Source organism: Littorina saxatilis, linkage group LG4, assembly GCF_037325665.1.
Source record: "Littorina saxatilis isolate snail1 linkage group LG4, US_GU_Lsax_2.0, whole genome shotgun sequence".
NCBI classification, from domain to species: Eukaryota; Metazoa; Mollusca; class Gastropoda; order Littorinimorpha; family Littorinidae; genus Littorina; species Littorina saxatilis.
The window spans coordinates 2,462,585-2,534,673 of NC_090248.1; the positions used below are offsets into that span (position 1 = coordinate 2,462,585).

Consider the following 72,089-nt stretch of genomic DNA (forward strand, 5'->3'; position numbering starts at 1 on the left):
GACGCCAAGACAGTCAGGCGCCGGTTTGGTGAAAACGTGTGTATACGATAATGGGGGGGGGGGGGGGGGGGGGGGAGGGGAGAGAATATTTCAAAACTATGTGGTACACAACGTTATGCTGATTTAGTTAAAACCACAATATTGTTTGCTGCCAGCCGGCACGCTGTTTATGAGCTACTACTTCTGAAGGACTTGCTATGGAGGAGGGAAGGGGGTGGGGGTGAGAGAGAAGGGGGAGAGAAAACGGATGGGGGAGAATGAGGATGAGAAAATCATGAATATAAAATGCACTCGGTGACATTGGAGCGGTCGAGTGTAAAAAGTTGTTGCACTTCTTTAAAACTAGTCAGGGTAAAGAGCCGACGATGTGTTTGGTCACTGAGTAAATTCACCCAATTGTTGTCACATGTGATTGAAAAATGCCAACCAAGGCCAGTGGAGAAACAGTGCAGTACAAACACAAACTAAATTGGAATTCGTTGATTCCTAAATGCTGAATGATTCTGTTATTTGGTCGTTGTTGTTTGTCGATAAGTGTGTGTATGCGAGTGTTTCTGATTTCTTCTGTTTTTCGCTTACATCTTCTTTCTCTGTTGTCAAACATATGTTGAGCTACCTTCCCCGTTTTTACATGAACAAAATAATGGTATTAAGTAACATTTTTTGTTATAACAGCTGTGAGACTGAGCAAGTAAGCATTTTGTCCAATACATCTTATTTTGTTAAGTTATTGAAAGTAAACTACAAGATAGCTATGAGTCTTGTCTTTATCAAACGTTATGGTGCATATTCAGCAATTTCTTAATTTTTATATTTGTTTATTCTTTCCTTCTTTCTGTCAGCTAGTTTTCTGGAATGATGAACAGGGGTTCACCATTTTTTTCAACATGTTTTTTTTTCTCTCTCCATTAAACCGTTGATCTTGTGCTTTTAAATCATGTCCTTTAGCGGACTTGTCGTGAAAAAAACATTTGAAATGCATTATTTTAACTAGCTCTGTGTACATGTAGTCGTTTGTGCATTCACAGTATATATCTGTTATACTGATTTCTGCTATCATGTGCAGAATCGATTTATTTCAGCAATAATTCAAAAGATTGTCTTGTCGAATGCTTGTCTTGTTTTCTTTGTTCTTCACGGAGTTTGGCAATACAGAATGACATGTGACTGTTTACACGTCATTAATGACATGTGACTGTTTACACGTCATTAATGACATGTGACTGTTTACACGTCATTAATGACATGTGACTGTTTACACGTCATTAACTTAATACTGTAATAATAATAACAATGAGAGCTTATATTGCGCGAGCCACAGTGAACTATGCTCTCCGCGCTTTACATATTGACTATAAATAACAAGAGGCGAAGCCTTCAAGGCTCACGTAAGAAATAGACAAACAGTAACACAAACTCCCGGCCGTGCTCAGTCAACGAAATAGAACACATACAATTAACTTACGTCATCATCAAGCACGTAAAGTACAATTTGTGATGTAAAGTACTCAGAAAGAAGCACACCACGCGCTGGTCGAGACTACGTGCATGCGCTTTCTGACTAATAAGATTTGACACGCCAAGACATGAAAAGAAAAAGATAACTCTTGCCTTCCAACTAGTCTCGGCCCGCTCAAAACCGAGACTTTCAGTAATTCCTTCGCGTGACGTCTAACCCTCTTACGCCATAATGTGACGTCTTCAAATGACGAAATGTTAAAGTTTCTACCACAGACATACACACGCACAAACACACACACACACACACGCACACACACACGCACAAACGCACAGACAGACAAAGTTACGATCGCATAGGCTACACTTACGTGAGCCAAAAACCATACTATTTAAACTTACAATTGTATTTGTGTGTAGGCGATCATTAAGACCACGACAGCTATGTGTCCCTGTTGTACATGGGATAACTGCCACCCATCCTCTTGCACGCATACCAACCATCAACACTTTCATTACTTTCTTTTTTTGCTGAATTCATGTTGTCGGTGGCACCCGGGTCAGTTTGCCAAATGACCGAGTTCAGCCGAAAATCTGCACAGGATGTAGCCAGTTTTGGTATCTGTGCAAGTGGGAGGATGCTTTCGGCCTATGACAGAAAGAATGCCTGGACAAAAGACAAGACAAGACAAGACAAGAGACACAAGACAAGACAAGGTGATAAGATAAGATAAGATAAGATAAGATAAGATAAGATAAGAAAACTTTAATGTCCATTTTCATCTTAAACAAAGAAGGAGTTTTTCCTTTGACAGCCCACGCTGATGTGTGGTGGTGGAGGTGATCATTTATACGGGGAGAGAGTCATCTTTGATGTTTTTTGACAGCCCACGCTGATGTGTGGTGGTGGAGGTGATCATTTATACGGGGAGAGAGTCATCTTTGATGTTTTTTTGTGCAAATTCCTATTGTCTGTTGTATTTTGTTTACTTCTGATTTAAATGTTTTTTTATTGTCAATTATATTTTGTGCATTAAAATGATTGTTTTTCATCTCTGAAATGATTTTCTTTTTTCCTGTTGCCTTCCAAATTTTGCCTTCAAATTCCAAGCAGTTCTTTTCCGCAGTAGTGATGAGATCACAATCTACGCTTACCATTAGTGACGTAGTAGGTAGAGTGAAGTCACAATTCACGTCACACAGAAATAAAATACCAGAAATAAAATACCTTTACGTGCATCTTCCTGTAAATCTAATTTTTTTTATTTTTTTTATTTTTATTTTTTTTAACATCACCAGAGATGTATGTGTTGGCCTAAACATATAACTATGTGTTGTACATTTTGTAGTTTAGAATTCATGAGCATATTTTTACAGGCTCGAGATGAGTTAATCTTTTGTTACATTTACATATTTCCAGATCCATAAATGTTTTTCTTCTGAACCTGAGCACCACATTATTTTTCTGCTGGAAACATTTGTTGTTCTTATTCTGTACTGAATATACAAGAAAAACTTGAGCGATTTTTGAGTTTGACTGGAATAACTGTGTGTGTGTGTGTGTGTGTGTGTGTGTGTGTGTGTGTGTGTGTGTGCGTGCGTGCGTGCGTGTGTGTGTGTGTGTGTGTGTGTGTGTGTGTGTGTGTGTGTGCTGTGTGGTGTGACCAGGTTTACTTTCCGGAATACTGTGATGGAATAATGCTTTACAAGAAAGAAAAAAGCCCCAGATAATAATGGAACAAGTCGCGTAAGGCGAAATTACTACATTCAGTCAAGCTGTGGAACTCACAGAATGAAACTGTCTGAACGCACTGCATTTTTTCACAATGACCGTCCGTAGTCCGCCGCTTGTGCAAAACGGAGTGAAACTGACGAGCCTGTTTAGCGCGGTAGTGTTCCTTCAAATCAAACCTTAAAACACACTTCTTCACACAGTATTTTGATTAATTTTTATTTCAATATGGTGCATTTTTGATCAGGTGTTTGAATGTTTGAATGTTTTGCCTGTGTTAGTATGCTTGCAGCTTGTATTGATGTAATGTTTCGTTGTTGCTTTGTATATGTACATGTATATATGTATGTTTTTTTTTCATTGTAAAGCGCTTTGAGAACGTAAAGCGCTCTATAAATCTCCCATATTATTTTATTATTATTATTTCGCTGTGCTGCATAGCACGCTTTTCTGTACCTCTCTTCATTTGAACTTTCTGAGCGTGTTTTTAATCAAAACATATCATATCTTTATGTTTTTGGAATCAGGAACCGACAAGGAATAAGATGAAATTGTTTTTAAACCGGTTTACAAAATGCCGGATATGACGTCATCAAAGACATTTATCGAAAAACTTAAAAAAACGTCTGGGGATATCATACCCAGGAACTCTCATGAAAAAATTCATAAAGATCGGTCCAGTAGTTTACTCTGAATCGCTCTACACACACACACACACACACACACAGACACAGACAGACAGACACACACACACACACACACACACACACACACACACACACACACACACACACACACACACACACCACGACCCTCGTCTCGATTCCCCCCTCTATGTTAAAACATTTAGTCAAAACTTGACTAAATGTAAAAACAAAAAAACCCGGCCCAACGCAAATGTTTGAAGAGAAAATGATTATGGTTGAACTGACAAAAGGAGATAACGAAACACTGGTATAATATAATGAAAATGAGCTATTCGTGACATAAGGTAACCTTTTTACACTGAAAATGAGCAGCTATGTCTATGACTCCGTGACGGTAACCACCCTCACCAAACGCACACATGTAAGCCTACAGGTTCAAGGAATTGGAATTCCGGCATTATGTTCCTCTAAACACACATTTATTCAGAATGATAGTTTCAATGATAGTTTTGTCTCAAGATCGGTCTGTGTTATACACACACAGAGACACAGACAGAGACACAGACACACACACACAAAGCGACATGGCAAGAAAAGCCCCCCCTATTTTGGTACCATCCAGTTCTCCTGACAAAAGTTGGTACAAGGGAAAGCATCACAGTTTGCAATTCAATGTTACTACTACAAGGATTGTCTCCCTTAAAGATACGCCTTTAAAATGCACCACAGAATAGTTGTTCTATGACTCTATCTAATACACACGCGCAATGCATACACTTTTTTCCACGTCCGGCAGCATGTTAGTCAATACGACCACAAAACTGCCCACATATCATTCACATACGAAACTTCGGTGAAGACGTCGGCCATATTCTTGGCCAGTGTCACATGGTAGTCATGTGACCTCCAATAGGCAGATGTGTCAACATTGCTATCACACAAAGCTAAAAGTTCAAGTGAGCCGAATATATTTTTTGGGGCGCATTTCTTCAACCCAGAGGGGAACTTCGCTGCCTGTACAGGCTGATACGCTGCAGTGGTGGTGCTTCTACTTAGCCAAATGGTTCGTAGAGGTCTAATTCTGGAATTTTGGATTTTATTTGCAGAGGTTTTGTCAATTTCTGCTTCAGTTCAAATGTTGTGTCGTCGAAATCCGTATGAGGACACTTGTTGGATCGAATGATGTGTACGTCTGCGTGTACTGGTCCGCGTGTGTGTTATATCCGGGTGAATTGTACACGATTTATTTCACACTTCACAGAGTTTTTCTTGCTGGGCCCATCTGGTTTAATACCCAGGATACAAATTACAAATCGTTCATTTATTTCCTCATTTAACTTTATGGTGAAGTTGATTCTGTGCTAAGCTTACTGGGCCTTTGCCGAGACTGACCGAGGTGTTTTGTTTACACCAGTAAAGGTGGTAGCAGCCTCGGTACATCTAGGTCAAACAGAAGGAATGATTGTTTGTTATACAGTTATAATGCTTATAATTATTTTTTATTCTGTTTTTATTATTTTATGATGTCTCCAATTTAGCTACATACATTACAATCATTTACATGTATACATATATATATATATATTAAGTGAATAACTTTAATTAATGAAAGGCTTAATTAAACCTGGTTTAATTTAGAATGGACGACCCCGAGCCTCACAAAAGTGCCTGTATCTCTAAAACTATTGGGAGTTTTTGATTGGGACTTCATGTAATCATCAAACACCACAGAACCTTCCTATTGACCACTTTTTAAAGGATTATCTTTGTAAACAAATAAATAAACAAGGACATCATTTGAACTACACAGTCTGAATGTTGTGGGTCGTAGACGACCCATATGGAATTAAAGAAGGTGTCTTACGATGTTTATTCCCATTGGGATGACGTGGGTCGTGTATGACCCATACTCTGCAAAGAGGCGGGAAACAGTTTATCGCTATTCGGATGGCTAGGTCGTTGACGACCCATACTTTTTACGTTGAATCCTTCTTTAGAAAGTATGGGTCGTACACGACCCACATCCTCCGGACTGTGTAGTCCAAAGCGTGATCCGGTGAAGGTTGACGACCCATACTTCTTACGTACAATCCTCCTTTAGACAGTATGGGTCGTACACGACCCACATCATTCGGACTGTGTAGTCCAAAGCGTGATCTGGTGAAGGTTAACCATAGATCACTATCGGATGTGAAGTGTGAAGTGTACATGAGCACATTGCTAAAATGTAAACAAACCTCAGTGAATGTCAAACTGACTCACCCAAGTGCAAGCAGTTGGCCATTAATGTAATGTTTGTTTTGGTAGCAATGGGTGGCTCTTTTCATATAGCTATACACCAAAGATAAGAGCAAGCACAGGTATCTTTGAAATTGAATCTATTTTTTTTCTTCTTCTTCTTCTTCTTCGTTCATAGGCTGAAACTCCCATGTTAATTCACTCATGTTTTAGCACAAGTGGATGTGTATGACCGTTTTTACCCTGCCATGCAGGCAGCATACGCCGATTTCGAGGAAGGCATGCTGGGTATTTTCGTGTTTCTATAACCCACCGAACTCTGACATGGATTACAGGATCTTTTCCGTGCGCACTTGGTCTTGTGCTTGCGTGTACACACAAAGGGGGTTAAGTCACTAGCAGGTCTGCACATAAGTTGACCTGGGAGATCGGAAAAATCTGCACTCTTAACCCACCAGGCGGCAGCGACCGGGATTCGAACTCACGACCTCCCGGTTAGGAGGCCGATGTCTTACCACCACGCCACTGCGCCCGTCGAATCTGTATTCAAATCCTAAAATACTTTCACGCAGAGTGGCATTGACAAGTTTATGAAAAGAAGCTATACATGCACTGTGTGAGATTTTAACTGAGAAAGTGTATCACTTTTGACAGGGTGAATGCTCACAAAGTTTCATCGACAAACAATGAATTTGTGTTTGCAAAGGTGTTGACAATGTCTATAATGTTCACCACGTTTTATTGAAATGACAAAGTTTGGGCAAATCATTACGGGGTAACATGTACTGTACCATTTCACAACAAATTGAAGATTTATTTAGGGTGGGGGCTTTTATTATGTCATGATATTATGTGACAATGAGTGCCAGCTAGTGTTTGAAGATATCCGACTGTTTAAAGGTTTCTTGCAATGTTATTATTTGTTAACATTTTTGCTTTGGATCAGGGATGTCTCTTTGCATGAGCAGTTGACGAAATACTGAAACTTATTTCACTCTATGAAAACTTTGCTGTGATTTCCACAAAGCTGCCGAACTTGTTCACAATGGGGGCAAAGCTAGGTCACTCCTAGGACTTCTGAAAATTGCTGAAACTTTTGTGGTCAATTTTGCAAATTTGCTGAAGAAATACATCCTAGTAACTGCCCTGTGGGTTGGACTATTAACATTTGTGCATTCTCTGTGGACTGCATGATGCTGACAGTAGCCTCAGTATGATTACCTAGAAACACGGTTTGTAACCAACCAACTCAGATTGGGTTGTAATCTCAGTATTGTATGCAAAGCAGGCCTTAATTAAAGTGGCGAGTATTTTTACTCGCGATGGCGAGTAGAAACATGTAAATGCGAGTAGAAATGTTCATCTACTCGCCAAATGCGAGTAAAGAACTTGATGAAACAAATTGTTGGTTCGGCTAGTAAAGTTTGCTCTCTGGCTAGTAAATGTGCAGAATCACTAGCCAAATTAGGCGTCTCTGACAGTACGTACACCATTTTTTTGACTTTCAGGGCTGCAAGGTTACTTCAAGCAGTAAGTTTTGACTTTTTGATAGGCTTGGCAACCACTGATATGTGTATACTTAAATACATTGTACAGGCTTTAGCCGAGTAGGAAAAAGAAACAAACATACTTTGTTTTTGAGAAATACATTTTTTATGTCATAATATTTACAACACAAATAATCATTGTCATGAAAGTAAGATTTGAGGAAGTAAAGAAGTGAAAGTAATGGGAAATTTGAAACCATACAAATTATGACTAGTCATGAGGGTCTATTAGTTTAACGCCTCCTGTATTCCAAAACACACAGGAAGTAACATAAAAACTGGGTTACATGCAGCGAAACAGAAAAGATGTGAACAGTAACGCACATGTTGGCTTTTTGAAAGCTTTCCTGACAGAGGAATCACAGGGATTGTAAATCACAATACTGATTATATCAAGTATTAATTAAAACCAAGCAACCAACTATCCAAAAACAAAGACCTTTAAAGTCTACTTCGAAGACCTTGGGATCAACGTACTAGTAAATGTAACGTACGTTTTGTCTTGTGAATAATAAACGTTCCAATTATATCTACCATTCTTGTTGTTTTGATTTTCAAGCAGCCAACTAATAACCAAGTAGGTTATTGGATCTATTAACCAAGCACTCTTGGTTTCATAAACACAACAAATGAATTGCTTTGATTGTCATTCGATTCAAAACTGAAAAACACTTTTACAATACACAGGAAGTTAATCAAACTAACTGCGTAATTAACTGAAACATGAAGGAAACACATCTGATTTGCAAGAGTTACCTCCTCCTTCACCTCCCCCTGTCCCCATTGAAGACTTAAATAATTCCTCGCTTCAATCGCTTGCTTACGAAAAAGATTGACTGTCCATTTTGTTTGTTACAAATAATACTCTTCATTTTTCAGACCTGATTTTATCAGATTTGTGGGTATACAGTGGAACACTATATTAAGAACTCCAAAAATCTGAGAAAATCTAGTCTGAAAAACGAGGGAGTCTTAAACTGGGGTTATATACATTTACAGAGGGTTTTAACAGAAAATCTTAGAAAACAGGGTCTTAAAAGGGAGGGATCGAATCTTAAATTGGGGGGGGGGGGGGGGGTCATAAAAGGGAGGTTCTACTGTAGTTCTATTTTTGAATGGAAGGGGGAGGGGGGGGGTGATCCCTTGTAAGCCACCTACAGTCAATCCACAATAACGGCTGAACAACTGAACACAATGCTACCACTATATACTATAGGGCTGTTACAATGTTATAGTTGAATGAAGGGCTCCCTTCCTCTCCGTCTGTTACTGTACCATGTGCAACACAAAGACAAGGACATTCATGCACTAGTGCTTTTCCTGGTGTCAACATGTAATAGTGTAGTACACCACTGATCTGTGCATAAGCTTTAATGTTATATTGTAAGATTTTCCTCTTGCTAAAATGGGTGCTTACAGTGTAACGCCGCCTCCTTTAAAGACACCCCCCTCCCCCCCCATTTTAGACAGTTAAGAATTCTCCCATTTGAAGACCTTGAATGTTTTCTAACATTTTCTGTTCCTGTCTGTAAATTTACCTCCATCATACATTACTCCTTCCCCGTTAAGGCCTCATGTTCTTACATTGTCTGAAGGATTAAGAGGGAGGCTCCGCTGTACAAACACTTGAACAGTTGATGAATAGAAAATGAACAAGAGAAGGTGTGCAAATATAACATGCAGATTCAGATAGACACCTGGATTATGTATGCTACTCAGGAAGCTCAAAATAAACTGCAGTGGACCACCCCCCCCCCCCCCCCTTTAATTTGAGACCCCTTGATTAAAGACTTCCTCCCGTTTAGGACCCAGCTCTTATCTCAGATTTTCAGTTCATAACCTTACCCCAAGTTTAAGACTCAATCCCTCCTTTTTAAGACATGATTTTCTGAGATTTTGTAAGTATAAGAAGAGTCAGGTTCCCCTGTACTTCTCAAGTTTCTTTGACACTGAAACCCACAGCTCAGGTCAGACATCAGTCCTGCTATATCAAGTACAGTGAAACCCATTAGCTCAGGTCAGACATCAGTCCTGCTATATCAAGTACACTGAAACCCACAGCTCAGGTCAGACATTAGTCCTGCTATATCAAGTACACTGAAACCCACAGCTCTGGTCAGACATCAGTCCTGCTATATCCAGTACAGTGGAACCCCCCTTTTAAGACCTCCCCTTTTAAGACTCCCTCCTTTTTAAGACCTTCCTTTCTCAGATTTTCTGTTCATACCCAGCTCGCTAAACTTACCTCCATTTTAAGACTCCTTCCCTTTAAGACTTGATTTTCTTAGATTTGTGAAGGTCGTAAAGGGGGGTTCCACTGTACATTGTATTGACCGTTATTCTTTGTGTGTGTGTGTGTGTGTGTGTGTGTGTGTGTGTGTGTGTGTGTGTGTGTGTGCACTGTGTGTGTGTGTGTGTGTGTGTGTGTGTGTGTGTGTGTGTGTGTGTGTGTGTGTGTGTGTGTGTGTGTGTGTGTGTGTGTGTGTGTGTGTGCACTGTGTGTGTGTGTGTGTGCACTGTGTGTGTGTGTCTGTGTGTGTGTGTGTGCACTGTGTGTGCACTGTGTGTGCACTGTGTGTGCACTGTGTGTGTGTGTGTGTGTGTGTGTGTGTGTGTGTGTGTGTGAACTGTGTGTGAGAACTTCCTGGTACAGCCTTGTGTGGGGTGACACTGACAGTCTTTTGTAGGCTGTGAAAAGGTTTGTTTGATACCTTTAGAGTTTGTAACTCGATCAGTAATATCTCATTTTTTGTTAGGGTGCACAGTTACTTTAAGCTTCTTTGAGTTACTCTCTGCATCTTGTACCCCTTATTTAACCCCCCCCCAACACACACACAAACACTGTCCCTTAAATTATTACCAAGTTTTTTTTAAAGATTTTCTGTCAATAAAATGTGTAAATCAACCTCCATTGACACACAGTGGATCCCTTTTAAAACCTGATTTGTTCAGATTGTTTTGATCGTCTCTGGGTCAGTAAGATATTGTCATAGCATCTGTAAGTTTATATCTCTATTAAACTTTAGACTCGCCTCTCTGTTAACAGTTAAGACCTTACATGTTGTCTGATTTTGGGAGTCTTAGTTGAGGAAAAGGGGGTGGGTATAGGTCCTTGAGTACTGTAGGTAACTCAAACTGACTTATACAATAAAAACTAACTGAGTGGTGTTTGATTATTTTGTGGGCGTTTCTGCCCAGCAGTCGTGGACCTCATGGACCTCTTTGCTTGCTTGCAAATTGGAATTGAAACCCCTTGTATTGAAAAGCCCCCTCACCGGCCTTCCCTGATTAAGGTCTATTCTCCTCCTCCTCCCTGTAAGGCCGACTGCTGTTCAAAACATCTGTAGGTCATTATTTACAGATGGTCTCTATTTTGAGACCTCCATTACCTTTAAGTTAATTGATTTAGGACTGATTTTCTCAGTTGCTGTATTTTGTTTTGCAACCATGAAAGGGGTGGGGGTGATGCACACTGAGTTCCTTGCCAGACCGTAGAATTCAAAGTTTACTTGTGAACGGCAAAGTAAAAGACGGAGCTGGTAGGTGAGTTATATGTATCATGTTCATGCAATTCTTGTCTTCGAAGCTTTCTCTGTTTGTTCTGTCTGCCAACTTTGTGGGGGTGTGGGGGGATAAAGTTTTAAGCTGTTCAGTTGTGGGAAAGCGTGCATGTGACGTAAGATGAACTTTGTTGCGAGAGTTTCCTTGTACTCGGGTTTTTTCCATTGAATGCATGCTGTTGTTAAAACGTTCAAAGGTACATCCGGTTTTCATAGTTTCATTTTCAGATATTTTGTTCAACTTTCTGTTAAAGTTTATTCTTTTCTTTTAGTTTAAAATTGTATTGCTTTGAATGAGTTTAAAAGTATATATATATGGGTGCGTCTCAGAATCTCGTCCTCTGTTTGTGACATTATCACCAAAAGTAAAATCTTCCCAGAAAACTTTGATAATACTATTTACACACTTCTCAGGGTGTACCTTTTCAGTTTAAACAAGAAAAAATATAACATTGCCTTTAGTTTGCCATATATTGAGCATTATTTGGACCATGTGTGCAAAATCACCCGTGTAACATGGAAAAAATAAAAGACAAAAAAACTGCATTTATAAGGCTGAAAACGACTTTTATTCAGTTATTATTGTTGAATCATAAGCCATTATAGAGTTCAATATGAAATGACTACATGCAAACAACAAAATAATGTTTTTTTCAAAGTTCCATGCATTCGTCAAAATTTCAATACAAAAATGAAAATTAATTAATGATATCCTGATCAGAACATGTTGATACATGGCATTCATTCAGTCTTATTGACATTTAACCTTCACAATAGCATATATACAAAGATTTGTTGCTCTAAGACAAAATGTTAGAAAGTTATCCCAAAAGAATGCAAAATGGTCACCGATGTAACATGGAAACATCACTTTTGTAACAAAGAAACGGTTATGCTTTTTCCCACAAACTTTACTAAATGAAGCTGATTTTGCAACCAGATTCTTCTTAGGTAAAATGCCAAACACTAAAACAGGAACAGAAAGAAAAAAAGCTGGACAAAATCAAGCAAACTTGGCCCCAAAAAAGAGAAACATTAATGAAAAGTTCATCACCCACGTAACTCGGAAACGAACAACCAGACATGTATTATAAGGTTTGACATGAAGAATGCAAATGTTCAAAAGTGGTTCATTCAATTGTTGAGACAACAAACCAAAGGCATTGGTTACATATAGAACAGTTGCCACTTGCAGTTAATTAATTTATTTTAAAAGAAATAATGCCCCCTGGCATTGAAGGTGGGGTCACGAATCATGGTTGCATCAGATGTAGGGACTAAGGAAATATCATCGATCCCTGGAAAGCAATAGTAGTTCCCCTCCGGTTTCCTTCGAAGGAACGTTACCACCAGTTCATCAGGTCGAATCTCTTGCACCTGAAACATGCAAGTACCTGCGATTTCAACTAAAGATTGATGCAATATGTGTACTAGTTTCACTAACTGATGAATTTGTTTAATGTCTATCAAGATTTTGATGCATCCACATTCACTGGCTAAAAACAAAATAAAGTAATTATTTTGTTCAGACTTACCATTCCATTGAACATACAACTTTTACAATTAAAGAAAACATTGACACTTACCGTTCCTTTAAATGGATTTCGGAAATTTAATTTTGATCATAATTTTTTATATTTTTAATTTTCAGAGCTTGTTTTTAATCCAAATATAACATATTTATATGTTTTTGGAATCAGGAAATGATGTAAAATAAGATGAACGTAAATGTGGATCGTTTTATATAAAAAAAAAATTATTACAATTTTCAGATTTTTAATGGCCAAAGTCATCAATTAATTTTTAAGCCACCAAGCTGAAATGCAATACCGAAGTCCGGCCTTCGTCGAAGATTGCTTTACACAAATTTCAATCAATTTAATTGAAAAATGAGGGTGTGACAGTGCCGCCTCAACTTTTACAAAAAGCCGGATATGACGTCATCAAAAGTATTTGTCGAAAAAAAGAAAAAAACGTCCGGGGATATCATACCCAGGAACTCTCATGTCAAATTTCATAAAGATCGGTCAAGTAGTTTAGTCTGAATCGCTCTACACACACACACGCACAGACAAACAGACACACACACACACATACACCACGACCCTCGTTTCGATTCCCCCTCTATGTTAAAACATTTAGTCAAGTTTTGACTACGTGAAATCGAAAGAAAAACTATTATTAACAAATGTGTAGCCTAATTTTTCACTTCATAGAATATCATAGCAGCAAAAACTCACCTTTTCTTAAGAACCTTGGGTGTTGATCACTGTCGTAACAAAATCACAGACTTCGGAAACATTCTCGAAATCTTTCTTCGCTGCTGGAAGCTGAACTATTTCTCTCTGTAACTGCGCATGCGTAGTCACCCGCACCTCTAAGTCACTACGCGCAAAATAGTTCTAATCTTTCTTCAAAACTCTGAACATTATTTGCAAAACCGTTCACCATCGTAACGGAATTTTGAAGAAGCATGTCATATTGCGCAACTTTCAACTTAGTTTGCAGATGCAATTTTGAGAAAATAATACTTAAATAACATTTAGCTTAGCGATTTTCTATGCCCTTTCATGTCAAGATCGTGTTGAAAATGAATATGCAAATTCTAAAGTTCAAATTTAGGACTTGTTGCTGTTGCACGCGTGCGGAAACATATGTTACGACAGTGATGGCAAACTTTCAAGCGATTAATTTCGTTTAAAAAAACAATTCTGTGGACAAAATAACATTTCAACTGTCAAGTACACTTAAACCAAACACACATAACAAAAATAGCAGTCCTTGGACATTCTAAACGATTCTTGTAGTGAGGTACAAAACTAGTTGATGGTTCATGTCACAGATCAGACCTTCATTTTTCACGCATTTAATCATTTCTTTCGCAAAACAACCTTCATAATAATCATGCAAAATACTCAGTTTTGTTTGTACTATTTCTTTATTCATTTTACTTCTCAAACATACCAATATCATGATTTAAAATTCAGTATGTTTCAATTGTGGGCTAATTTGATTATGGCACACACAAAAGGATCAGTTTCTGAGACGCACCCATATACTAATATTTACTATATTCCATTAATTACATACATGTATAAGTCAATTTTTTCTTCAAAATGGTTTCCTCAGGCAGTTTAATTTACCTTTTGTCATGCAATTAATGCACAGAACGTAAGGATAATAGGAAAGATGGAAAAAACCCAGACATGTTCAGTATGACACAAACTGCTTCCCGCAGTGGGGCACTGCGGTTATGAAATTAAAGGCCCCTCCTGTTTTTGGAACCGCAGGAGCTTTCTAGTTTGCTGTTAGGTAGATTTTTGGTTCCTCTTTCCTGTCATGCTCTCTTTTTCTTCATGAATTCTTTTCTTTTTTCTGCCTTCTTGCTCATTCACCTGTATTTTTTCCAAAAATCTCTTCTCTTGCCGCTTGTCTCGCGATTCATGTATAGTTTAATCTGTTAGTGTTCTGATGTAAGTCCAGCAGTAGATAGGTTAAGCCTATTTTAACATACTGGAAACTGGTAATCTTCCAGTAGGTATTAATTTAGTTTTACTAAAGCCTGCTGGGACACAAGTAATGGGTTAGTGCATTTGTAAACAGGAATCGCTTGACAAGTGGCCCCCTTCATCCCCCCCTTCCTCGTCCTGATATGGCTCTGCGTAGTCGGCTGGACGTTAAGCAACAAATAAACAAACAAACAAACACAAACTGTTCCACAAGAGTAGTAACATGTACAAATAATACCCACTTCCGGGTACATTTTCCATAATTCATTTTTGTATGATGATTATATTTTTCAACTTTATATACAGTGTGGGACAGTAATGTTGATGCTCTTAAAAAAATGATTTATGGAAGAAAATACTTATTCAAATGTAATCTTTACAGCATAAGAGAGCGACCGGTTTCTCTGACAGCCTTGCAAAGAATTGCCCAATGGGAAAATAGCCCAATCACTGAATGCAGTACAGGGAAGAATCTTAGGTTGGGCAATGCTAGGACAGTCAAACCCTCCCAAACAACCACCCCAAAGGATCTACTTTAAGTTGCCCTTTGGTGGTCGTTATTGACACGGCTGTCTCTCTGTTCCTACTCAAATCAACAGTCGAGGTTTAGTGCACAGACTCAAATTCATTGGCATCAAGTTTTCCTGCTTCAGGGCTATTATTCTCATGAATCATTTCATAAATTTATTCACGCTAAAAATAAAATTGTGCTTTCCGCAGGACTTTCAATTTATGGGCATTAATTACATTCACATAAATTGAATGTGTACCTGGATTTTTCCTGGTTGTGCCGTAGTGTGCACTTCGTTGAGTGTCAGCTGGTGCACTGTGAATTTATACCTGTAAGTGGTCAGTGGAACCTCACTTTCAAGACTTTTTTCAATCTGAGAAAGCTAGGCTTTAAAAGGAAGGGTCAGTCTCAACATAGAGAAACAGTGGAACCCACCTTGTGAGACCCCCACACATCTGAGACAATCAGGTCTTAAAATGGAGCTACAGTGGTACCTGTGGTGAAAGGACACCCTTGGGACCAGCTTAAAGTGGCCCTACATTGCAGGCGGCCTGTCAAGACAGGTACATTTTGGTAGAGATAATAGACAAAGGGAACCCAGAATGTGTCCTTTTAAGGGAGGTGTCCTCTCATGGGAGGGGCCACACATGGCAGCTGGTACCACTGTGTAGTCTTAACATGGGGGTACACTTACACAGGTAATGAACAGAACATCTGACAAAACAGGGTCTTAATTAAAAGGGAGGGAGTCTTATTCACAGCAGTGTTTCCAACAGAAAACATCTGGAACAAGGGTGTGGAAAGGGAGGGAGTCTTATTCACAGCAGTGTTTCCAACAGAAAACGTGTGGAACAAGGTTGTGGAAAGGGAGGGAGTCTTATTCACAGCAGTGTTTCCAACAGAAAACGTGTGGAACAAGGTTGTGGAAAGGGAGGGAGTCTTATTCACAGCAGTGTTTCCAACAGAAAACATCTGGAACAAGGGTGTGGAAAGGGAGGGAGTCTTATTCACAGCAGTGTTTCCAACAGAAAACGTGTGGAACAAGGTTGTGGAAAGGGAGGGAGTCTTATTCACAGCAGTGTTTCCAACAGAAAACATCTGGAACAAGGGTGTGGAGGGAGAAATCTGAAGCGGAAGACTGCTGACGTTTCAAAATCAAGAATAAAAGGAAACAAGAAAGGTGATACGATTGTGGAACATTTATTTATGACAAAACATTTATTTATAAACGATTGTCAACATTTCGTTTTGTCATGTTTTGTTTGTTTGTTTAACGCCCAGCCGACCACGAAGGGCCATATCAGCGCGGTGCTGCTTTGACATATAACGTGCACCACACACAAGACAGAAGTCGCAGCACAGGCTTCATGTCTCACCCAGTCACATTATTCTGACACCGGACCAACCAGTCCTAGCACTAACCCCATAATGCCAGACGCCAGGCGGAGCAGCCACTAGATCGCCAATTTTAAAGTCTTGGGTATGACCCGGCCGGGGTTTGAACCCACGATCGACCTCCCGATCACGGGGCGGACGCCTTACCACTAGGCCAACCGTGCCGGTCGTTTTGTCATAATTAATGACAAAGTATAACATATGATCTTAACCTTTCTTTTTTTTTTTTTTTACATTTTAAAGGGGGGAGCTCACATCTTGAAATCCGGGTCATAAAAGATGGGCCCCACTGTACTTCCTTGTGAAAAAAGACGGGACTTGTTTAACAAACTCCACCCATATCAATAGGAATATCCAGTGTTAAGCTTGTGTACATGCATGAAAAAAGACCGGGCTTGTTTAACAAACTCCACCCATATCAATAGGAATATCCAGTGTTAAGCTAGTGTACATGCATGGAAGAAGGTTTGGACCGTCTACCCCTGAAATGTGATTTCTGATTGTGAGGGTGTTGCCTTTACCTGTCATCAGGTGGAACAGGTGATTGATCAGGTAGGGTAAGGCAGTTTAATTGGATTTTGTGTCAAGAAAGAAATGAGATCCACCTGCACATGTGATTTGGTTAATGTTATTGATAGGGAGACATCTCTTTTCAGTGCGTGTGTGTGCAGACATTTTTGTTACCATTGATGTGACTTTAATACATCAGACGAATGTTTCTCTTCCTGACAGAAACACACACACGCATGCGCAGACACATAATGAATCCACACACTAACACACACGCACACCCATCCCCCCCCATCCCCCCCCCCCACACACACACACATCTTACAATAGCAGGTGACTTAAATAAGGTTTTATTGTGTTTCATTTTTAGTGAACCTTTTGATGTAAATCAGTAAATTAAAACTGTTAATTAGTCACTAGAACATTTCTTCCCTGGGTGACATCTTATTAATGTGCAAACATTTAATCTTGATTTATATTTATTTCAGATTCTGCGTTGAGGTTTTTCGACATATCTAATACAGTGTACAGTGAAACGATATCTCCAACTTCATCGTCCATTTCAAGATTCAACAAAATGGGCTAGTTTGCTGTGCATTGTGTTGGTGGGTTAGACTTGACACGACTTGATAACTCTGCCTTTGATGTGTTGTGCAAGTGACGTCCATGCATAAATGTTTCCTTGAAATAAATTAGGTTTCCAGCGACTAATTCGTTGTAATTGAAACAAGGAAAGTTATCTTGAGTCATTTGAGAAATGAACTCACTGCAGTAGGGAAAATTAGACACTTTTTGAGATTGATGCCAAAACGCAGAAAACCCAACCTTGCCTCATCTCTACAGAAAATAGTTTTTCAGTGGTACCATGAGAAAAGATTATGTGATAGACTGAGTAATTACTCAGCAGAAGTTTCTCATTTCTTCTGCGTTTGACTGGACACCAGAGACAATCAGTGACATATAACATGAATGGCTGAAGACTTATAATTGTCAATGAAATTTGACCGATCCAAGAGATCCTCTCCTTATCTCTGCACCTGCACAATGGCGACCATGGAAGCGACGGTTTCATGGAAACGGCAGTACCTGGACTCTCTGTCCAGCGGCCTCGAGCGTCTCCTCAACAACGAGAAGTTCTCCGACACGACGATAATGGCAGGGACGTACACGTTCAAATGCCACAAGGCCATCTTGTCGAGCATCTCGCCCTACTTCGAGGCCATGTTTTCGTCGGGGATGAAGGAGAGTGTGACAGGATTGGTGAAGATCGAGGGCATCGACTACAACGTCTTCAAAGACATTCTGTCCTACATCTACTGTGGCTATGACATAGTGAAGGAGGCAAACGCTGAAGAGGTGAGAAAGGTGGGGGGGGGGGGGGGGAAGCGGTGTGTGTGTTTATGTGTGTGTTTTAATGTGTGTGTTTTAGTTTTGTGAACCTCTTTGTGTGTGGCTTGGTGAGTGTGTCAGTGTGTATATATAAAAATGCAAGTGTGTGTGTGTGTGTGTATGCAAGTGTGTGTGTGTGTGTGTGTATGCAAGTGTGTGTGTGTGTGTGCGAATGTGTGTGTGTGTGTGTGTATGTGTTAAAAATTGTCTCTGTGTGTGTGCGTTTCAGCCCAGTTTAATTTGAATGTGTATGGTGTGTGTGTTAGCACGTCAGTGTGTTACGCTTGTGTGTTAATTCCCAGGTACTCTGTTACTGTTAGTATGTTGCTAAGTCTTTGTGTCCGCATGCACAAATGCAACTGCAAGAAAATTTAAGACTAAATATATGAATGTCCGTGCCCACAGAAGTTTATGCGCATATATATGGGGAATGTTTGCGTACACGTGTGCCTATTTCAGTTAATGTCTTGTTTATGGTTTATGCTTAAGTGAATGTGTCACAGTGTTTGCATGAAGTATACATTAAATAACTCGCATTGCTATCACATTAATTTATTGATTTTTGCAAACAGCGCACCATGCAGGAAGATTTAGAAATGTAATCTTTGGTGCTTATCGCACTGAATGTGATCAATTTAGGCATGCGTATTGAAGTTAGTGACCTTGAAAGTTGAAGAAAGCTGAACAAAATTGAAAATGTAAAAACTAGTTTTTATGACCGTCATTTCAGCGCTGTAGTTTATATGGCTGTGAAAAATGTTCCCTGGTAGAAAGTAGGCAGTCTTGTCAAGGAAGATGTAAAACTGGAATCTCCAGGACAGTGGAACACGACGCCCCTTGCAAGGCCTACATCCATCTTAGAAACTCTGGTCTTGAAAACGAAGGTCATGCAGTCTTAAAAAATGGAGGTCACTTTACAGATGTTATGAAGAGGGAATGTGGAATAGTAAGGTCTTAACCCTTACACTGGTCCAATACCGTAACACATGTTACATGTTACATAGCCACTGGTCCAATACCGTCACACATGTTACATAGCCACTGGTCTAATACCGTCACACGCGTTACATGTTACATAGCCACTGGTCAATTAACCCTTACACTGGTCCAATACCGTAACACATGTTACATAGCCACTGGTCAATTAACCCGTACACTGGTCCAATACCGTAACACATGTTACATGTTACATAGCCACTGGTCAATTAACCCTTACACTGGTCCAATACCATCACACATGTTACATGTTACATAGCCACTGGTCAATTAACCCTTACACTGGTCCAATACTGTCACACATGTTACATGTTACATAGCCACGGGTCAATTAACCCTTACACTGGTCCAATACCGTAACACATGTTACATGTTACATAGCCACTGGTCAATTAACCCTTACACTGGTCCAATACCGTAACACATGTTACATGTTACATAGCCACTGGTGAATTAACAGAGAGAAAAATAAAGAAAAACGGTCATATAGGTTTTCGCATCCATGGGAGGTGATCGGTAATCGGAACGGACCAAACAGACTGAGCCAGTAGCACGACATGTGGTGACAACCAGGTTCAATCCTCACGTTTGGCGTCACGTCCGATTTATTTCCCATAGTCAACTTTGTGCGGACTCTCCTCTGTGTCCGAACACCCCTGTGTGCACACATGAACACGATAAAGAACCCAAGCAAGTTTCACAGCGAAAGTCTCAGGGCTTGGAAACAACAATACACGCATGCTGGAGAAGAAAAAAAAAGGGTAGCGCCGCGCCGTACGGTATTGCAGCTTGCTTTCCCCAATGAGAAAGCAGCCGGAAGTTCCATGAGGGCAATCTCACAGGACTGTATACGATCTGGTTCTTATCCTTATCCTTGTTTTCAGGTGTTGAAAGGGGCGGCGGTTCTTCAGATCGAGTGTCTGCAGCGTCGCTGTGAGGAGTTCTTGTGTCGCAGTCTGTCAGCACAGAACTGTATCTCGCGATGGAGGCTGGCACACTGGCACAGCTGTATGCACCTTCGTGACAGGGTATGGTGTTTGTGTGTGTGTGTGTGTGTGTGTTAGCGTGCATGCATGCGTGTGTGTGTGTGTCGGCACAGAACTGTATCTCGCGATGGAGGCTGGCACACTGGCACAGCTGTATGCGCCTTCGTGACAGGGTATGGTGTTTGAGTGTGTGTGTGTGTTAGCGTGCATGTGTATGTTAGCACACGTATGTGCGTGCGTTCGTGAGTGTCGGCTCACAATTGTATCTGACACTGGAGGCTGGCACACTGGTACAGCTGTAGGCACCTTCGGGACAGGGTATGGTGTTTGTGTGTGTTTGAGTGCATGCATGCGTATGTGTGTGTATGTGTATACTGTAGGCACTATCTCACACAGATGAAAGCTGGCGCACTGGCATCTTTGAGATAGGGTATGGTGTGTTGTTGTTGTCTGGGTGTGGTACTAGCATGTATGCTATAGCACTGTCCAGGACAAAGGAATTCCTATATATGTGCATGACTGCTTACATTGTTGAAAAAACCTGTTGTAATTGTTATGAATAATATTATAAATCCTCATGGTGCACTATAAAGTTTTTTAATTTTATTTTTTTACACTCCAGGCGTGGACGTACGTGATGGAGCACTTCATGGAGCTGAGCAAGACGGAGGAGTTCCTGGCCCTGGAGCCGGACGAGCTAATGAGCATGCTGAAGGACGACAACCTCCATGCCCCTGACGAGGAGTTCATCACTGACACTGCCGTCAAGTATGATAGTGTTTTTATTCAGTGTTGTTTTGTTGTTCGTCTCTCTTGGTTCTTTCTTCTCCTGTTGATAACCTCTGTATATTTACTGTTGATAACCTGTGTATATTTACTGTTGATAACCTGTGTATATTTACTGTTGATAACCTGTGTATATTTACTGTTGATAACCTGTGTATATTTACTGTTGATAACCTGTGTATATTTACTGTTGATAACCTCTGTATATTTACTGTTGATAACCTGTGTATATTTACTGTTGATAACCTCTGTATATTTACTGTTGATAACCTGTGTATATTTACTGTTGATAACCTGTGTATATTTACTGTTGATAACCTGTGTATATTTACTGTTGATAACCTGTGTATATTTACTGTTGATAACCTCTGTATATTTACTGTTGATAACCTGTGTATATTTACTGTTGATAACCTCTGTATATTTACTGTTGATAACCTGTGTATATTTACTGTTGATAACCTGTGTATATTTACTGTTGATAACCTCTGTATATTTACTGTTGATAACCTGTGTATATTTACTCCCATTGTAAGACTCCCTCCTTTTAAAGCACTCATTTTCTCACATTGTTGAAAGGCCTTTAATTAAGAGGGGGGTTCAGCTGTAGCAATTTCTCTGTTGTGTGCAGGTGGGTGCTACAAGACCCGGAGCAGCGATCCAAGCACCTGCCGGCCATCTTCCACAGCGTGCGTCTCAGTCTGGCGCGACCCCAGTTCCTCATGGACGTCGTACGCAAGAACGACATGCTCAAGGACTGCCCCGAGGTCCTACGCGCCATCGACAAGGCGAAGAACTTTCAGCTGCTTCCGTCACGCCGACACGACTTTTCGTCAGAGCTCATGTCGCCGCGGCGATGCTCTCGTCTGGAGGACATTCTGGTGGTGCTGTCTGGCGGAGAAACACCCAAGCCTCCGTACGTGCGGTCCAAGGATGTGTTCGCATACAGCTTCAACTCCAGGACGTGGTACCACCTGGCGCCGCTACCGCACGATCCCGGCATTGAGTTCGCTTCCTGTGTCCATGACAACGACATTTTCATCACGGGTGGTGGCATGCTGCAGACTTGCTTTTTCAGGTATGGGTGTTAGTGTTGCTCTGTTGTGAATGTCTTGTTTTCTTAACAATTTACGTTCTTCAGTGGAACCCCAATTTAAGACTTCCCTTTTTAAGCCTTTTTGAGTCACTTGAGAAAAAGTGACTCTATGTAATCGGTCAGTGTTAGTCTGTCCGGCCGGCCGTCCGGCCGGCCGTCCGGCCGGCCGTCTGGCCGGCCGTCCGTAGACACCACCTTAACGTTGGACTTTTCTCGGAAACTATCAAAGCGATCGGGCTCATATTTTGTTTAGTCGTGACCTCCAATGACCTCTACACTTAAACGATGGTTTCGTTGACCTTTGACCTTTTTCAAGGTCACAGGTCAGCGTCAAAGGAAAAATTAGACATTTTATATCTTTGACAAAGTTCATCGGATGTGATTGAAACTTTGTAGGATTATTCTTTACATCAAAGTATTTACATCTGTAGCCTTTTACGAACGTTATCAGAAAAACAAGGGAGATAACTAAGCCTTTTCTGTTCGGCAACACACAACTTAACGTTGGGCTTTTCTCGGAAACTATAAAAGTGACCGGGCTCAAATTTTATGTGAACGTGACTCATTGTGTTGTGAATAGCAATTTCTTCCTGTCCATCTGATGCCTCATATAATATTCAGAACTGCGAAAGTGACTCGATCGAGCGTTTGCTCTTCTTGTTAAGTTAGTTAAAGTTTATTCAGAAATAGTGTAATAATACAAATTTGCGGTCTTTTAATGTTAGAAATGTTCAAAACTGAGGATATAAATTGACAGCTGGTTGTACCAACCAGTGGATGTTGAATTTGACAGATGTTTTCCTATAGAATGCAATCATTAGTCTCCGAAAGCTTGACTGTTTTTTTTTTGAGAGGTAGGATTGGTTCTTGAAAGGATCGAGATTCCAGTTACCAGGGTGACATTTTCAAATACTGTGCATGTAACAACAAAAAAAGAATCGATAGAATGAATCATTGAGTAATGGTCAAGGGGGGACAATCTGCAGGAAGAACTATTACATTGTAAAATAGTTTGGGCTTGATTGTGTTGTTTGCAAAGAAAGAACGACATATTTTAAAAAGACCTCAAAACCTGAAACTAACACAAAGACCAAGGGGAGAAAAAGAAACCAAAACTACAAGTGCGTGCAGAAACAATCATTGTTGTTGTATATTTTTTATTTATGAACAGAGAGTGTGGTACAAGCTAGAATACTGATCTAAGGGAGAGAATCATGAGTGAGCCAAGTCTGCACCTCAGTGGAGATGTCTAGTACTATCCTGAATCAGTTGTTTGTGAAAATTAGAAACCTCTTTTGTGTTTATCTTCTAAATATGAAGTTTACAAAAATAAAGAAAAGAGTCGAGCTCCTCCCCTCTCCCTCCCCCCAGCAGAAGTACCAGTAGATTTCTTCAATAACCCTTCGCAAGAAAATTCTTAAACACTAAGCTGATTTTTTTGTATACGCAACAACCTTTTCTGTGTTTATTGTTTGCATTTATAACATTACTTGTTCAGGTATCGATCAAAGAAGAACAAGTGGACGCAGGTGCGAGCCAAGTTGAAGAAAGGACGGAGACGACACGCTATGGCCGCCTGTGGAAACAAGATCTACGCCATCGGAGGATTCAACTCGGAGCTGGAGGAAGGGGCAAGGGTCCAGAATTCTATCGAAGAGTATGAGCTGGACACAGGTTGGTTGAGCTGGAGGAAGGGGCAAGGGTCCAGAATTCTATCGAAGAGTATGAGCTGGACACAGGTTGGTTGAGCTGGAGGAAGGGGCAAGGGTCCAGAATTCTATTGAAGAGTATGAGCTGGACACAGGTTGGTTGAGCTGGAGGAAGGGGCAAGGGTCCAGAATTCTATCGAAGAGTATGAGCTGGACACAGGTTGGTTGAGCTGGAGGAAGGGGCAAGGGTCCAGAATTCTATCGAAGAGTATGAGCTGGACACAGGTTGGTTGAGCTGGAGGAAGGGGCAAGGGTCCAGAATTCTATCGAAGAGTATGAGCTGGACACAGGTTGGTTGAGATGGAGGAAGGGGCAAGGGTCCAGAATTCTATCGAAGAGTATGAGCTGGACACAGGTTGGTTGAGCTGGAGGAAGGGGCAAGGGTCCAGAATTCTATCGAAGAGTATGAGCTGGACACAGGTTGGTTGAGCTGGAGGAAGGGGCAAGGGTCCAGAATTCTATCGAAGAGTATGAGCTGGACACAGGTTGGTTGAGCTGGAGGAAGGGGCAAGGGTCCAGAATTCTATGGAAGAGTATGAGCTGGACACAGGTTGGTTGAGCTGGAGGAAGGGGCAAGGGTCCAGAATTCTATGGAAGAGTATGAGCTGGACACAGGTTGGTTGAGCTGGAGGAAGGGGCAAGGGTCCAGAATTCTATGGAAGAGTATGAGCTGGACACAGGTTGGTTGAGCTGGAGGAAGGGGCAAGGGTCCAGAATTCTATCGAAGAGTATGAGCTGGACACAGGTTGGTTGAGCTGGAGAAAGGGGCAAGGGTCCAGAATTCTATCGAAGAGTATGAGCTGGACACAGGTTGGTTGAGCTGGAGGAAGGGGCAAGGGTCCAGAATTCTATCGAAGAGTATGAGCTGGACACAGGTTGGTTGAGCTGGAGGAAGGGGCAAGGGTCCAGAATTCTATGGAAGAGTATGAGCTGGACACAGGTTGGTTGAGCTGGAGGAAGGGGCAAGGGTCCAGAATTCTATCGAAGAGTATGAGCTGGACACAGGTTGGTTGAGCTCGAGGAAGGGGCAAGGGTCCAGAATTCTATCGAAGAGTATGAGCTGGACACAGGTTGGTTGAGCTGGAGGAAGGGGCAAGGGTCCAGAATTCTATCGAAGAGTATGAGCTGGACACAGGTTGGTTGAGCTGGAGGAAGGGGCAAGGGTCCAGAATTCTATCGAAGAGTATGAGCTGGACACAGGTTGGTTGAGCTGGAGGAAGGGGCAAGGGTCCAGAATTCTATCGAAGAGTATGAGCTGGACACAGGTTGGTTGAGCTGGAGGAAGGGGCAAGGGTCCAGAATTCTATCGAAGAGTATGAGCTGGACACAGGTTGGTTGAGCTGGAGGAAGGGGCAAGGGTCCAGAATTCTATCGAAGAGTATGAGCTGGACACAGGTTGGTTGAAAGAGAGAAAACAAAGTAACTGTTGTTGTCTTGTTCTTTTAACATTTGGTCGAGGTTTGACTAAATGTTTTAACATAGACGGGGTTTCGAGACAAGGATGGTGTGTGTGTGTGTGTGTGTGTGTGTGTGTGTGTGTGTGTGTGTGTGTGTGTGTTTGTGTGAAGGGAAATTCTGAGAAAACTACTGGACCGATCTTCATGAAACTTCAAATGAGAGTTCCTGAGTATGATATTCCCAGATGCTTCTTTACATTTTATTGGTGTAATTGCAGTACTTTTTGAAGGGACTTGAGTGCAGAATTTAAGGAAAGAATATGAGATTGACACAAGCTGGTTAATTATCAGAGAGAAAAGTAATTGTTGTTGTGTTCTTTTTTTAATTTTTATTGGTGTAATATTTTAAGGGACTTGAGTGCAGAATTTAGGGAAAGAATGAGATTGACACAGGGTGGTTATCACTATCATAGAGAAAACAAAGTAATTGTTGTTGTTTTATTTTTTAATGGGTTAGCATTGTTGTTGTTTTTGAAGGAGCTTGAAGGCAGAATTGGAGGAAGATTGGTACAGGGGGTTCATCAGAAAGAAACTGTTATTTTTATTGGCTTGTCTGCATAAGTAATCAGTGAGTCTTAGGAATGAGCAGCGTTTGTCTGTAATAAGATAATTTGAGCAGATGATTTGTGTCTCATTTATATTACCTCAAAGGTGAGTCATATAAGCAGTTGCTATTCTTGTTGTTGTTTCTCTTTTGTGTTTAAAGGGTTGATCTTCTAATAAATTTCAAAGAGGCAAAATTCCATCATTCAGTTGAAGAATACGAACTTGACAAAGGCTAGTCAGCAGGCAAAACAAACAGAATTTTGCTTGTAAATTTGGACCATAATGATAGTTTTTGAAAGAATCATGCATTGTTTTGTAGTGTTTTGTTCACATTTTTTTGCATGAAAAAAGAGGGGTTATTTGTTTGGATTGAACGCGCACACACATGCACTCTTTTGTTGTCTCGGCTAGCCACGTTACTATGAGTTTTTGTCAGACTCTGACATCACATGGCTCATAGAATGAAATCGATACAGTAGTCTATCTCTGTGTCTTTGTGTTTTGAATGAAATTTTGTTTCTTCTTGTAACAGGAGAGTGGACAGAAATCGCTCAGCTTGTTCAGCCGGCCAGCTCTGTGTCTGCCACGGCTTTGGGCGACCGCATCTTCATCTATGGAGGAGAGAAGAGCGACCGCACCGACTCGTGCGTGGTGCAGTGCTACGACACGTCGCTCCGCACCGTCACTGTCATCGCCGCACTGCCCGTCAACTGTAAACTGTCGCGTGCAGTCATGTGTGACAATGACACCTACCTCATTCTCTTTGATGGAAAGGTGAGTTAGGTTGATTTTTAATTTTGTGTGTGTGTGTGTGTGTGTGTGTGTGTGTGTGTGTGTGTGTGTGTGTTCCTTCTCACAAAATAAAAACCCACCAGATTTACTCTGAAAGGCTTAATTCTCCCCTCTGATTTTGAGCAAAAATTAACTTTGAATGTCATTTTCCCAGAACACTAGAGAAGAGAGCTGTCATAGCAGCAAGCTTTAGGTAAAAGAAGCAAAAAGCTCAAGATCTTTGCAAACAGGTAAACAGCTTAGTTATTGGGCTTTAATAACCAGGCCGAACATTCTTGTTATGAATATTTCAAAGCCCATTATGTCGTGATCAATTCAGGCTTGAATTTTGTAAAATAATGCTTTCATGTACACAATTTCAGAAACAGCTGTTGAGGAATCCTTATCAGTGGAGTCTAATTTAGACTTTCCGTTTGTGTTATCAGAAATGAGATGTGGACTACTGCCAAAAGAAAAATGTCCATGTTTTCTTATCTTATAATTATTATGTATCCAAGTAAATGTTACCGAGAGCACTTTTTACTGTTTTTTAAAACTTATGTTTTGTCGTTTTCAGGTGATCAAGCACTCGCCAGACGAAAGCGCAACAAAAGTTGTGGGACACATCAAAAACTTTGACCGCGTACATTTCGGTCTGGTTCACCGTCGGGGGATTCTCTACGTCTTAGGTGGGCAGAAAGTGGGACCCGGCCCCAGTCGCGCTCTCTGCGACGCCATGATTAGGTTCGACACACGTAGCAACGTTGCCATGACGATACAAGATCGTGTTCCCACGCCCAGGCTTCTCGACAGCTGTGCCAAGATCACCATCGACAAGAAATTCCTTCAGAAGGAGAATGTTTGTGAAAATCCAAATTCGCCGACATGATTGTTGCTGTAATGCCAGATATACTATCACTCACTCAAAATCTAATTTCACCAAAATGATTGCTACAGTAATGCCAGATATACTGTTGGAATGGTATCGCTCCCTTGATCCTCAAAGTGCAGTGCTTGTGAACCCCTTAGAACCAGGGCTCCTGGAAGAGGCTCGAACTAAAGGGTTCTGGGACTCCCAGTGGAATTTCCCGGTCCTAACATCTGGAAAAGTTTTGGAAATTCTGTGAGACCCTCAAAAAAACAATTGTTTGTCATATCGGGTAGATTGACTCTGAAAGTCCATGAAACCAGATCCTGACCAAAACTGATCAAGCCTGCATTCTCTAGCAATTCCTTGCATCACATTTTGATGATTTGGTCTGGTTTGATTATAAACTACAATTTCTAGCTTCAGATTCTAAGCCTAAGATGAATGATAAGGCAGTCATTGTTCTACTGTAGTTCCCAGTGGTGTTAAGTGTCAAGAATGCCCTCAACATTTGGAGTGATTGGTGGGGGTTGGGGGGGGGAGAGAAGGTTGTAAGAGTGAAAGTAACATAGCTGAAAATGTGGCAACGGTTTCCGTGATGCGTTAATTGATAGCAGTGCCGGGCGGGGATGTAGCTCAGTCGGTAGCGCGCTGGGTTTGTATTCAGTTAGCCGCTGTCAGCATGAGTTCGTCCCCACGTTCGGCGAGAGATTTATTTCTCAAGAGTCAACTTTGTGTGCAGACTCTCCTCGGTGTCCGAACACCCCCGTGTGTACACGCAAGCACAAGACCAAGTGCGCACGAAAAAGATCCTGTAATCCATGTCAGAGTTCGGTGGGTTATAGAAACACGAAAATACCCAGCATGCTTCATCCGAAAACGGCGTATGGCTGCCTAAATGGCGGGGTAACAAACGGTCATACACGTAAAATTCCACTCGTGCAAAAAACACGAGTGTACGGGGGAGTTTCAGCCCACAAACGCAGAAGAAGAAGAAGATAGCAGTGCCAAACCATCAGGAATATTTTTCCCCTTGTCTGGTTTTCGTTTCAAAGACTGATTGAGTTGTGTCAAGGCAAGCCAAAGGAGTTAAAAATATTCCAGAAAAAACATATATGGGTTCTTGAACAGTTAAATAAAATAAACACAATCAAAAGGGAGGGAAGAAATGCAAACTGTTTAAGTTGTATATATATACACAAAATACAATGAAGTGTGTGCCAAGTACAGTGTTGTGCCATAAATACCAGTCATAAGGAAGAATTTGTAGAAGAAGAGGTCAATTTGCAAATATTTTCCTGCCCGCGTGCAGTGCCACAGCTATGCATGTGTGATACAGACCTGTCTAGGGGTACCACACTCTCTGTGGTTACTATGGTAAACTCTCTGTGGTTACTATGGTAAACTCTCTGTGGTTACTATGGTAAATAGTCATCAGCAAGGTGTTCCAGAAAATGTCCAAGAAAAGCGTTTTTTTTCGTTTTTTCTTTTATCTAATCAGACTCATCTTGAGTATTTTTCTCACTCTCAGTCTCAGTCACCTGGTCTCAGCACAGGTATTTGTAAGTCCAATAACAAAAAAACCCATAGTTATATAGTTGATTTAGTAACATACATTTCTGGACACTTGTGTGTAAGTGTATGTCATGAGTTGAATGTGCTATGAAGAAGAGATAGAGTCAGGGGCCTAGACTTTAGACATTTCACTAGCTATTTTGCAAAGCACCACAGATGTATCCCGGCTTTTACAGGGTGCCTCGTTTCTCAGCAGTGAGAAATTGCGAGTGAAGCGAGTGAAGCTAGGAAGTACCCTTCATTGGGGAACGCTCGCCGCGAGGAACGCTATAGGACGAGGTGCTTGCTGTGTGAGAAAACCTTGCGGCTTTACACACGCAGTGCCTTGTTTCTTAGCAGTGAGAATTGGCGAGTGAAGCTAGGAAGTACCGTTCATTGGGTGCTTGCTATGTGAGAAAACCTAGCTGCGACACAGTGTCTGCCATTAAATTCTTACCTGTCCAGTACATAATTGTTTCATAGACACCCTTGCTGTCTTGCAATGGGAGGTGTTAGATCTAAAGTAACTCTGGATATATGAGCCTGTGTCATTACGGTATAAATGCTCTTGACAAGCAATGAAGCAGCTATGTTTGAAATGTCCCACTTTGAAAGCGTCTGATTTTGCAATTTCTGCGCATTCGCATTTGTATGAATTTTTCCAAGACTTTCCAATTGATAAAAACTGATGAAATTAGGGCTACTTTCTCTTAGAAGGGTTTACTTTAAGAAGGTGTTGTGCCTTTAGTGTCTTGCTGATTTCCTAAAGAGAAAATATTGTTGAAAGATATATATATAGGCATCTTCTTGCTGACTACGTTTTGTCACAGGCTCATGCATGTATGCTATTGTCATGCAAAAGCATAGACATATATTATGGTGATTTACAACATGTTTTTCAGGGGAGTGAAGATGTTATAAGCAAATGACATGACAGGGTGGTTGGTTATTTTTCTGTAAATGTATACGTATGCTTTTAAACTTACATGACTTCTATGTGTGTGTGTGTGTATTTACTGTGTTGTTGAAAGATGTGAAATGTTCATGCGCTTACCTGGTACTTGACTTACTCTCCACAAGAATGAATTCCACAATCTCATAAACTATTACAACCTGTTTTTTGCTCTGTGAAGTCATAAACTACAGAGGTAATAAAACAGTCATTTGTTTGCTTTGTAATCAGAGTACGTACATTTTTGAGACAATTGTGCAAGTGTAGCTTTCATGATTTTTGCTTCTGGATGCAGTAGAGAGGAAGCAAGGAAAGAATACATATTGAAATCAAATTGAAACAAGTCGCGTAAGGCGAAAATACAATATTTAGTCAAGTAGCTGTCGAACTCAGAGAATGAAACTGAACGCAATGCCATTTTACTCGTAGCATCGTCAGTCCACCGCTCATGGCAAAGGCAGTGAAATTGACAAGAAGAGCGGGGTAGTAGTTGCGCTAAGAAGGATAGCACGCTTTTCTGTACCTCTCTTTGTTTTAACTTTCTGAGCGTGTTTTTAATCCAAACATATCATATCTATATGTTTTTGGAATCAGGAACCGACAAGGAATAAGATGAAAGTGTTTTTAAATTGATTTGGACAATTTAATTTTGATCATAATTTTTATATATTTAATTTTCAGAGCTTGTTTTTAATCCGAATATAACATATTTATATGTTTTTGGAATCAGCAAATGATGGAGAATAAGATAAACGTAAATTTGGATCGTTTTATAAATTTTTATTTTTTTTTACAATTTTCAGATTTTTAATGACCAAAGTCATCAATTAATTTTTAAGCCACCAAGCTGAAATGCAATACCGAACCCCGGGCTTCGTCGAAGATTACTTGACCAAAATTTCAACCAATTTGGTTGAAAAATGAGGGCGTGACAGTGCCGCCTCAACTTTCACGAAAAGCCGGATATGACGTCATCAAAGACATTTATCAAAAAAATGAAAAAAACGTATGGGGATTTCATACCCAGGAACTCTCATGTCAAATTTCATAAAGATCGGTCCAGTAGTTTAGTCTGAATCGCTCTACACACACACACACACACACGCACACACGCACACACGCACATACACCACGACCCTCGTTTCGATTCCCCCTCGATGTTAAAATATTTAGTCAAAACTTGACTAAATATAAAAAGAGGTATGTAAAAATTAATTATTTTGCATAAATTGTTCTGGTTTTGTGAATTATGGTCAATTGCTTGTTACTTAATAGCTTGGTCAGTTTGATGACAGGAACAACTCTGGAGGCATTATTGACGAAAGCAATTACACAGAATACTTACAACATGTTTGATTGTTGAACATTGTGAAATTGACATTGCTTTGATGTTTTGTATAAAAAATTATGAATAATTACTGCATTCTCCATTTCTATAGCATTCCAGAAATATGTCTTCCATCAACAGATACAGTGTCCATACTTAAGAAATTCCGTTGGCAATTTGTTAGTCATTTGTACATACTTTTAGCTATTCTATACGCTATCGCTTAAATGTTGTGAATAATTTATCTGGGTATATGTTTTATGTTTGTTCTTAGCTTTCTTTTTGGGTGATTTTTGTGGAAACAAAAATGATGAGTTTTGATTATTTATCATTGCTCCATCATTTTTAAAACAGACCTTTGATTTCTTTAGCGTTGTGGCAAATGAATGATCTTGTAGTTAAGATTGGGACGAAAGGTTGGGACGAAAGGTTGGGATGAAAGGTTGGAGGATTAGGTTCTTGCCAGTCTTAGATTCACTGTTTTGGGTTTTAAAGATATGAATGCTCTTAATTTTGGTTGTCTGAATAAACATAAAATGTTAAATTAAGATATAACCGCTAACAGAGACAATGAATCAGTTTGACTGCTCAGGGTTAGAACAGGAGGCAGATTTCCGTTTCATTAGCAATGTCGCCAGTGACTTGAGGAATGAAAAAGCAAGAAAGGTAGTTATGAACGTTTCATTGCTGCCCCCCGCGGGTTAGGGGGGAGTCCCATATTGGTTGGAACGAGAAAGAATTTACCCGATGCTAACCAGCATGTCGTAAGAGGCGACTAACAGGTTCTGTTTCTCCTTTTACCCTTGTTAAGTGGTTCTTGTATAGAATATAGTCAATGTTTGTAAAGATTTTAGTCAAGCAGTATGTAAGAAATGTTACGTCCTTTGTACTGGAAACTTGCATTCTCCCAGTAAGGTCATATATTGTACTACGTTGCAAGCCCCTGGAGCAATTTTTTGATTAGTGCTTTTGTGAACAAGAAACACTTAACAAGTGGCTCTATCCCATCTCCCCCCTTTCCCCTATCCCATCTCCCCCCTTCCCCCGTCGCGATATAACCTTGAATGGTTGAAAACGACGTTAAACACCAAATAAAGAAAGAAAGAATGAACGTTTCATTGTAGATAAAACAAAACATCCGCAAGTGTGTTGACGTAATGGTCTTTATCAGACAACCAAATCATGATGAGATTTATAGGGGACAGACAACCAAATCATGATGAGACAAATAAGTTTTGTGTTGTGTTTGTTTTCGCCGCTGACCTACTATTTTGTACTTCGCTTTGCTTCTACTTCTGCGCAGCTTTTCATATAATTATGCAAGTGCAACTTTTGTGAGGGAATCAGCCAGCAGCACTCTAATTTGAAGCGTGGCTTGCAAAGGTACACCTGCACAATCAACAGGTACTTGAGTTTCTGACGTGTTCTAAACACCAAAACTGACTGATTTGGACTAGTCTGGACAGCGTTTTGACTTGGAAGAACATGCACAAGTTGACATAAACTCTTGACATCGTAGAAGAGCTAGTATGTGCATATATACTTCTTTGCTGTGATTTTCATTTCTACCCAAAACTCAGCAGGCCTGTTTCACTTTTGCATTCCATTTTATGTTTGAACATTTTTTAATGTGCCATTCCATCCAAACCCAGAATCATTTAATTGTGATAATTAATTACAGTATACTGTATTAATTATGAAGTTGTTGAACACTTTTTGAAACTGTTTTATACTTATGCATTCAAAACTGCTATGCTGCAATGGAAGTGATAAGAGCTTGCTCGAAAACTTTTAGCTGCTTTTATTTGTATGTCAGGTCTGTTTGTCTGTTGGTGTGTGTGTGTGTGTGTGTGTGTGTGTGTGTGTGTGTATTTGCATGTGTGTGTGTTGTGTGTGTGTGTCTGTCTGTCTGTCTGTCTGTCTGTCTGCCTGTTTGTTATATGCAAAGAACTCATGCCAAATGCAAATGTCCTGACCCAGAAAGAGCTCAGTTCTCAAATGTTACTGCAACATTAAGACACATTCCTGCAGAACTGCAGGTTATATATTTGGAATTATTTTGAATGCTTGAATAGCTTGTGAATTTTTTCTTCTGTTTATTAAATGCATGTTCATTTTTGTGTGTGGCTGAATTAGCTATCACGTCATGACATGTTCTTGAATAAGATTTTGTTTTCAATTTTTATTTCCTTCACCCATTGTTAATTCTGTTCAACCAGTTGCGTGATGTGATGATCAATATTGATTGATTTGCACAGTTGGTGGTCAAATGATTACTTCTTGATTTGATTACAGGGTTTTGGTGACTTTTTATGTTTGCCGGTTAGATGTGTGTGTTAATTAATGTCTGTGTGCTTTTCTCTCCTGTTTTATATGTATTTCCACAGAATTTGATGGGTTTTAAAAAAATACGCTGACAATGATTGCAAACTAGCATTTTTTTTAATGTTTAAAAAAAATTTCATCTGTGTTTGGATATTGCCCACCTCAAAAGAACACCGTTGAGCCAAAACACAACTGCAGTACTGCCAAATGAGTCCAATGATCAAACTGCGTAATGTTTAAAGTCTTCCAGGTTTGCTTTCAAAGCACAGTCGAACCTGTCTGTGACAAGCACCAAAGTGACCGACCAAATTTGGTCGTTAGAGACAGGTGGTCGCTAAAGCCTGTCCTTAACTGGACAAAGTCCGACTACACGAAGTATACTGGCCACACGGAGCTACAGCACTGAATTTTCGATAAAAGAGACTTGGCGAAGCTGGCCACACGGAGCTACAGCACTGAGTTTTCGATGAAAGAGACTTCGCGAAGGCGACTTTGGGCTCAATTAGGGACCACCTTATAGAAAGGTTGCTAACAGGACATGGAAGAAAATCCACTGTGATCCTTGGGAGTGGTGGATGTGGGTAGATGGTGGCTTTTGAGAAATGGTTGCAATGGCAGGTTGGACTGTGTTGCCAAAGAAGCCAAATAATCATGCTGTAGTGTTAGAAGTCATTTTGATTTTAAGAGCACACTCCTTCTCGTGATCAAAGTTCTGCTGACCATCTCAGATCTTTAACACGCGATACGACCATCCCTCCACCTGGTCACATACCAAAAATGAACAGCCTGTGTGCGCTCTGTGTACAGTGATAGTTTTTTTTATTAATCAATTTCGTAAATGCAACCAATGGCCTTTTTAAGAATTAGATTCTTGAACAATATCCACTGTACACTGAGAGCACCCATCCCGTTCATTGTTGGTATGTGACCAAGTGGAGGGATGGCCTTATCCCATGTACAAGTCTGACTAGATCTGAGACGGTGAGCAGTTCTATTTACACGAGAACAAAATCTTGTTTTAACTAAGTTGAATTGTGAAAAAAAATTGATTTCAAAATTGAAGGAGGTATTTCACACTCTTTGGATATGCATCAAGTCTTTTTCCTGTCAAAGCTGCGTTTTAATGTTAACTTCGCTGTCATAGCATCTGATAGATGTTCTTCATTGTTCTGTGTGATAGTTGATCATTCACCATTTTCATGACAACGATTCATTCTTGTTGTTTAGTGCTTGTCAGAGTAAAACGTATTTCACAGAACTGAACTTCAGTTGCAACCTTTGTGGAATGCTTGAAAACACCTTTCTGTTTGTGTGTGTGTGTGTGTGTGTGTGTGTGTGTGTGTGTGTGTGTGTGTGTGTGTGTGTGTGTGTGTGTGTAAGTAAAGATAATTCTTTATTTACAAGAGTAATGGTATTATAGCAAAAAAATTTGCTTTTATACAACCAGCCCTCGCCTTAACAGGGATTACACTGGCTCATACAAGAAAAATACACACACACACACACACACACACACACACACACCCTCACACACACACACACGCACACACACACACACACACACACACACACACACACACACACACACACACACACAAAACAGCATATCAAAATGTCTTCAACACATGAATTAAGGTTAGTATTTGTGTCAGTCACAGAGTGTGAACTATAACGAAGACAAGAAAATAAGCACAGGTAGCAAACGTTGCCACACTCACAGTGTCCTCATTTGTAATCGATACAAGTTACGGGCTTAACGTTGACGGTCGTCCCATATTCTAAAGCCAACGAATAAAGTGAAGCGCTTCGGGTATAATATCCAAAAGGGAAACGCAAACACATGAATGGTGTTCTGCCTACCCTACTTTCAGTTCAGTTCTGCTGATCACAATACCAACAATTCTGCTTCAGTGTCGCCAGGTTTGTTGTATTCGCTGTTTTGTCGCGGTGTATGTCGTCTGTGGGCTTTGACAGGTAGGCCTATGTCTCTCTAGTAATTTCTGCATTTGCGAGGTTGTTTTTGATGAAATTTGCGGTCACCTATAGTTACATACTTACGTTAGATCAAAATGAATGTTTATATGAAAGATATGGTGATATATTTCGTCCAGTGTCATGCAGTTGTTATATTTTAGGAGGATATATTGATAGGGGGTCATTTATGTGCAGACCCAGAGACGACCGGTAGCCATGTTCCACCCCCGTGTCACCACAATGGCACGTAAATGACCTCGGTCATTCTGTCATAAGTGCAGATTGCTGATACCACCTAAACACGCATACACTTGTCTATCTCGTCCAAAGCCATGAGGGCGTAAAACTCGAATCATATAACCCATATGTTGTCCTTAAAGAGGCAAAGGACATGAAGCATTCTCTCTTTCCAGGGGGTCATTAGATAGCGCTTTACGCGACTTGATTTTGTTTGTTTGTTTGTTTGTTTGTTTAACGCCCAGCCGACCACGAAGGGCCATATCAGGGCGGTGCTGCTTTGACATATAACGTGCGCCACACAAAAGACATAATATAAGTCGCAGCACAGGCTTCATGTCTCACCCAGTCACATTATTCTGACACCGGACCAACCAGTCCTAGCACTAACCCCATAATGCCAGACGCCAGGCGGAGCAGCCACTAGATTGCCAATTTTAAAGTCTTAGGTATGAACCGGCCGGGGTTCGAACCCACGACCTCCCGATCACGGGGCGGACGCCTTACCACTAGGCCAACCGTGCCGGTGCGACTTGATTGTGATTGTTCAGTAGTCCCAATGGCATACAATTATAACGATCATAGTCGCAAAAGAACCAAAATGCAACCACCATCAGCCATAAGACCCCTTGACCCAATGGCACTCTTGACCCTATGACACTCTTGACCCTATGGCACTCTTGACCCTATGGCACTCTTGACCCTATGGCACTCTTGACCCTATGGCACTCTTGACCCTATGGCACTCTTGACCCTATGGCACTATTGACCCTTTGGCACTCTTGACCATATGGCACTAGCGTAAACAAATGCTTAGCTTCTTTATCGAACAGCTGACATCCTTTTGATGGCCTGTTGACAACAAGGTCGTTACAGGACGCTTCGTTATCGAACGAACCCTTCAATCAACAGCTCTGAGAACCGAAACTAGTGCAGTTCGCTGAAGCCTACTGTGCATCAGTTTTCGATTCGTATTGTCATGTGTGCTGGCAATAACGTGACGGGCGCAGCCATTCCTCTATTGTCTAGAGTAAGAAGAATGCATGTAGGACTGCTTCTGCACGAGTTTTTGTTTGTTTCAATTATTATTTTTCAGTGGCTAACATATCACATCATTAGGGAATATTGCGGCAATGCAAATTGTAGCACAACGGACGATTTGTTCTCGCTATTTCGGTTCAGTGTTGTCCGTAATGTTATATTTTGTACTACGCTCGCGTGGTAGTATAATTCAGGCTTTTGCTTTCAGAAAATGAAGTCATAAAGATGATCTTTGACGGTTTACAAAAAAGAGAGTCAAAAAACATCTTAGATAAGAACGTCAATACCAGGAACTACGGCAACCAGAACCGACCAGCGACTGCACAACGACATGAACAGATTCGGGTCTCTGGAAGGATTGAGAACTTAATGACGGAACAGCTCGGCCAGAGGTGACAACACAGATGACAAAATCAAACATCGAACACTGAAGATCACCAGAAAGAAAGTTGGCGATACAATCGTACAGTGGTACGTGTGATGAACGGGCGCTATTGGAACCAACCAACCATAAATGTCCCTATATTGCAGGTGGCCTGTCACGACAGGTATTTTTTGTTCACGATAAAAGACAAAAGAACAACATAAGGTGTCCTTTCAAGGGTGGTGTCCTCTCATCAGAGGGGCCTCACATTACTGGTACCACTGTACCACTGTACCACTGTACCACAACGACGACAACAACAACATCAACGACATCAACAAGTTGAGAAGGATGGAGTGTTGTTTGTGGCAGGACTGTGGCCTGGGTGATGAAACAGTTCGTGCAATGGTGACCACGTTCTGTCAACACTGCAAGTTGCAAGACGGACCGATGGGGGTAAGTTTGCTATGGTGGTTACAGTTAGGCTAAACAAACAAAACAAATTTGGATTAGGGTATTAGGGTAACCCGACCGACCCTATTTTTTCCCGCCGACCTTAACACTTTTGTTTTCATTTCTCATAAAAAAAAACCACCAAACGTTTGGCACATTTTGCGAACCATACCGAGACTAAGGGAAGTAACCTCCTTTAAAATCGAAAAAAAGCCAACCTACCGACCCTATCTTTTTTGGTCAAGTTACCCTAAAACAACATATATTTTTGTTTGGCCTTATGCGTAGTGCTGAGCTGCACTATTGCAAGAAGATTATTGCTCCTCGGAGCCATTAATACCCGTGAAATCTTAACTATGATCATGATGGTGGCGGTGATGGTTGTGATGATCATGGTGATGACGATGACGATGATGAACTTGACGACGACAACGACGAGGACAACGACGATGACGATGACGACTGCGGCAGCGATGATGACGGTGATGCTGACGACAAAGACTGCCTACGATGACGGTGATGATGATGATTGGGCCGATATACTACTGCCACTGTACGTTGTAGGTGATGAAAGGAATCAATTTAAGTCAGTAACTGTTTATTAAAGAACCGGCCTAAATAACAATCTACTTGCGTATCCATTTGACAGTTTAGCGGTAGCAACTTTTTCGAGGGAATAGTTATTAATCGTAAGGAGTAGTCATTATTTTGAGGGAGCAGTCATTATTTGCAAAGCTGTGTCGGCTAAAGTCGTACAACAGTAACATAATTATGTTCATGAAATATTATTTGAGATACATAAACCAATGAAAAAAATGTAGGCTAAATGAAGTTAAACACACAGATGCCCCTTTTCTAATGTTCAAGGGACGTAATTATCCGTCTTACTATTGACAGAGCGAGCGAGTTAAATGAGGTCGATAAACTTTTTTCAGTTTTACCGAAGCTATAACCACAGCGATAACGAAGGGAGATAATTCTATAAATACTGTACATTTTCTCTCGCCAGAGTTACCAGACTGATCTGCGACCAAAACCGGAAGATGTAACAACTCAACGCTTTTCCGACAGTTACATGAACCACGTGATTCGCATAAGAATGAAACGGAATCCCCATTCAGGCTTCATTCTCAAGCTGGCACCACCATGCATGCAGGTAACACAAATCATTCGATCTGACCACTAGGTTGACCACTAGGTTGACCACTAGGTTGACCCTAGGTTGACCTCTAGGTTGACCCTAGGTTCAAATACCGATTATGGCTGATTGAATAATTGTTGATAAAGGTAGCAGATGGATAGAAGGCTGCCGAAATTCGTTGTTCAGTCGTCATTGTAAACTTTATTTAACTATCAATTACTTATCATTACTAATTCATTACTGACCACTAAATGATAGTTAATTGATAATCAACTAATTTCTGTTCATTTTATTTAAAAATATGAAGTAGCTTTAACATGCTAAAAATTAGTGTGGCTTATCGACACTTAACTTGTTGAGTTTTAGTGAACGGTTTGAAAGTTCAATAAGCCTCTTCTACGAGCGAATGGCAGAGGAAAGATTAACTCTCCGGTTGATCAAGAACAAGAGTACGGTATTAACTTAATCGTGTTTAGTTCTTGAAAAGTAACGAATTATTTAAATGTGAGTGAATAATTTGGCTGCCATCGACCCATCCTGAACTCAGGTCAAAATGAGTTCGGCTCATTCTCTCCCTGACAGGATGCCTTGAGTTTTTTTTTATACATATTTAGAGCTTTTTGTAATGTATTATTGATATAAGCAGATTCGCGATCGTCGATAATGATTTTTCATGGTGTTTTGTAATTTTTAAATTACAAAGGAATTGATATGTAAAACAGTTTCAAGCGAGCTATCTTTCGCGGGTATTTACTGTGCAAACAACTCTAAATATGGCAAAAGTGTCACGTGATAATCAACCGTTTGGTTTTGGCGTTCACTTGAGCAGACGATTTTTTCTGTAACCAGTTGACAGTGATGAAATCATATATTACGGTCTCCTTCCGGCAGCAGTCCCAAAATTTGACTTGTTTTGACCTTAGAACGATGTCTTTATCATAACTGTGAAGAACTGTCATAAAGTGGTTTGCATGTGAAATAAATGAACTTACTTTCATATGTACGTGTTCTGCCCTATTGCACTGTCTCTACCCTTTTCACACCAAACACTTCAACAACAGAATTTGGGAGGATACAGGCTCATTATTTTCTCAACCAAAAACAACATACTTCTTCACTTCAAATACATCAATACGAATCAACTTTTCGACACACAGTTCGCACAATCTTTTAGCTTTCACTCACTGCCTGTAAATACATATTATACTTTCTCAAATATAGATTAACGCACACAAGAAGGTACTGACAGACACTCACGAGTTCGAATCACGGCTCACTGCATGTCGCCAGTTTCACTTCCTTGTGTCGCTGAATCCTCGTAGAATAATGAATTCCCAAAAACTCTCACTGTAGATGCCAACACACACCTTTCACGTTTCTCCCCGAGAAACCCTTCCGCCATTAGCGAAAGCAACCGTCGTCAGCTACGACCGGTAACGATGAAGACTCCTTCGTCTAGTCATCCTGCGCCGATGTGGTCCCTTGCTCGCCACCATCGTCCCGCGCTCTTCCGTGTAAGGTCCCTCCCTTGTACACGCCATGGAAAACCCTCATGGAAACTCCTAAAGAATTTAACCAAGTCTTAATACAACATTCTCTAAAACCATCTCTTCTTCCAAACGTTCATGTACCAACTCATACATTCTCGTTCATTCTACGTTCACATTCCGTCCACATTCAATATCCAAACTAATACTTAATCTATGAATAACACTACCATACAAAGCATCACCGTCTTAAACATAACATAAATGCGTAACATTTATGTTCAAGAAATTCCCCATGAAAAACCGTGATACAATTACATCAAGAATTCTCTCAAAGCTTCACACTAAGATTTAGTGCCTTTTGTATACACTAACCTTTACACTCCAGCTATGTATTCCAACGTCACTAATATACAACATACTAAATCATTTACCTTAAGAGACCCGTCTCTTGAAAGAGTACTTGTTCCCAGAACAAGACCGACACGCGCCGACAACCTTCCCGGTTGAAAATCTCGAACGCTGTGACGTTATTTACCCCAGACCAGCTACAGTTCTCATAAACACAACTCATGTCAAACTAAAGCCAGTTTTGCGTGGAACGCACAAAACACGTGAATAACGCTCTCCAGTCTCTACGCCTCGCGCTACAACATTTAGGGAGGTTAAAATCACGACGTTGTTCACATCACAATTATGCTACTCACATCTTTGTGACAAGAACAGAACGGAGATCACTGTCGAAGTCGGCCAATCTGCAATCATTTTTGTCTCGCGAACACTGATCTCAAATTTAGATCAGTGCTCGCGAAAACCATATGGGAGATAACTCTGTATTTTTGTTTTGATAGATTCGCGGAGGACTGTAGCGTCCGGTCAGGGAGAGAATGAGCCGAACTCATTTTGACCTGAGTTCAGGATGGCCATCGACCATGCAATTCGAGAAAAACAGTTTTATACATGTGTTTTATTCAAAAACAATTCTGCAGAATACTTACTGTGAGGTGTTACATTTTCTTCTGTCTGCTGTAGTGTCCGGGGTTAACGCTACAAGCTCCTGTGGAAAGGGGAGAGAATGAGTTCCGTGCTCTCCGCCGTTTCCAACAGATCGTGGACGGTTGTGTCCCTTTACCACTGTTCTATGACAAGGCCTCTCTCACTTGTAAGAAGGGATGAATAGGGTTTGGATTCGTACACACTTACCAAGACATTGACACATACACATCATGGTGCAGACAGTACAGACAGGTAGACAGACAGAAAGACAGACAAACTCAGTCGACAGACAGACTGACGAACCCCACGCACGCTCACACTCACAAACTCGCATAGCCTCCGAGAGAGAGAGAGAGAGACAGAGAGAGAGAGAGAGAGAGAGAGAGAGAGAGAGAGAGAGAGAGAGAGAGAGAGAGAGAGGGGAGAGAGAGAGAGAGAGAGAGAGAGAGAGAGAGAGAGAGAGAGAGAGAGAGAGAGAGAGAGAGAGAGAGAGAGAGAGAGAGAGAGAGAGAGAGAGAGAGAGAGAGAGAGAGAGAGAACACTAGCACAGTCGCAGCGCACCCACAAACATTAGGTAGATGTACTTGAACGAAAAATATGTCTTTAAATAATCTACGGACACGTTTCAGATGATCTCATCAAATATTCTTCTATGTTTTAGTGTGCACCAAGGAATTGTCAGGTTTCCGGTCTTTGACAGAAGAGATTCTCAAGGGAGGTAACAGCGAGTCTGGTGCAAGGACATTCGGCAGAACTCTATCAGAAATCCACTCAGCCACGCATGTGTTGAACGTAGGCCACGATGGAATGCAACAACTTCTTGAGGACATTCCGTGAGTCTTAGTGTGGTATTTCTTTGAATTCTTTGAAAACTGGGACGGAAAGGTAAAAACAAAAACAAAGCTACAAATAAAAAATCCGCAGAAAAAAAGATTACATATTATGTATAAAACTTACCTGCATAAAAAAATATTCATATACATTTATATCACTGTATCTGTTTAAGCCACCAGAACATTAGCAGGAAAATTAAAAACAGCAAGAACAACAAGTAAAGAAAGAAAAAGACCCACCCAGAGGGCTTGTGTGTATAGCCTTGCATACATAGGGGAAATAAGCCTATATTCTCGTCTATCCTGTTTTCCGTCAATCACACTGTCATTCGGAAGTAAGCCAATGACCGTGCTTTTTGTCTTCAACAGTACTCTTGATTCCATGGTCAGTCTCATCCGGGTCTTTCACTACGAAAGACCATTTGACCCTCGTGATCCCGGAAAGAGATGTGCCCCGGAAGTCAATCCACTCCTTCGTGACCTTTACGACGACGTCAATGTCATGGCAACGGTGAAGAAGGTCAAGAACAATTTTGTCAAGGTCAAGGAATGTCTTATCCATGGTGACCTTCACATAGATTCGGTCATTGTCAAGGACGGCAAATTCAAGGTAGAAACCCGAAAGATGTTCAGTGCAGAGGTTTTTTCTTCCCTTATTTTCTTTTCTGTCTTTCTCTCTTCCTTTCTTTTTTTGTACCGTTGATGAAATGACTGTCCCATCTGTCCTTTGTTGCAGACCATAGTTAATAGGCAATGCCTTACACAAGATCTGTTAACGGGACGTACACTGCACCTTACGAGCAATAGCATGCGTACGTTTACCTGTATAAATAACGACAACAATATTATCCCTTACATGAAGACACAAACGAAACTATATTTTCTTAAACGTTGAGATAGACAATTTTAATGAACAGATGAATAATAAATAATAATACATAATAGATGAATAATAAATAATAATACATAATAGATGAATAATAAATAATAATACATAATAGATGACTAATAAATAATAATACATAATAGATGAATAATAAATAATAATACATAATAGATGAACAATAAATAATAATACATAATAGATGAATAATAAATAATAATACATAATAGATCATTTTGTGCACTTGGAAGACCGCTGGATGGAAGAATGTATGAATGTAACGTATTGTGTTGTCAATAACAAACGTTCCAAAAACTTACCTTTCTTGATTTTTGATTTTGAAAAAATAGATAATTACACCCCCGGTATAGGGGTGTGTTTGGGATTCGCTCCATGTGTGTGTTTGTTTGTTTGTGTTCGCATATAGATCTCAAGAATGAACGGACCGATCGTCACCAAACTTGGTCAACAGGTTCTATACATTCCTGAGACGGTCCTTACAAAAATTGGGACCAGTCAAACACACGGTTAGGGAGTTATTGTTTGGTGTGTATAGGATTCGGTCGATGTGTTTGTTTGTTTGTTTGTGTTCGCATATAGATCTCAAGAATGAACGGACCGATCGTCACCAAACTTGGTGAACAGGTTCTATACATTCCTGAGACGGTCCTTACAAAAATTGGGACCAGTCAAACACACGGTTAGGGAGTTATTGGTGTGTATAGGATTCTACAAGGACTTATAGAGGGACATACCTTCTCAGTTGGTGGCAGTGAGAATGGTAAGGACGGGGGTGTTTTTCCTACCTCGGAGGAATTTCTTGTTATTTTCTATCTCTTAAGTTGTTGTGACGATGGTATACACGCATTTTGTGTCTAATGTACATTTTGTACATCTGTCCTTGTCTCGTTGTTGTTGTTAAGATGGTGGACTTGGAGTTTGCACGCGTAGGTCCGTGCGCCTACGACATGGGTCTTCTCCTAGCAACGTTCTTACTGCTGTACTACCACCATAAGCACGTGCCACACTCTCTCGACAATGAGGTCAAGGCTGCAACAAGTTTTCAAGGTCACTGTGATACGAAAAACCATTCGCTTCAAAGCAGCCGACTTCTTGGCAAGAATGGAGAGGGAGAAAAGCTTAGTTATGGAGTTTCTGGAAATGTGGAAGACGAAAGTGGAAGGGAAGTGGAAGATGAGAAGGCTGGAAGGCCTGTGGAAGGGTTGCTCTGTGCTGACAGGGAGAAGGAGAAAGAGAAGGAGAATGAACGAGCGCAGGCTGTTGCGAACATGTGCGCGTCGGTGGGTGAGTATACAAACCACCACTACCACCACCAACACCTCCGCCACCAACAATAACAATAACAACAACAACAACAACAACAACAACAACAGCAACAACAGCAACAGCAACAACCACCCCCAAAAGTCATATGTAATTTAAGAATACTTTTGTAAGTCTCTGCCATTACTATCTTAGAATGTGTGAAGTTTTACAGGGGGTTCTCCTTTGAAACATTAACGGGGTTTTGCAAAAAGACTATTTGGCAATCCGTTTAGAATAACAAGAAATGCACACTAGAAACTCCTGACGCATGTTTATGACACATTTAAAAAAAAGTTCAATATAACAGGCGGTTAATCATAAAATAGACATGAACAATAAAAGATATACAAGTTCAAATTGATCCATTTTGATTCTATTTCAGTGGAGGAATATGTTAGTCACATCAGAGAAAGGCTACATCAGGATGAAGCATTCAGCGAGAGGATGATCAAGGACATTGCTGCATTTGCCGCTTGTGAATTGCTGAGCTGGTGAGATCCAGTCTACGTGTGTGTGTGTGTGTGTCAGTGTGTGTGTGTGTGTGTCTGTGTGTCTGTGTGTGTGTGTGTGTGTGTGTGTGTGTGTGTGTGTGTGTGTGTGTGTGTGTGTGTGTGTGTGTGTTTTAGAGGGGGGGTTGAAAAATAGGTTTATATTAACGCTTTCAGAGAGAGAGAGAGAGAGAGAGAGAGAGAGAGAGAGAGAGAGAGAGAGAGAGAGAGACAGACAGACAGACAGACAGACAGACAGACAGACAGACAGACAGACAGACAGACAGACAGACAGACAGACTGATTCAAATTCTTTTTGTATTAAACTAATCAAGAATAAAACAAGAGCGGAGAGAGAAATCCAACCAAAGAACCTGTCATTCAAGCTTTGACCAATGTTGGGTAATAGTAGCCTCAAATACTTTTTTCAGCATCATAGGGCCGTCTCATTTTGACTTCATGGACGAGAGTGCGCAGGCGCAGGTGGACGGTGTGACGTCAGCAATGACCATTCTGAGAAATCTTGACAGCGTCAAAACCGTGGATGACGTCATCAGGCTTGCGACGTCTTCTGTGTAGCCTGTCTGCACCGTTATTGTTCATGTGTCTGGCGCTCTTGTATGGCAAGATTTGTTCCTCTTTCAAGTGAACTATAGAAAACTCGATCCGAAGGGTAATTTTTTTCCCGAAGAATAAGACTCTAAAAAGTGTGTGTGTGCAGGGATGGGCACGCATATGGGCATGCAATCATGCGCAAATACACGCAATTTTTTCTCTCTCCCTTTTTTACTTTACGTGAATACAATGTTGATCAATGTTATCTTTCAATCAAATGTGACCCTCCACCACGAAATGAGTCGCATGTCACCTCGAGCGGGGAGTGTCTGGTAACAGTGTGAGGGTCACCTTAGTCACAGGCTAATAACTCAAACAGTTTTTGCTCTTTTCTAAAACGGTTTTCAACACTGGATAGAGCATAACAAACTCTTTAGGAAAATATAAAAATATGAAAACATCAGGGATAAAGTGATCGACAAGTGTCGAGACAAAAGGCTCAAGTCAAAGTATCTGGAGAAAGGAACTTTGACCGTGAACCAACTTTTGGATATTGCGCGTGCGCATGAAGCAGCAGCGAGGCAGTTGAAGATGATGACGGACACTGATTCTGAACCTGGTCAAGAACTGGTTGGTGTTGTGTCCAGGAGAGGAAGAGGAAACAACAACAGACGTTGGCAAACTCATTCTGAATCTACTCATCATGGAGGTGCTAAAGGTGACCAGAAAGACAAGAAACCCCGTGAAGTTAGATCTAGTACTGACAATAAACTGTGTTACTGCTGTGGCAAATCAGGACATTATGCCAAAGACATGACATGCCCTGCCAAAAGGAAACGCTGTGCAAAGTGCAAGAAATTGAACCATTTTGCTTTGGTATGCAATAGTGGGAGAGTGAACACTGTCAGTGAGAATGATGGTGCTTGCAATGTTGTGCATGTTGATGATGATGATGTTTGTGCATTTACAGTAGACGGGAAAAAGTCACTTGCTGTCGTTGATGTTGTAGGGGGAGTTCAGACATCATTTGTAGTGGATTCTGGAGCTAGCAGCAACATAGTAGACAAAGCACATGGGAAAACATGAAACAGAAGCACATCAAATGCAGATCGCATGCAAACACTACAGGCAAACAGCTGTACGCTTATGGTAGTGACACGCCATTGAAGATTCTAGGTTCATTTGAGGCTGACATTTCATTGCAACATTTCTCTGAGAAGGTATGCAAGGCACAGTTTGTCGTTATAGACGGAAAGGGAGTTTCACTTCTGGGGAAAGAAACTGCAGAGAGTCTGGGGGTACTCAAAATTGGGATTTCACTTGTTGGATCTGTGAGTGAGAAGACTGAAACAAAAGCAGAATTCAAACCATTGTTTTCTGGGCTCATGCTTGATATCTTTTTTCTCGACATGTCTGTTATCATTTGCTAACAGTCAGCATATTAGAAATAACTCATAATAATACTGTATAATATACTAGCTGTACCCGTTTTGTATGTCCCTACGCGACTTGTATGCATACACATATACATGCACACACACACACACACACACACACACACACACACACACACACACACACACACACACACACACACACACACACACACACACACATTTATGTGACGAACTGGCAATTTGATTGGTTTAGCGACTTTTTTGGCGGGAACTATTTTCCATGTTTTCTTTGCGAAAGATTTCCTCATCTCTTTGGGGTAACATAATCTTATGACGTTTACATTCGTGCGTCACTTCTCGTTTGACGTCATATGGAAAAAAAGTCTGTGAAGGCCGCAAAATTGGGAGATCGAGCTAACCGATGTGATCAAAATAAGGTGGGACCTGGGCATAAAATCGAACTAAGCAAAAAATCGAGCTATCCAAAGTCGAGGTAAGTGAAGGAATTTTAGTGATAAAAAGAAGGCTGCTGGCCGGGACCAATAGTTCCATTCGACATATCCGAAAAATCGAGGTAAGCGAGTTCGAGGTAAGCGGCGTTGTCTGTACAGTGTTTCAATTGGCAGTGGAACTGAAAGTTAGTTTCTATTATCAACTAGTTCTGTTTTGATGACAACAAAATTGAACACATTTATTTCTGCAAAAAAAGCGCACAGGTCTATTTATCATAATGAATAGTTAATGACTCACATGCCCACAGTATACACTCTTCAAAAAAAAGTTAAGGATCACTTTTTTACAAGCACGCCACACAAAACAGATAAGACCGAATTCTTTCATTTTTTTAAAAATTATGTAATTGAACAACCAAGGAGTAATGACAAAAAAAGCAAATATCGAACGCGGCAGCGACAATTTAGCCAGAGTGTGTCAAACGTGACAACCCTCGAAAATGGAATTCACAAAAATGTGAATCAGTGTCAATAACGCGTGTGCCCTCCGTTGTGTGCCAGGCATTCAACACATCGTTGGCGCATAGAGTGGATCAGGTTGCATATGAATGCTCTGGGATCTCCATTCCACTCCTGCTGGAGCCATTGCAGCAGTTGACCCAGATTGGCAGGAGGAGGGTGATGTTGCTGTACCTGACGACAAAGCTCGTCCCACATGTGCTCTATGGGGTTCAGGTCCGGGCTGTTGGCTGGCCACAGCATCCTGTTGACCCTGGCTTGCTGGATGAAGGTGTTTACAGCTGCAGAGCGATCGGGAGGGGCGTTGTCATCCTGAAGAATCGCACGAGGGCTGGAACGACCAGGGGTTGCAAGATCTCATTCTGATAGCGGACACCGGTCAAGTTGCCCACTACATGGTACAGAGGTGTCCTTAGACGTGTGCTCATCCCTCCCCAGACCATCACAGAGCCTCCGCCAAAACGCTGTCGTTCCAGAACAGCGCCTTCTGCGAAGCGCTCTCCGCGACGCCTCCACACTCGGATGCGACCATCAGCAGCTTCCAAGCAAAAGCGGGACTCATCTGTAAACAACATCTGAGCCCACTGCTGACGTTGCCACCTCACATGTTGAGTGCGATGTTAATAGCCAGGACCCTGTTGTAGCACGTGCATCACAACCTTTTGCCCTGGCATGCGTTCCGCAAATTTCATGGGGCTATAAAAAACACCATTTTTCTTCCAAAATGCAGAAGCTTTTGAGAAGTCCCACAAAGGGAAATAACTCTGCCTGCCAAACAAAATTCTAGGTCAAGACTGATTGTTCATTTGTTAATTCAAACACATTATTCTTTTAATTATTATGTCGATGTTTAATTGTTTGACAATTTTTTATAATTAGATCCGTTTTTTCAACCGATCCTTAACTTTTTTTGAAGAGTGTATGTTATTTCAATTTTGAACATTTACTGACAGTGTTCTTCTCTTCACTTTGGCTTCATACCTGCAATACTGGTAGTGGTATGTTCAGTGTTGCTTGCAGTTGCATGCTATTGGTAGTTTAAATGTGTGCTCGCATTTCAAGTGTATGCCATTTAATTTTGCAATGCTCCTTATCTTTTTTCCTGTGTAGAGCTATTTTGAGGTTAATCAGCATAATTCAACCTTTGTCAGTTGTGTCAATACATGTCACATTTATGCAAAATGATTTCAAAGTGTATGTTAATGTGGCATTAATACTAATAGGTAACATGCGCCTTGAGTCGCCTTGTGTGGTGAGATATGTGCGCGATATAAATTCTCGTAAAAAAAAAATGTGTGTGTGTGTGTGTGTGTGTGTGTGTGTGTGTGTGTGTGTGTGTGTGTGTGTGTGTGTGTGTGTGTGATAGAAAGAGTGAAATCTGCTCTTGAATTGGAAGGAAATAGCAGCAGGTCAGATCATATACACATATTCAAATTCAAGATTCCATCCAGTGAAAACATGACAACAGAAAAAACTGTTGCTACTGCTCATGTTCTTTCTTTATTTGGTGTTTAACGTCGTTTTCAACCATTCAAGGTTATATCGCGACGGTCTGCTCATGTGAGACACCTGAATCAGAATAAGATACAATACACCACAGTTTAATTAACACATTCTCCAAACAATTCCTTCATCTTTAAATTCAAGATTCCATCCAGTGAAAACATAACAGAAAGACTATTGCTACTGCTCATGTGAGACACCTGAATCAGAATCAGATACAATACACCACAGTTTAATTAACATATTATCTAAACAATGCCTTCAGTTCACTAGGCTGTGCTTATGCAGCGTCACAGCAAGAATCACATGATACCAGTGCAAACATTGACAAGCCCAGATGATACAGTGACTATTTTGTCCAGTGTTACCACTTCTTCTCCTTCTCTTGCAAACAAAAGATCAGTCGGAATATCAGAGTTCAGAATTTTGTACTTTCCACAAAGAATACCGATAACTCGCTCAACATGAATTCTCAGATTAGCTAGTTTGCGTGTTGACTATCTCATAAGCTGTAAGCTGACTCTTCCCTCTTGAAAAGGCAGGGATTTTCACTTGTGCACCTCTCATAGCCACTAGTTCATTAATGTCAAATCCCCTGTCAGCCAAAATCACATCATTTTGTACAATATTGTCTACATACCCACTATTTGCAGTGATGTGCTTGTCACTTGTTCGCCCACCCCACCCTTTAGAAAAAAAAAGAAATATGATCTTGAGGTGTAATTGATATTAGATATTTAATTGTATTGTTGTGCTTGTAGTTTGACCAGGTGAGTGCACTAGCATCAACACTGGAGGGTCTCTCATGAATATATTTCAAAACAGTCAATAATGGACACTTCTCTGTTCCATGGATAGGGAAGGAACTGTGGCGGTAGACTTGTCTTTATACTTCGCCTGTCTGGCCAGAAAACAAGTGGCTGCAGTCTGTGGTACATGATATGCACAGTCTCGTGAAAAACTTTGCTGGGAGTTGTTCTTGACACAGAAAAGATGTATGCCAGGTGTTGCAGGGGTGTGTTAAGGCGTATATGCATGAATGTGAGCATGAGAGCTTGAAACTGTGTCAGTGCTCTGCGCGAGTGTGTTGGTAAATGCGGTGCAAGAAAATCAAATAATGTAACACGTGTAAAGAAATTAGAAATCCCAGTAAAATATTGTACAGTGTCGTCATTGTCCCTCAAAGAATCAAGTGTCATTTTTTGTTGGCACGTTCGTCTTTAAGTTCCCGATTTTCTAGCACCAGCCTGTTTAGTTCATCCCGTAGCTGCTTTTCTTCATCTTTAGAAATCCAGGCAAAATTGTCATAGGTTTCAGTCTGGCAGTAAGTACCACCACAGTCACCTCTCTCGGGAAGAGGAGCAGCCAGTTCTGCTGTATCCGAAGTACCTTCCCCGTCGCCATCACCAGCATCCTCTGCTAAATTAGGGTGAGAAGGAGTTGACTCACTCCCCACAAGCTTCTTCATTTCCTTGAGTCTCAACAAACCGTTTTGAAACATTTTTCAGAAAGTACGGTTTAGCAAAAATAGAGTGTTTTCTTGATCAACCATGAGGAAGGTTTTTTTTTCTCAGCGAAGTGTTCGTTTGTTACTTTGCTGTTTGTGAAAAGATTCTCGATCATTTTCCTGGTTCTTAATTAAAACCTTTGCTAATGGTATCGGTCCATTTGAAATTAACTTCCCAAATACAAGCCTGTCATTGTAATTTACACGGAAATAATAATCAATCTTCGCCTTTTCGTTTTAAGTTGGCTGCAGTTTTGATATGCGTTTTAACCTTTAACAGAGGTGGACGTTTAAAAAGATAGATGTTAAACTGTTAAAGAGAGTTTTCATTTCGTAAATCTTGAAGTCGATAAGTCTGGATGTGTTATGAACAATACGTAACAACATTACAGATTCAGTGTTTTGTGTATTAGGTAAGTGCATTTATAAAATTCCATAAAAATTACTGTGGATTGTCTTTTAAACAGCTAGATTGGTAACACACTTAATCTTAAGAAATGCATTCGTTGTCCGATATAAAACACATTTGTTCTGACTTGAAAATTTATAAAACAAACAGAGAAAGCGAAATAAAGAGAGAGAGAGAGGGGGGGAGAGAGAGGGGGAGAGAGAGGGGGAGAGAGAGAGAGAGAGAGAGAGAGAGAGAGAGAGAGAGAGAGAGAGAGAGAGAGAGAGAGAGAGAGAGAGAGAGAGAGAGAGAGAGAGAGAGAGGGCGTGAGAGAGAGAGAGAGAGGGAGAATTCATACGCTAAAATGGTCTGAAAATTAAATTTTAATCTAAATCCTTTTCTCTCTGAATATTAATATTGTCCGCTTAGAGGGATCTCTGCAAGAAGATTTGTTGTTGTTATTGGTGGTGTGTTAATGTTGTTGTGTTTAATGTTATTGTTGTTACTGTTGTGTTCATTGTATTGTTGTTGTTGATTTTGTTGTTGTGTTATTGTTATTGTTCTTGTTCTTATTCTGTTAATGTTATTGTTGTCGTTATCTTCGTTGTCGTCGCAATCGAGTGTACACATTTTATGGTACCGACTTTAAACGTGTATTGACAGGGAAATATTTATAAACACTTAACGTATGGTTTCATTTGCACATGTGTTTCAGTTGGCATCTCACGAAGGAACATTTGTTTTGGAGAAAAACGCCCACATTAATCCGATTCAGTTTGACACTATAAGACCGAAGACAAGATAAGCTGGTGGGTGAGATCGAACGACTGATTAACGCAAGTAAAACCTTAGACATTGTGCACCGAATCCAAGATGGCATGGGTGAGAAATAGCGTGCACAAACTATTGACTGTTCACACTTTCCTCGCTTTACTATCTAGAATACAAAGCGACGGACTGTTGACACCAGAACTGTTGTATTTGTGGGTTTATGTACAGAGAGGCGGAGACATAGTGTTGGTTCGGCCATGCTTTAATATCAAGAACCTCAACTCTTCTCCTATTCATACGGAGTGCTGTCCCTTGGACCTTTAGCTAATAGACTCACTCTAATGGAGCTATCTCTAAATGGAACATGATATGCTTGCCTAGCAATATACATGACATCCTCTCTTTTACAAATAAGAAAATACTTCTAGTCATTTTCTTCAACTTGAATGTACATCTAGATTTTGAATCTTTATCTTTTACTAAATTATGTGGGCCTTCATTTATTTTGTTTTATTTAACACTTAGAACAGAAACAAAACTTTTAAACTTACTCCTGTAAAACTTCACTTATAAAAAATGTTCTTATTCACACATTGAACTTTCATACTGACAATTTCAGCATTCATACTGACAATGGATTTGTTACACATTCACACTCTGGTTACTATTCTATAATGTTTACCTACATCACCTAAAGATGGACAATGGTTTGCACTCCAATAAACATAATAAAATCTTCAAGACATTATCATTGTGTCTGCATGTTTATATGATGTGAATGTTGTTTTGACATGTGTTACAAACATCTTGTACATAGTCATTGTTTCAAACATTGCGTGAATGAATCTTCTGTTCATTTAGTGTCTCTGAGCAATTGAAAATAAAATCTGTCTTCAAACATTCTTTATCTCCAGCATACATTCTTATTCATATTCTGAATCTTTCTTAATTAATACTGTAAATCATAATCAATAAAAAATACAACTAAACTATTCATAACTTTCTGAAATTAAAATAGTACCATTACTCTGGTTATCATTTTCTGCTGTCTACTCTAGCATACTTTCATCATCATTACTGTCAGCTGTACCTACTCAGTTCATGTGTACTCATCACTGTATTTCTTGGGTTGTTTGACAACTCTTCCGGATCTGGTTGTTACTGCACTGTCTTTGTTTTCAACCATGTTCTTGTCATCAGTTTGTACTGGAATCTGTTCAGTTCCTATTTTCTTTTCTTTTTCTTTCTGATTTGAGTCTTTCACATTCTGATCAGTAGTTGGCATGGTAACTGTTCTGTTGGAATCACTGTCTCTGGATGCTACCTTTGTTGGTCTGAGCATTTTGCGGTTTCTTCTGTACTCTACATTCTGTTCATCTCTGACTACATAGGATCTTGGTGTAGAATGAGGAGTAACTACATTTGCTTTCTTCCATCTGTTACCAAACTGCATCATGACTGGATCTCCTGCTCTGAGTTTTGTCAAATTGCCACTGGCTTTTCTGTCAAAGTACTCTTTCTGCTTCTTCTGACGAGCAATCAAATCTCTGTGATTCTTCTTGTTCTGCTGTTTTCCTGGTTTCAACAGTTCTGCTCTTGTTGGGAGTGTTGTTTTCAGTTTTCTGCCTAGAAACAATTCTGCAGGTGATTTTCCTGCGTCTAATGGTGTGTTTCTGTAGTCTAGGAGTGATCTGTAAGGATCTTTGGATTTTTTCATCAGATTCTTCACTGTTTGGACCATTCTTTCTGCTTGACCGTTACCTTGAGGGTGGTAAGGGCTTGTGGTGGTATGTTTGATTTCATACTCTTTCATGAACTCTGCGAATTCAGCACTTGCAAACTGTGGTCCGTTGTCTGTGATCAACTCATCTACTATTCCAAATCTTGCAAACTGATTTTTCATGTGGCCAATGACTGTTTTGGTGTTGAGACTGTTCAGTGTAATGACTTCTGGCCATTTGGAGTAGTAATCTACTATTATCAAATAGTGTGTCTTGTTCAGCTCGAACAAATCTGCTGCGATCTTTGCCCATGGTCTATCTGGAATGTCCATTGGTATCATTGGTTCTTTGGGGTTAGCTCTGGAGTTTTCTGCGCAAACTCTACATGCTGTGACCATGTCTTCAATCTGTGACGACATACCTATCCAGAATACCAATTCTCTGGCCATGCTCTTGCATTTCACTATGCCTAAATGTGATGAATGAATTCTTTGCAGCTGATCTACTTGAAGCTTCTTGGGAATGACTAATCTGAGCCCTCTGAAAATCAGACCGTCTGTGTATGTAAGCTCATCTCGGAATGACCAATAAGCTCTAACTGATTCTGGGACATCTCTTCTGTTCTCTGGGAAACCCTTCAAGATGACTTTTTTGAGTTCTGTCAGTTCTACGTCATTTGCTGTTTCTCTCTGAAATTCTGCATATTTCTCATCTGAGATGGGCAAGTGTGACCTTGGGTTGATAGCATTGATTTCTTTCTCTGGAATCAACTGTTCTTTTGTTTCTGGGAGGTACGATCTGCTGAGCGTATCTGCGACGTACATTTCTTTCCCGGGTTTGTACTTCACCTTGAGGTCATACTTCTGTAGCTGCAACATGAATCTCTGCAGACGAACAGGTGCTTTGTGTAGTGGTTTTGTAAAGATGGACTGCAATGGTTTGTGATCAGTCTCTACTTCTACTGTTCTACCATACACGTATGTGTGAAATTTCTCACATCCGTACACTACTGCAAGTGTTTCCTTCTCTATCTGCGCATAGTTCTGTTGTGTCTTTGTCAGTGCCCTTGACCCGTACGCGATCGGCTGACCTTCCTGCATGAGGCAACAACCTAATCCTGTGGATGACGCATCAACTGATAGTGTCAGAGGTTTTGCTGGGTCATAGTACCTCAGTACTGGTGCTTCCGTCACTAGCTTCTTCAGCTTCTTGAAACTCTCTTCCTCTTCCTTTGTCCACTTCCACACTGCATCTTTCTCTGTCAGTTTTCTGAGTGGTTTGCTCACATCTGCCAAGTTGGGTAAGAACTTTCCTAAGTACTGAATGAACCCTAGGAACGTCATCAGTTCTTTCTTGTTTTGAGGACTGCTCATCTTCTGAACTGCTCTTATCTTCTCTGGATCTGCTTTCAGACCTTCACCTGACAGTATGTGCCCTACATACGAGATTTCTGACTTGTGAAACTCGCACTTTGAGTCGTTGAACGTGAGACCGTACGACTTTGCTTTCTCCATGACTTTCTTCAGTCGTTTGTCATGCTCTTTCGTGTTGGATCCCGACACGACAACATCATCCATGACAGCTTCTGCGCCTTCTATGTCTTCTACCATCTGAGACATGACTCTCTGAAATATTTCACTAGCTGAAACTATTCCAAAAGGTAACCTGAGAAATCTATATCTCCCCCATGGTGTGTTGAATGTACACAGCTTGGAACTCTCTTCGTCCAACTTGAGCTGCCAATAACCAGATGTTGCATCTAGTTTAGAGAAAACCTTTGCTCCTGGCATGTTCTGAACAACTTCTTCTATCGTCTTCATTGGATAGTGTTCTCTCTTGATAGCTTTGTTCAGATCTCGTGGATCAATGCAGATTCTTGTTTTCTTTGGCGTTTCTACCACTACCATACTGTTCACCCAGTCAGTAGGTTCTTCTTGTCTTGTGATAACACCTTCTTTTTCCATACGTTTCAGTTCACTTTTAACTTTCTTGTGTAGCGCAACTGGTATCTTTCTGGGTGCGTGTACTACTGGCTGTACATCTGGGTCAACTTTGAGATGAACCTCTCCTGGGAGACAACCTAAACCTTCAAAAGAATCTGGGTATTCTCCTTTAACATCTAGCTGAGGGTGATCTCCTTTAACCTCTTGCGTCATGCTTGACTGCACTGTGTCTACTCTCTGGATCAGTCCTAATCTCTGACAAGCTTCCAGACCAAGTATCGCTGTACTATCCATCTCTGTGACATAGAATTTCACTTCATGCTCTTCTTTCTTGAACTTGCATGTCAGTTTCGTCGAACCTAGTGTCTTGATGTTATGGCCTGAATATGACGTAAGCTTGACCTTTGACTTCTCCAGTTTCTTTCCTTTGAAAGATTTGAACGTTTTCTCAGAAATGACATTGCATTTTGCTCCAGTATCTAACTGAAAATTGACTGTTTTCTCTTCTACTTCCAGTTTCTGAAACCATCCGGAATCCACTGTATTCATTTCTGCAGTGCCGATTGTACCTAACGAGTACGCTTGCACTTCATCCTCTGTGTCGCTACTGTCACTATCGTCTAGTGTGTGTACTTTGTTTCTTCTCTTTGAGCTGTGTGTTTGCTCTGTTCTGGCCCTACACATGCTCGCAAAGTGGTTTGGTTTCATGCATTTTCTGCATTTGTTTCCTATCGCAGGACATTGCGCATCTTGTGTGTGCTTCATGCCACACCTACCGCATTTCTTCTGTGCCGTAGCTCTGTGTTCGCTAGGTGCATGTGTACCTTTGTTCTTGTCGCTGCTGCGTGACGTCTTTTGTGCATTCGTTCTCTCTCTATGCCTAACTGCATGAACGGCTGCTTCAGCTGACAAATTCATTTCTTTCAGCTGTTTCACTGACATTTCATCCACTCTGGCTATCTCAATAGCTTTCTCTAGAGTCAGATCTTTCCCAATATCAATGAGTTTCTCACGCACTTTGTCTGATTTTGTTCCGAACACTATTCTGTCTCTCACTACCTCATCTTCTTTGTCTCCGTACTCGCACTCTTTCACAAGCAACTTCAGTTCTGTTACAAACTGTTCACACGTTTCATCTGGTGCCTGTACCTTGCTGTGAAATTTGTACCTTGCAAAGATTGGGTTTGATTTGGGCTGAACGTAGGCTTTGAAACCATCGTAGTAGTTCTGCAACTTTTTCTGCTGCTCATCACTCAATGTCCAGGTTGAGAAGATTTTCCTACCCTTCTCTCCAACCCATAACATTAGATAGGAACATTTTTCTTCTTCTGTTTTGGCTTTCAGTGGTCCCTTGAACATGAAAGACACGTGATCTTTGAAAGAATTCCATTCCCCCACTAGATCTCTTGCTTCCCAATTGAATCTTGGACAGCTACCAGTTCCCTCCATAGTCTAATATTATGCTTGAGTGACTTATCTTTCAGTCCAAACGTTCTTGACAAGCTCCACTTCTGGTCACCATGTTGTATTTGTGGGTTTATGTACAGAGAGGCGGAGACATAGTGTTGGTTCGGCCATGCTTTAATATCAAGAACCTCAACTCTTCTCCTATTCATACGGAGTGCTGTCCCTTGGACCTTTAGCTAATAGACTCACTCTAATGGAGCTATCTCTAAATGGAACATGATATGCTTGCCTAGCAATATACATGACAAGAACAAGTATCAGGACTGAGCAATGCTGAATCCGTTTCCAGGCCAACACATGCCGAGAATTCAACAAGCGAAGAAATCGAGTGTTTCGAGAAATGCACATGCCATGGCAACATGGCCGACTGTTCGCAGAATTTTGGAAATCTGACTTTTATTCCTCGTCTTCCGAGTGAGTGTACAGTGTTGAACTTTTCCTACAACAGCTTAAAGGCAATACAACATGACGATTTCTTCAAGAATGTGTCTCAGCTGACCGCTTTGGACATGGGAAACAACGGTCTTTCTTTCATCAGTCCTAAGGCCTTTCTCGCCCTGGGTCGACTGGACAGGGTCCACTTAGACAGCAACGCTCTGGCCTACGCCGACTTGACACCAGTATTTTTGGCCAAGAAAATCAAAAAGTTGTTCCTAAGGAACTTGAAGATAGGCCCTCCCACCGAAGACTTTTTCAGACAGAAACCGATGCCTCGTCTACGCAAAATTGATCTCAGCCTAAACCCGATCCAGGAACTAAACTTATCGGTGTTTCTGCCTCTCCCTTATTTACAAGAGATCAGGGCGGCTGGATGCCGTTTAACGACAGTAATATCTGTACCTTTACCGCATCTGAACGAGCTACATCTCGACTCTAATGCCTTGTACAATCTGCCTCATACGTGCAGTCAAAACGGCAGCAGTCTGTTTCATCGTTTATGGCACCTTACCATTGAACAAAACAAAATCGCCACATTATCCAACCACATATGCTTGCCAAATCTACGCTTTCTCGATCTGAGTAGGAATCCCATTTCTGTGTTCGAAAAGGATATGTTTCGGTTGAGATTTCCTTCCCTGACTCAAATAATGCTTCAGTACATCCCATGGCACTCAATAAGCCGGCTGGAAAAGTTCGCCTTTCGTCACCCCAGACTTGCAGTTGTATCACTGATGTCGAGCAACATCCCCTTCGTGTATGAGTCCGTGGATCCCGAATGCTTCGCTGGGAGTCCCCGTCTGTCCTTTCTGCAACTCAGCCACAACAAAGCCACTGGTTTAAGCGAAGCAAAATTCGCTCAGCTGTTTGGGTCAGCGAACAATTTGAACAAGCTTTCTCTCGGAGATTGTGACATTGAGACCATCACGAAGAAGACCTTCAGTCAACTTCGGAAGTTGAAAACGTTGTACCTGTTTCAGAACAAGCTGACATACATTGAGGGCGGCGCTTTTGATTCCTTGCCAGACCTGCGAGAGCTGAATCTGGGCAGAAACCAGCTGGCCACAGTGCAAGCCAGTCTGTTCAGTCTTGACACGCAGAGACGGCTGCATTCACTGGACCTGAGTGGCAATCCTTTCGTCTGTAGCTGTGATCTGATGTGGTTCAAACAGTGGTTCGTATCGTCTCCGAGCTTGTTCCAGCACTCTCACTTTACATACACATGCAGAAACAGCTCTGCCACCGTGCTACTCAAAGACCTGTCCTTGGTCGAACAGGCGTGTCTGCTGAGTCACAACACCTCAACCATCATCATCACAGCCATCGCGGTTGTCCTCGTGCTGGGATCCATCGTTTGTACAGTTTATCGCCATCGTTGGTACATCCGTCTCGTGCTGACCTTTCGTACCAGAGGCTTTGCGAGGCAGCAGCAGCGTCCCGAAGGGAACTATTGCTACGATCTCTTCGTTTCCTTTGCCTCTGAAGACTTGGACTGGGTTTGTGAACATCTCATTCCAAACCTCGAAGACCGCCTGGGACTTCGCTTGTGTGTGCACGAACGAGACTTCACCCCGGGGAAGAACATCTTGGAGAACATCGAGGACTGCGTAGACAGCAGCCGAAGGATCCTAATGATCTTCTCCCAACACTTCGCGCACAGCAACTGGTGCCAGTTTGAGCTCACCTTTTGCCTGCGTCACGTTTTTGAAAACGACGACGCGCTGTTGGTCACGTGTCTCGGTGACGTGGCGTCACGTGAACTGTCGAGCACCATGATGGCGGTGTTGGACACGACCACGTACATTCAGTGGGAGGAGAGGGTGGAGGAGAGAGGGGTGTTCTGGGAACGGATAGAGTTCGCTTTGCGGGCATTGCTGCGTCAAGCCCAGGGAGTGGGCGCAGTAGCCTAATGGTTAGGACGTTGGCTTTCATTGTGTAAGGTTCGGGGTTCGAAACCAAGCTGAGCCTGTTGGGTTAAGGGTGGAGGTAATTCCGATCTGTCACTAACCCCCTACTCCTTTGTTTGTGCACGAGGGCATTGTCTTGCTACATCCACCTCTCACCTCCCCCTCCCCAACCCCCTTGTCCTGTTTGACCTGATTCTTTATTTCTATGTTGCTGTGCTTTTGTTAATAATACTTGTTACACACAGACGAACACACATACATAGACACACACACATACACACACACACACACACTTACACACTCTCTCTCTCTCTTTTCTTTTATGTAGCTTTTATATCATTCTTTCTTTTACCCATGTATTCGATATAAATATGTATTCTGTATTCATTTGTTCAGTAGAATGGAGATTTTATGTTTATCATCTACATACGAGAAGCCTGTTGAATTTACACTGTGCTTGATTGTGGTTAACTTGTAACTGCATACGTTTTTTGTGAATATTTGTTTGTCCGTTCACTTAAAATACCGTTGGGGCGATATATTTGTGACTAGATGAATACCCGCTTCGCCGGGTAGCAAGTAGTCTAGTAGAGCCGAATACCCGGCTTGAGTGGCGCACCGTACGCCGGCTTCGCCGGGTCCGAACCATGGACCCGCCAAGCTTAGGTCCCTCCCAGATTCGTGGAATGGGAACAGCACGAAAATGATTCAGTGGCAATAATGCCATTTCTGATCATATCATGTCGAGTCCCATACTTGTCGACGACGCCCAATGTAACTGAGTGCCGAAACACCACAATCACCTTTGGAGGCGAAGTCCACTCAAAGAGGATTGAGAAATTTAGAGCTTATCTCTAAGCCCTTTTCAATCTGTGATAGCTTCTCAGAGGAAGGCCAGAACATACAGACTCAGAAAAGCAGCCATACCACATCACAAACAGAACTCTACAATCCACAGGTGTTTTCAACAGACACACACAAACACACTTTCTTTCTTTCTTTATTTGGTGTTTAACGTCGTTTTCAACCACGAAGGTTATATCGCGACGAGGGAAAGGGGGGAGATGGGATAGGGGAAAGGGGGGGAGATGGGATAGAGCCACTTGTTAAGTGTTTCTTGTTCACAAAAGCACCAATCAAAAAATTGCTCCAGGGGCCTGCAACGCAGCACAATATATGACCCCACTGGGAGAACGCAAGCCTCCAGCACAAAGGACCAAACATTTCTTACATACCGCCCGACTAAAATCTTTACAAACATTGACTATATTCTATACAAGAACCACTTAACAAGGGTAAAAAGAGAAACAGAATCCGTCAGTCGCCTCTTACGACATGCGGGGTGCAGAGAAATAAGGATGTGGAAAAGAAGACTTTTGGTAAGTGAAATAAAGGTGATGGATCCAGTCAGGTAGAAATAAGACAACAAGAAAAGAATTGGAAAACTGCAGGGAATAGTAGGGAGAGTTTTCGTGGAAGGAAATATAGGTGAAAGGACTGGTAAGGCAGAAATAAGACAAAAGAAGAGAAGTAAAGGAGTGGGTTAGCTTGGCATAAACACTCCCGCTGCGTGAAGGCGACCCCATGGGAGCACACACACACACACACACACACACACACTCACACACACAGAGAAGCCGTATATATATATATATCTATATGTATACATATATAGAGATAGATGACAGTGTATTTTTCGCGTGGCTATAAATTGATTCGACCTTTGCACTTTTACAGTGAGAACAACTTACGGTTCCAAGGAAAGCGTTCTGGACACTGCGGTGACCTTCTAAAAATAGTAACAGAACGCCGGGAATATCCGAAGATGCCCCTCATACCGTAGTGCATCATACGAAGGAAGGGAGGCAAACGCTGAAAACATGGAGAAGATAAGGAAGAGTTATGGTAGTTGATCCCGAACAAAAACCCAAAATCGGTTTGCGCTGCACGCTGAGAGCACGTATTGAAATATCTCATCGACCAGATTGTGTCCAGGGTGAACGTGAATATGGCCACCAAATTTGAAACAGATCCATCGAGAACTTTGGCCGCGCATCGAACATAAAGAACAGACACAGACACACACAGACAGACAGACACAAGTCGTATATATATAGATTGTAACGTAATTTTGTCAATAACAACGTTCCAACAACTTACCTTAAATGTTCTTGTTTTTTTATTATAAAAATGTCTAACATTTATACATTTCGAATATATTTTAAGTTATTGACACATCACAGTACGCAAAGAGATTTATAGAGCAAATCGAGAAAATGAACTATTGAACAAAGCGCGTATATAGCGGTGAGTTCAACAAGAAATTCCTCCGAGGTAGGAAAAACACCCCCGTCAAAGGGAAATAACCTTCTCAGTTGGTGGCAGTGACTGAGTGAGAATGGTTATTTCCCTTTGACCATTAAGATGTCCTTCTATAAGTCCTTGTATAATTTTAATCCACCAATAACTCCCTAACCGAGTGTTTGACTGGTCCCAATTTTTGTAAGGACCGTCTCGGGAATGTATAGAACCTGTTCACCAAGTTTGGTGACGATCGGTCCGTTCATTCTTGAGATCTATATGCGAACACAAACACACAAACAAACAAACAAACAAACACATCGACCGAAACCTATACACACCCCTATACCGGGGGTGTAATAATCAAAAGAAGGGGCACAGCCTCGCTGTGGCAAAGGGCGGACAAACAAATATTCACAAAAACCTTATCTTGATGGAATTAGTTTTCGCCCACTCGCCAGGATGCTGAGCGAATTAATTTTTTATAAGTTATGAATGACAAGCAAGCGCATTGTGAAAGCGAAAATCCTTTGTATCGATTTCGATTTATATTAGTCAGGCATAGGCATGATGGTGTGAAAAAAAATCCCATTAGAATCATACAGAAGTGAGGCCAAGGTATGTCTGTGTATGGACTGGGTGGCCGAGTGGTAACGCACTTGCGCTCGGAAGCGAGAGGTTGCGAGTTCGACCCTGGGCTCTTGAGCTAAATCAATAATTATCGAAATGTATAGTGCGATCGTACTTCAGTTATCTGTTCCAATGTAGCAGTTGAGTTGTTTGTTTGAACTAGTCCCTCTTTAGCACTCTACTCCTAACCCCGCTAAATAGGAATTGTCATTGTCTATCCCTCTGTGTCTCTCTCTCTCCCTATCTCTCTCCCCTCTCTCTCTCTCTCCCTCCCTCTTCTCCTCCCTCCCTCTCCCCCTCTCTCCCCGTTCTTTTCCCCGTTCTCTTTCCCTCCCTCCCTCTCCCCTCTCTCTCTCTCCCTCCCTCACTCTTCTGCTCCCTCCCTCTTCTCCTCCCTCCCTCTCTCCCTCTCCCTCCCTCTTCTCCTCCTTCCCTCTCTCCCTCTCTCTCTCCCTCCCTCTTCTCCTCCTTCCCTCTCTCCCTCTCTCTCTCCCTCCCTCACTCTTCTGCTCCCTCCCTCTTCTCCTCCCTCCCTCTCTCCCTCTCCCTCCCTCTTCTCCTCCTTCCCTCTCTCCCTCTCCCTCCCTCTTCTCCTCCTTCCCTCTCTCCCTCTCTCTCTCCCTCCCTCTTCTCCTCCTTCCCTCTCTCCCTCTCTCTCTCCCTCCCTCTTCTCCTCCCTCCATCTTCTCCTCCCTTCCTCTCTCCCTCTTCTCCTCCCTCCCTCTCCCCCTCTCTCCCCGTTCTCTTCCCCGTTCTCTTCCCCTCCGTCCCTCTCCCCTCTCTCTCTCCCTCCCTCTCCCCTCTCCCTCCGTCCCTCTTCTCCTCCCTCCATCTCTCCCTCCTTCTCCCCTCTCTCCCTCTCTCCCTCCCTCTCTCCCCGTTCTTTCTCCCGTTCTCTTTCCCTCCCTCCCTCTCCCCTCTCTCTCTCCCTCTCTCTCCCCTCTCTTTCCCCATTCTCTCTCCCTCTCCCCTCTCTCTCCCCTCCCTCTCTCTCTCCCTATCCCCTCTCTTCCTCCATATCTCCCTCTCACCTCTCTCTCCCCCTCTCTCCCTCTCTCTATCCCCCCTGCCACTTACCTGGTGTGGCAGACACAGCCATAGTGTGTGGTGCCTGCATAACCTTGCCTTGAGTTTTCTTCTTCGCGGTCAGAAAGTAACATAGGCAGACGCAGAAACCGACGACCAGGGCGATGAAGAAGAGACAGCCGATGATTATGCCGACGATTACCTCATAACTAATAAAGAAGTAAAATTGAGAGAGGCAGTTTAATATTGGTTTCTTCTTCTTCTTCTTCTTTTTCTTCTTCTTCTTCTTCTTAAGAAGGAGGAGAAGAAGAAGAATACCAACAACAACCGACGACGGCCAACACAATCAACAACAAAACTAGCAGAAGAATGCTCGTGAAAATGCAGACAAACACAAAGAAACGAGCACGCAAACACACAAACATAAAAAACACCCACAGCCACACAGACACACACAGACACACACAAACACACACACACACACACACACACCACCCGTTTCAACACACACACACACACACACACACATGCACGCACACACTCACACACACACACACAAACACACACACACACAGGGTGCTGGGAGCTGGTTACTATCCCATAGGTACAATGCCTATAATTAAGGGAGTGTCATGGGTATTTCGCTAGCAAGGTGCTGGGTACCGGGGTAAGAGAAGTCTACATAGAGGGAAAGGGGTTGAATTAGATTGGGTGAGAGAGGTGAGGGACGTGGCTGAGGGGGGGGGGGGGGGGGGGGTGGGGACGGTGGAGGGGGGGGGGGGGGGGGCAGATAATCCACGGCTGTTCCTAGCTTGTGTTTTAGTGTAAGTTAAAAGCCCAGCGGAGAGGGAATAGTTTGGCTACCAACAGCTGCCGCCAGCACACTGTCAAGCTCGCTGCTGTGTTATCTGTGTTGTGGGGAAAGGATGGGTGCTAAAACTAGCCTGCAGCTAGAGTAGCAGAAATGAAGCTCTTTGAACAGCCGTGAATCGAAGGTTGGAAGTAAAGTTGATTGGGTTAATGACAGACATACAGCAAGACACAGATACGTACAGCCATTGTGAAAGGATGACGTCCGACAAGGGGTTGTTTTGCAAGTGACACTGTTTGGCCGGAGTAAGGTAACTGAACCATCATCCTGTTCGACTCTTGCACAATCAGTCGTTGTCAATGCTTATGATTGGTCAACACCGCCGTCCTCGTATACATTAATATGTGTGCGTCTGTGCCGGCGTTTTGGGCATAGCAGACCCCGAACAAACATTTCGAAATCCTTCACCTGTTTACATTGCGTTGGAATGGGCAATAGCCTAGGGGAAGGTTGGCTAATATGGACCACTGCCTAATATGGAACACCTCCTGTTCTGACAAACTAACGGTGGTAAAGCGCTCAAAACAATTTAATTCGCTATATTCACCCTCTCCTGATAACTTGCACATGTCGAAACAGTTGCAGAAACACAAACCGTTAGGCTTTTTATATTTTTTGCACTTTTGGCAGCGTTCACTCTAAATTTGACGCATGAAACGGACTGGTTTCCGTCCACAGCTAAAGCTGTTATCACACAAACATTACCGTATATGACAGCAAAGATTGTATTTGTTACATTTTAGCAGTGTTGCCCCTCAGCTTCTACTGCAAACAAAAAATAATAGCAAAATCTATGTGTATGTTCCCGTATGTGGACCCCTTAAAAAATCGGGGAAATAAAGCTAAAGGCTATTTTTGACTCACATGCGAAGCAAAAGTGAGTCTATGTACTCACCCGAGTCGTCCGTCCGTCCGTCCGTCCGTCCGGAAAACTTTAACGTTGGATATTTCTTGGACACTATTCAGTCTATCAGTATCAAATTTGGCAAGATGGTGTATGATGACAAGGCCCCAAAAAACATACATAGCATCTTGACCTTGCTTCAAGGTCAAGGTCGCAGGGGCCATAAATGTTGCCTAAAAAACAGCTATTTTCCCATTTTTCCCATTTTCTCTGAAGTTTTTGAGATTGAATACCTCACCTATATATGATATATAGGGCAAAGTAAACCCCATCTTTTGATACCAGTTTGGTTTACCTTGCTTCAAGGTCAAGGTCACAGGAGCTCTTCAAAGTTGGATTGTATACATATTTTGAAGTGACCTTGACCCTGAACTATGGAAGATAACTGTTTCAAACTTAAACATTATGTGGGGCACATGTTATGCTTTCATCATGAGACACATTTGGTCACATATGATCAAGGTCAAGGTCACTTTGACCCTTATGAAATGTGACCAAAATAAGGTAGTGAACCACTAAAAGTGACCATATCTCATGGTAGAAAGAGCCAATAAGCACCATTGTACTTCCTATGTCTTGAATTAACAGCTTTGTGTTCCATGCTAGGTTTAGTTATTTGACCTTGACCCTGAAGGTCAAGGTCATGTAAAGGTCAAGGTCAAGCATGTGAGTCGTATGGGCTTTGCCCTTTTTGTTTATTAATTCAGTTAGAAGCTTGCTGAAAACCTATATCTAGCCCTCGAGCTTTTACAACAATATAACAAAAAGTCTTCTTTTCATTGAAGTTGATGATTTCATTTATTTTCTCTCTGTTTTTGGTAAGTTTCTTTAGTTTCCTGTTGTGCTTCAAATAATGTTCTCATCAACCTGAAACAGATAAATCTAAAACATATTTGAATTAGTGTGACTAAATTGTATCATGTTATTTAGAAGTATAGGGGGCTTTTAACAGTGAACCGTGAAGGCTCCCGCAGTGGGGCACTGCGGTTATGAAATTAAAAGCCCCTCCTGTTTTTGGAACCGCAGGAGCTTTCTAGTTTGCTGTTAGGTAGATTTTTGGTTCCTCTTTCCTGTCATGCTCTCTTTTTCTTCATTAAATCTTTTCTTTTTTCTGCCTTCTTGCTCATTCACCTGTATTTTTTCCAAAAATCTCTTCTCTTGCCGCTTGTCTCGCGATTCATGTATAGTTTAATCTGTTAGTGTTCTGATGTAAGTCCAGCAGTAGATAGGTTAAGCCTATTTTAACATACTGGAAACTGGTAATCTTCCAGTAGGTATTATTTTAGTTTTACTAAAGCCTGCTGGGACACAAGTAATGGGTTAGTGCATTTGTAAACAGGAATCGCTTGACAAGTGGCCCCCTTCATCCCCCCCTTCCTCGTCCTGATATGGCTCTGCGTAGTCGGCTGGACGTTAAGCAACAAATAAACAAAAATAAACCGTGACGGCCTCTCAACGGGTTCATATTAAGCGCCCAGGCTCCTAATATGGACCATTTATAAATGTAGCTGTATTCAATTGTTATCAAAGCTATTTCCCTCTAATTAGGCCTAACGGTTAACCTGAGACAGAAGGACTACCAAACACAAAATGGAACTTCTTCGTAAGAAAACAAGCTAGTTATCAGCAAGAAACAAAAGGTGATCCATATTAGGCAACCTTCCCCTACATCTCTGCTTACTGGTAGGTGTAATGGTTCCCTGACTGTGTGGTCTTTCTGTTTCTGGTATTTAATTATGCTTCATTATTGTTCTTAAGATCATGCCGTTGTTAAAGACAGACAGATAGGCAAACAGGCTGGTGGACGGACCGGCCAACCGGAGAGCACACACACACATACACACACACACACACACACACACACACACACACACACACACGCACACACGCACGCACGCACGCACGCACGCACGGACGCACGCACGCACATACACACACACAAACCCACACAAACACACGCACACACACACACCAACACACACACACACACACACACACACACACACACACACGCACGCACACACGCACGCACGCACGGACGCACGCACGCACATACACACACACAAACCCACACAAACACACGCACACACACACACCAACACACACACACACGCACGTACGCACGCATGCACGCACGCACGCACACACTAACACGCACGCACATACACACACACACACACGCGCGCGCACAGAATAATGCGCCTGGAACAACATCAACAACGTTTTATTTGATTCAATTCTTTACAAGAGCAAAATAGCACAATTTTGGTGTGATGAGCTGGATTCTTTAAAGAAATAATTTCGTAAAACAACACCAGTGGCTTCTTAAAACATTGATTAATAAAAAAAAAAGTTCACTGCAGCAGAGAGTAGCCAGGCTATTGATTCTCGGCATGTGACCAAGTGGAGGGATGATATCCTACCCCACGTAGAAGTCAGGACACATCTGAGACGGTGAGCCCATTCGTTTTTGGTTTAAGCAGCAACAACAACAACAACAACAACAACAACAACAACAACAACAACAACAACAACAACAACAACAACAACAACAACAGCCTATTTGTTTTTCTACGGGATGGACTGTTTCTCAAAAAGTGTTTTGGAAATAAATGTTTGACTTGAGTTGAGTTGCACTTCGGTTGTGTGCGATTTTTCCCCACCATATAGGCAGTCGTACTCCTCTTTCACGGGACACGTGCTGGGTGTTTTTGGTTTTCTATAACCCACGGAGGTCTGGTAGCAGGATTATTTCCATTCGTACTTGATCTTGTGCTTTGCAAGCGCACAAGACGAGGGATACAGCGCTAGCAGGTCTGCACATAGGTTCACCTTGGACCAGAACAATCTCCACCCTTAACCCATTACCTGAGAAATCAGTAAAATTTCATCCTTTACCCATTACCTGGGAGATAAACTTTTTTCTACCTTTACTCCATTACCCGACATATCGGAAAAAACGTCCACCCGTAACCCAACAGCTTGGTTTCGAACCCAGCACCATATACAACAAGGAACTTAGTCGATAAATATCGACAGGGGGCCGACAAATGGTTTAAATGGGAAATGTGTGTATATGGGTGTGGGTTTGAAACAAACAAACAAACCAACCCATGTGAACCCCGGGCCGCAGGCCTTCGATGTAGTGATTGAAAAAAAAGGATGTTCTCAAATGGTTCAATTCTCATTTGGTCTGATTCTCAAATGGTACCGGTATACTCCCCCCCCCCCCCTGGCCGCAGGCCTAGGAGTAAAATTTTTATAGACACTGACCTTCTTCCCAGGGGTCATTGACCCAGTTTTAGCTATGAGAGGTGGTTCGCCCAGAGGCTGTAGAGTATACTGGGGCGGTCTCTTTGATGTCTTGAGAGGAAACTTGGCCAGGGTAGTACATGCACCAGAACTGGTGGACACCAAGGACAAACATGAAATCGAAGCAGTTTGCTTTCAGAGAGAACGGTCGTCAGCAACTCAAACTTCTCTGTTTTCTTTTTTTTTTTAAATCTGACTTTCTTTGTGGCCCCCTGACTCCGCCCCCCTCCCTCTGTAAGGACCCCCCTCCACAAGGACCGATTTTTGTCAACATTTTAAAGGTCGCTAGAGAGGGGTTCCACTGTATGACCTAACCGCTACTGGCAGACGGCCTCAATCTTCACGCGCAAAGACGAGATTAATAGGTGCTCGGTTTTGGTATTTTGAATTACATTACATTAAACCTTTGTTGGGTTTCATGGTCATAGCAACAGCCATAATAATATTACATGATGTATAATATCATATTTCAGCATATGTGAATTACATGTCATCATACTAAACTGTCATACATTTTTATTCCTACATTATTCTGATTGATCACAACCAAACCTACTATCATTGGACACATCCAAATGCAAGCGCCTGTTCTTGACAATTTCTCTCTGATCTAAATATAAAATCAGTGCAATTTCCTGGGTCGGGCTTTGCCACAGACACTCACGGTTTGGCCTGTAGGTAAAATGTACAATGTATTTTCTGATTTGTGCACAAAAGCTTTTTTTCTTTTTTCTTTTTTTTAACATAACAATGTTTAATGTCACTGTATGTTTAAAAGACCATGGTCATATTTGTAAAAAAAATGTTAAATTAGAAAATAAATAACATTTTGGTTCATGATTTTTCCTACACCTGTGCCAAAAATAAGAAATAAAAATGTCGGGTATATAAGTCACTCAAATACAGCTAGGTATGAATGGCTCGGTTTGAGTTTGTTGCAGTTGACCCTGCACAATGCGACATATCATGTTTTTGTTGAACAATTTTGACGTCACCCCTCCCATAGGGTGACGTATTTCACAACTTCCTGTGTTACACAAACTCTGTGATGACCAATTTTGACGTCACCCCTCCCATAGGGTGACGGATTTCACAACTTTCTACAGATGAACAATTTTGACGTCACCCCTCCCATAGGGTGACGGATGTCACAACTTCCTGTGTACACAAACTGATGACGTATTTCACAACAAAATGGCGCTGCCCATGGTCAACCTCGAAACTATCCGTATAGAATGGGGGCGTCCTCGCCCCCATAATGAAAGCCAACGTCCTAACCACTAGGCTACTGCGCCCACTCCCTGGGCCTGACGCCGCAATGCCCGAACACCCCTCTCTCCCCCACCCTCCCCTCCCACTGTATGTACGTGGTCGTGTCCAGAAATACTGGTGTCAGGCCCGTGTAGGCCAGGCCGCTGTTGTATAAGTGGACCAAGTCCGGTCGATTCAGGGTCAGACAGGCCTCAAGACTTGCCTTGCCGTGACAGAGAGGCCGTTGTTTGCCATATCCAAGGGGGTCATCTGAGACACATTCTTGAAGACATCGTCACGCTGTTTTGCCTTTAAAAAGTTAAGCACTGTGTACACTCACTCGGAAGACGAGGAATACAAGTCAGGTTTCCAACATTCTGCGAACAGTCGGCCGTGTTGCTATGGGAAGTACAATTTTTAATACACTCAGTTTCTTCGCTTGTCGAACTATCAACATGTGTTAGGCTGAAAACGGATTCAACATCGCTCTGTTTTGATACCTGTTCTCGCGTCAACAGTCCGTTGCTTTGGATTCTGGACAGTAAAACGAGGAAAGTGTAAGAAGTCAACAGTCCGTTGCTTTGGATTCTGGACAGTAAAGCGAGGAAAGTGTAAGAAGTCAAAGTTTGTGCACGCTCTTTCTCACTCTTGCCATATTGGATTCAGTAAAAACTGTTCAAAGGATTTACTGGCGTTACCCAGTCTTTCGATCGCACAAACTAGCTTAGGTTGTCTTCGGATTGAATGTTAAATTAAATGGGATGGATGTGGGCTTTTTCTCTCCAATACAACTGTTCTTTCGTGAGCTGGTAACTGAAACATAAATACATATGAAACTGAAAGTTAAGTGTTGACAATTATTTCAATCACAATAAACATTTTAGTCGGTACCATTCACTCGACTGCACCGACGACGACAACAACAACAACAACAACAACAACAACAACAAGAACAAGAACAAGAACAAGAACAAGAACAAGAACAACAACAACAACAACGACAACAGTAATTCAGTAGTAGTGCAATACTCTGGCACTGCATACCTCCAGCGAAAGACACATCCTCTTTCCAAAGGAAGACACATCCTCTTACACACACACACACACACACACACACACACACACACACACACACACACACACACACACGTGCACGCACACATGCACAGACACACACAAACAGACACACACACACACACACACACACACGAACACACACACACACACAAACAAGCACACAGACACAGACACATACACACACACGCAAACACACGTACCACACACACACACACACACACACACACACACACACACACACACACACACACACACACGCATTACACACTCACCCACACTATTATAGGGCGCCATCTAGTGGAATGATCTCGTGCAGAGCCAGACGAAGACGTCCCCAGAAGGAACGCACAGCGTCGTCAAGCTCCTCCCACTGGATGTAGGTCGTCGTCTTCAGCACTGCCATCATGGCCGCCGTCATGTCACGTGACGCCACGTCATCCACACACACGATGAGCAGGACGTCATCATAGTTCATCACGTGATTCATACAGAACGTCAGCTCGAACTGACACCACTGACTGCGCACAAAGTCCTTGGAGAATACCATCAGGATCTTCTTGCTGCTCTGCACACACTCCACGATGTTGTCCACGATGTTATTGCCGGGGATGAAGTCTCTCTCGTGGACACACAGCCTCAGTCCCAGGCGGCCTTCCAGCTCCGGCATGAGTTTCCCATAGACCCAGGGAAGGTCTTCTTTGTCGTAGGAGACGAAGACGTCGTAGTCAAAGTGGTCAGCCAGCAGCCTCAGCCTCCTGACGTCACCGCGACCCCTGAAGGCCTCGTAGAGAGCCAGACGGATGTTCCAACGAAAGCGGAAAACGAGGGAGGCGATGGTGAAAGTGACGATGAAAAGTGTGCACGTGTACACGATCACCACGTTCATGGCATGACTCATCAGACACGCCTGGTCCACCATCGTGAAGCTGGCCAAGCTCGTCCCGGGTAGATTGTTGCATTTGTATTGTAGCTGTGAGCTTGCGTTGCGGTGAAACAATTCCGTGTCTGAAACAAACCAGTTTCTGAACCACATGAGTTCACATGAACACGTGAAAGG

At 41.7% G+C, this 72,089-nt stretch overlaps 4 protein-coding genes across 7 annotated transcripts in view; 3 read left to right on the forward strand and 1 right to left on the reverse strand.

Annotated features, from left to right (window-relative positions):
• Positions 1-4,701: 4,701 nt before the first annotated feature.
• LOC138963760 (kelch-like protein 6) lies at positions 4,702-30,714 on the forward strand. Of its 2 annotated transcripts, none has more exons than XM_070335609.1 (8): positions 4,702-4,900; positions 17,596-18,463; positions 20,377-20,520; positions 21,101-21,246; positions 21,896-22,342; positions 23,859-24,034; positions 26,605-26,846; positions 27,421-30,714. In XM_070335609.1, the coding sequence occupies exons 2-8, from the start codon at positions 18,101-18,103 to the stop codon at positions 27,730-27,732; spliced, it is 1,830 nt and encodes a 609-aa protein (XP_070191710.1). In that variant the 5' UTR covers positions 4,702-4,900; positions 17,596-18,100; the 3' UTR covers positions 27,733-30,714. The 2 variants fall into 2 exon arrangements, with proteins under 2 accessions (XP_070191710.1, XP_070191711.1); XM_070335610.1 differs by lacking the exon at positions 4,702-4,900 and adding an exon at positions 16,519-17,149.
• A 5,057-nt stretch (positions 30,715-35,771) lies between these two features.
• LOC138963761 (methylthioribose kinase-like) lies at positions 35,772-49,301 on the forward strand. 3 transcript variants are annotated; one of them, XM_070335611.1, is made up of 9 exons: positions 35,772-35,843; positions 37,330-37,941; positions 38,948-39,094; positions 41,599-41,728; positions 42,224-42,395; positions 42,765-43,005; positions 44,202-44,583; positions 44,987-45,095; positions 45,524-49,301. In XM_070335611.1, the coding sequence occupies exons 2-9, from the start codon at positions 37,837-37,839 to the stop codon at positions 45,669-45,671; spliced, it is 1,434 nt and encodes a 477-aa protein (XP_070191712.1). In that variant the 5' UTR covers positions 35,772-35,843; positions 37,330-37,836; the 3' UTR covers positions 45,672-49,301. The 3 variants fall into 3 exon arrangements, with proteins under 3 accessions (XP_070191712.1, XP_070191715.1, XP_070191713.1); XM_070335614.1 differs by having other exon boundaries at positions 44,987-45,121; positions 45,524-45,659; XM_070335612.1 differs by lacking the exon at positions 35,772-35,843 and having other exon boundaries at positions 37,263-37,941.
• Positions 49,302-58,386: 9,085 nt separating this feature from the next.
• Positions 58,387-59,843, forward strand: LOC138963519 (toll-like receptor 13). Its single transcript, XM_070335396.1, has one exon. It carries the CDS (start codon positions 58,404-58,406, stop codon positions 59,661-59,663), a length of 1,260 nt encoding a protein of 419 aa, XP_070191497.1. The 5' UTR covers positions 58,387-58,403; the 3' UTR covers positions 59,664-59,843.
• Positions 59,844-71,267: 11,424 nt separating this feature from the next.
• LOC138963762 (toll-like receptor 13) overlaps positions 71,268-72,089 on the reverse strand; it is a 2,653-nt gene continuing 1,831 nt past the window's right edge. The window contains exon 1 of the mRNA XM_070335615.1: positions 71,268-72,089. This exon is cut by the window's right edge and continues 1,831 nt beyond it. Coding sequence (XP_070191716.1) covers positions 71,313-72,089 — 777 coding nt within the window. The 3' untranslated portion in view covers positions 71,268-71,312.

What these genes read in the sequence shown, in the direction of transcription:
- LOC138963761 (XM_070335611.1), top strand. Translation starts at nt 37,837, where the DNA reads ATGGAGTGTTGTTTGTGGCAGGACTGTGGCCTGGGTGATGAAACAGTT. An exon ending in TGCAAGACGGACCGATGGGG is followed by an intron (nt 37,942 to 38,947) that starts GTAAGTTTGCTA and finishes TTCTCTCGCCAG; the next exon opens with AGTTACCAGACTGATCTGCG. An exon ending in CAACTTCTTGAGGACATTCC is followed by an intron (nt 42,396 to 42,764) that starts GTGAGTCTTAGT and finishes TGTCTTCAACAG; the next exon opens with TACTCTTGATTCCATGGTCA.
- LOC138963760 (XM_070335609.1), top strand. Translation starts at nt 18,101, where the DNA reads ATGAAATTTGACCGATCCAAGAGATCCTCTCCTTATCTCTGCACCTGC. An exon ending in CTGCAGACTTGCTTTTTCAG is followed by an intron (nt 22,343 to 23,858) that starts GTATGGGTGTTA and finishes TTACTTGTTCAG; the next exon opens with GTATCGATCAAAGAAGAACA. An exon ending in TCATTCTCTTTGATGGAAAG is followed by an intron (nt 26,847 to 27,420) that starts GTGAGTTAGGTT and finishes TGTCGTTTTCAG; the next exon opens with GTGATCAAGCACTCGCCAGA.
- LOC138963519 (XM_070335396.1), top strand. Translation starts at nt 58,404, where the DNA reads ATGCTTCAGTACATCCCATGGCACTCAATAAGCCGGCTGGAAAAGTTC.